This window comes from Anomaloglossus baeobatrachus, chromosome 2 (assembly GCF_048569485.1).
Source record: "Anomaloglossus baeobatrachus isolate aAnoBae1 chromosome 2, aAnoBae1.hap1, whole genome shotgun sequence".
Classification (NCBI taxonomy): Eukaryota; Metazoa; Chordata; class Amphibia; order Anura; family Aromobatidae; genus Anomaloglossus; species Anomaloglossus baeobatrachus.
This window is the reverse complement of record NC_134354.1, coordinates 629,367,750-629,439,838: the sequence shown is the minus strand read 5'-3', so window position 1 is coordinate 629,439,838 and position 72,089 is coordinate 629,367,750.

Genomic DNA, 72,089 nt, shown 5'->3' with positions numbered 1-72,089 from the left:
GTCCCTCCCCCTTGAGGGAGGGATTGTTCGGCAGTCACAGCGACGCCGCCGACCAGGTAAGTGCGTGTGACGCTGCTGTGGCGATAATGTTTGCTGCGGCAGCGATCACACAAAATCTCATGCACGACGGGGGCGGGTGCTTTTGCGTACGATATCTCTAGCAATCGCTAGCAATATCGTAGCGTGTAAAGCCCGCTTTAGTGCTACATAGATAATGGTTGTGCAGGCGTGACCTGGAAATCTTCACCACCAGGTAAATGCCCACTGGGCTGCTGAGACACTGGGCCGCTTGGGCATTCATATATAGTCTGGCTACACTGCAGCAGCCGCTTGGCATCAGGAATCTTCAATAATTATGTTTTTTCCACTTACTAGAAAACATAATTGTTGTGTCCAGCAGGTGGCAGCACCACAGATTGATGCTGCTTCTTACATTGGACATTGAGTAGTCTGGAACTGGGGTTGCCAGCAGTGCGTGGAGCGCAGGAAGGAGCCCAGGAAACTTGGTAAAGTTTAGCACCCCCTACCTATCTTTTCTGAGAAGCTGCTGCAGGTCTATAATCCATGTCCCTTCTTACCCCTCTGTTATCACTACAGGCAGTCGGGAAGGGAGAGGGAAGGGGAGGACATGGCAGCTTTAGCGTCTGCGGAGCCTGTGAAGGAGCTGCTGTGTCCTCCATTTCTTCACAATCAGTGGCTTCTGAACTGATCATGGCTGCTGTCCTGGGATGGGGCAGAAGTGTGAAGGCCATATGAATATACATCTGATAATGTATATGTGTCTGTATTAGTGTATATATGTAATCCTGGTGTGTGTAGCATATAGTGTAATAACATATAAACCACACCGTGTGCATAATTATTAGGCAAGTTGTATTTTAGAGAATTTTTTTTATTATTGATCAACAACTATGTTCTCAATCAACACAAAAGACTCATAAATATCAAAGCTTAATATTTTTGGAAGTTGGAGTCATTTTTTTTTTTAGATTTGGATATCTGGTTGTGCAGGTAACTATTACTTTGCAGAATTATTAGGAAACTTAATAAAAACCAAATATATGTCCATCTCACTTGTTTATTTTTACCAGGTAAACCAATATAACTGCACAAAATTTAGAAATAAACATTTCTGACATGCAAAAACAAAATCCCAAAAAATTAGTGACCAATATAGCCACCTTTCTTTATGATGACACTCAACAGTCTACCATCCATAGATTCTGTCAGTTGCTTGATCTGTTTACGATCAACATTGAGTGCGGCAGCCACCACAGCCTCCCAGACACTGTTCTGAGAGGTGTACTGTTTTCCCTCCCTGTAGATCTTACATTTTATGAGGGACCACAGGTTCTCTATGGGGTTCAGATCAGGTGAACAAGGGGTCCATGTCATTATTTTTTCATCTTTTAGACCTTTACTGGCCAGCCACGCTGTGGAGTAGGTGGATACATGTGATGGAGCATTGTTCTGCATGAAAATCATGTTTTTCTTGAACGATACCGACTTCTTCCTGTACTACTGCTTGAAGAAGTTGTCTTCCAGAAACTGGCAGTAGGTCTGGGAGTTGAGCTTCACTCCATCCTCAACCCAAAAAGGTCCCACAAGTTCATCCTTGATGATACCAGTCCATACCAGTACCCCACCTCCACCTTGCTGGCGTTTGAGTCGGAGTGGAGCTCTCTGCCCTTTACTGATCCAGCCTCTGGCCCATCCATCTGGCCCATCAAAAGTCACTCTCATTTCATCAGTCCATAAAACCTTTGAAAAATAAGTCTCAAGATATTTCTTGGCCCAGTCTTGACGTTTTATCTCATGTTTCTTGTTCAAAGGTGGTCGTTTTTCAGCCTTCCTTACCTTGGCCCTGTCCGAGTATGACACACCTTATGCTTTTTGATACTCCAGTAATGTTGCAGCTCTGAAATATGGCCAAACTGGCGGCAAATGGCATATTGGCACCTTCACGCTTTATTTTCCTCAATTCATGGGCAGTTATTTTGCGCCTTTTTTGCCAACACGGTTCTTGTGACCCTGTTGGCTATTTGCCATGAAACGCTTGATTGTTCGGTGATCACGCTTAAAACGTTTGGCAATTTCAAGACTGCTGCATCCCTCTGCAAGACATCTCACAATTTTGGACTTTTCAGAGCCCGTCAAATCTCTCTTCTAATCCATTTTGCCAAAGGAAAGGAAGTTCCCTAATAATTAAGCACACCTTATATAGAGTGTTGATATCATTACACCACACCCCTCCTCATTACAGAGAAGCACATCACCTGATTTACTTAATTGGTAGTTGGCCCTTAAGCCTATGCAGCTTGGAGTAGGACAACATGTATAAAAAGTATCATATGACCAAAATACTCATTTGCCTAATAATTCTGCACACAGTGTAGTATGTGTATGTAGTGATTAGGATATATATTAGGGTACTAGGGTGTATATATGTGTGTGTAGTATATATAGTGTACATCACGGTGGGTGGAGTAAAGCGCATACACTGTACATTGGTGTGTATATATTGGTTTGTGTAAATAGCATGTATGTAATACTACATGGTATACAGTGTATGTAATATTGCATTTATAATAGTGTATATTAAAGCATATATTAACCCATTCATGAAATGTGCCATACATACACGGCACAAGCTGGCAGCAGGTGTATGGAGTCGGTCAACAGGGTGAGTCCTCCCTATACTCGGCAGTTAATGGCTGTGTAAAACCTTATTTTTTTATATGATTAGTGAATGAACTGATAAGAACTAATGTCTGTTCATATAGCTGATGAGCCAACAATAAATGAGCATAAGGATGGTTTTACACTTTCTTACCTGATACCATTAAACAACTGTCAGTCGACTATATGAAAGCTGATTGGCAGTCCTATAATATGCAAGCCCTTCACACTTTCACATGCACAGAATAAAGATGAACACATTTTTTAAAATTCACCAAGTTCAGCAACTATCTCCCAAAAATTTGGTTTGCGCCAAAAATATTTGTCCCTATTCACACATGCTCCAAATGCCCCAAAAAGGTGTACATAACACTGACTTCTTATAAAAGTGCACCAAATGCTTGCAATCTCTTCAATCCCTTTACAAAAGGGCCAAGTTCCATATTTATCTTTTCACTTTTTCCTCCGCATCTTCTCAGAGCCATACCTTTTTTTTATTATTATTATTATTATTATTATTATTTTGTCCAAAAAGCCATATCAGGCCTTGATTTTTGTAGGACATGTTGCACTTTTGGCTGACAGCAAGCATTCTACCACTTGGTGCACATTGAAAATGGGCAAAAAATGAATAAGGAGAAATTATAAAAAAAAAACAAAAAAATTGTTTAAAACAACTGAGAGTCCTTAGTGGTTGATACCTTTTAATGGCTAACTGAAAAGATGGTAATAGCAAGCTTTCGAGACTGCTCAGGTCTCTTCTTCAGGCTCAGTATAACACAAAATCTGAAGAGTCACATATTTATACACAACAGGACTGAGGACTTCAGTTCTTTTAAACAATTTTTTTATCTCTACTGGCTAACATGGTACAAAGATATATTTTACCTGTATCAAAAAAAAACAACACTTTTCATATGATTTTTGGGAATTGTTTTTACAGTGTACATTTTGTGGTAAAAATGACATTGCAATAAGTTTCTCCTCATAAATACGATTATGGCGATACTAAGTGTGCAGTTTTTTGTTTTTGTTTTTTCATTTTAGTGGTTAAAACAATCAGAAGCTTGGAAGAAATACAAGTGCATCTCGATAAATGAAAATATCTTTAAAAAGTTAATTTATTTCAGTAATTCAATACAAAAAGGGAAACGCATACATTATATAGTCATTACACACAGAGTGGTCTATTTCAAGTGTTTATTTCTGTTAATGTTGATGATTATGGCTTACAGCCAATGAAAACCCAAAAATCATTATCTCAAAAAATTTGAATATTATATACAGTAAGAGCAACTGAAAAAATTATTTTAAACTCAGAAATGTCGGCGCCTATTGAAAAGTCTGTACAGTAAATGCACTCAGTACTGGGTCGGGGCTCCTTTTGCATGAATTACTGCATCAAAGCGGTGTGGCATGGAGGCGATCAGCCTGTGGCACTGCTGAGATGTCATGGAAGTCCAGGTTTCTTTGATAGCAGCCTTCAGCTCGTCTGCATTTTTGGGTCTGGTGTTTCTCATCTTCCTATTGACAATACCCCATAGATTCTTTATGGGGTTTAGGTCAAGCGAGTTTGCTGGCCAATCAAGCACAGTGATACTGTGGTTATTAAACCAGGTATTGGTACTTTTAGCAGTGTGGACAGGTGCCAAGTCCTGCTGGAAAATTAAATTTCCATCTCCTGCAAAAAGCTTGTCGGCAGAGGGAAGCATGAAATGCTCTAAAATTTCCTGGTAGACGGCTGCGCTAACTTTGGTCTTGATAAAACACAGTGGACCTACACCAGCAGATGACATGGCTCCCCAAACCATCACTGATTGTGTAAATTTCACACTAGACCTCAAGCAGCTTGGAATGTGGCCTCTCCACTCTTCCTCCAGACTCTGGGACCTTGATTTCCAAATGAAATACAAAATTTACTTTCATCTGAAAACAACACTTTGGACCACTGAGCAACAGTCCAGTTCTTTTTCTCCTTGGCCCAGGTAAGATGCTCCTGGCATTGTCTATTGGTCATGAGTGGCTTGACACAAGAAATGCGACAGTTGTAGCCCATGTCCTGAGTACGTCTATGTGGGGTGGCTCTTGAATCACTGACTCCAGCAGCAGTCAACTCCTTGTGAATCTCCCTCAAATTTTTGAATGGCCTTTTCTTAACAATCCTATCAAGGCTGCAGTTATCCCGGTTGCTTGTGCTCCTTTTTCTACCACACTTTTTCCTTCCAATCAAGTTTCCATTAATATGCTTGGATACAGCCCTCTGTGAACAGACAGCTTCTTTAGGAATGACCTTTTGTGACTTACCCTCCTTGTGGATTGTGTCAATGACTGCCTTCTGGACATCTGTCAAGTCAACCGTCTTCCCCATGATTGTGTAGCCTACTGAACCAGACTAAGGGACAATTTTAAATGCTATGGAAGCCTTTGCAGGTGTTTTGTGGTAATTATTCTAATTTTCTGAGATAATGACTTTTGGGTTTTCATTGGCTGTAAGCCATACTCATCAACATTAACCGAAATAAACACTTGAAATAGATCACGCTGTTTGTAATGACTCTATATAATATATGTGTATCCCTTTTTGTATTGAACTACTGAAACTAATTTTTTGATGATATTCTAATTTATTGCGATGCACTTATATTTGGGGAATTGTGTCGTGATTTTCCAAGACACGTAACATTTTCATTTTTCAGTCAATGGAGCTGTGTGCTTCTCTTTCTATGGGGCAGGATGACATTTTTATTGATATAATTTTGAAATAGATATAACATTACAGCATTTTTTGTGGTATTGCATCGACAAAAAAAACATAATTTTGGTATTCTTGAGGGTTTTTCAGTTAACTGTTTTTATATTTTGATAGACAGGACTCTTCTGAAAGTGGCAGTATCACATGTGTATATTATTATTATTATTATAATCTTTTATTTTAATGGAGCATAAAGGGGGGTGATTTGAACTTCTTTTTTTTTTTTTTTACACTTCTTTCCCTTAGGGAACTTAAAGCTGCAATCGTCTGATCGCTTGTGCTATACACAGGAATGCCACACCATTGCTGTATATAGTGAAAAACAGTCTCCTTTGCAGTTTGGCCACACGCGGGTTTCAAAGGAGCCCTGTAACGGCAGGCCATAGTGGTGAAATATGGTGTATTTTGCATTTTATTCCAAATAAAGAATTTTTACGGTGTTTGTGATTATTTACTTTCACTTACAGATCAGTGATGGGGAGTGTCTCATAGACGCCTGCCATAACAAACCTAGGGCTTAGTGACAGCCTAAGGGCTGTTATAAATCCCTTATTACCCTGATTGCCACAGCACCAGGGCAATCGAGAAGAGCCAGGTAAAATACCAGGCTTGTCGCATCTAATGGATGCGACAATCCTGGGCGGCTGCAGGTTACTATTTTTAGGCTGCGGGTGGCCAATAACCATGGCCCTCCCCACTCTGGGAATACCAACCCCCAGCTGTCGGGCTTTATTTTGGTTGGGTATCAAACTTGAAGGGGGACCGCATGCTGGTTTTTTATTATTATTTATTTAAATAAATAAAATTAAAAAAAGCCACACATGATGCCTCTTCTTTTGATACACAGCCAAGATGAGCGCAGGCCTGGGCCTGCAGCCTGTGGCCATATGCTTTATCTGTGCTGGTATCATAATATGGGTGGATCTTACGCCATTTTTTTTATTTATTTATTTTTACTGTACGGGTAGAGTCACACTGACGTATGACTCTACCCGTAAGTACCATAAACTATGTAAGGTAGTTAACACAAAGGAGGACAGTTTGCAACTACAGATGGACTTGAGTAAATTGGAGAATTGGGCTGAAAAATGGCAAATGAGGTTTAACACAGATAAGTGTAAGGTTATGCACATGGGAAGGAGAAACAGATGCTACGATTACTTACTAAATGGGAAACTGCTGGGGAAATCAGACATGGAAAAAGACTTAGGCATCTTAGTGAATAAGAATCTAAATTGGAGTGCCCAGTGTCAGGCAGCAGCCACCAAAGCAAATAGGGTGATGGGATGCATTAGAAGAGGTCTGGGGGCACGAGATGAAAACATCATTCTCCCTCTGTACAAATCACTAGTCAGACCACACTTGGAGTATTGTGTGCAATTTTGGGCGCCGGTGCTGAAGAAAGACATTACTGAACTTGAAAGGGTTCAGAGGCGGGCTACTAAAATAATAAATGGAATGGGTGCATTACAATACACGGAAAGGTTATCAAAATTAGGTCTATTTACTCTAGAAAAGAGAAGACTTAGGGGAGACCTAATAAATATGTACAAATATATCAGAGGGCCATATAGAGATCTCTCCCATGATCTGTTTGTACCAAGGACTATGACAAGAACAAGGGGGCATTCTTTTCGATTGGAGGAAAGAAAATTCCTACATCAGCATAGAAGAGGGTTCTTCACGGTAAGAGCAGTGAGGCTCTGGAACTCTCTTCCTGAGGAAGTGGTGATGGCCAACTCACTGAATGAATTTAAGAGAGGAATGGATGCATTTCTTGTTAGCAAAAGTATAGAAGGTTATAAATAGCATAATCTTACAGGTAGATAGAAGAGCGACCAAGATTATTAGAGGAATGGGTGGGCTGCAATACCAAGACAGGTTATTAAACTTGGGGTTAGTTAGTTAGGAAAAACAAAGGCTTAGGGGGATCTAATCACAATGTATAAATATATGAGGGGACAGTACAGAGACCTTTCCAAAGATCTCTTTACACCTAGGCCTGCGACTGGAACACGGGGGCATCCGCTACGTCTTGAGGAAAGAATGTTTAATCATAATCACAGATGAGGATTCTTTACTGTACGAGCAGTGAGACTATGGAGCTCTCTGCCGTATGATGTTGTATTGAGGGATTCACAAGTAAAATTTAAGCAGAGCCTGATCGCATTAATTGAAAAATATAATATTACCAGTTATGTATATTGGATTTTATGACAGGGTATTGATCCAGGGAACTAGTCTGATTGCCGTATGTGGAGTCAGGAAGGAATTTTTTTCCCCATTGGAGCTTATTTGACACATTGGGTTTTTTTTGCCTTCCTCTGGATCAACATGTTAGGCTACGGGTTGAACTAGATGGACTTAGAGTCTCCCTTCAACCTTAAAAACTATGAAACTATGAAACTATGACTCGCATGAGTGCAGTGAGAAAATGTCACATTGCACTTGGCCCCATGTAAGACAATGCTGCATTTCACATCTACATGTTTTTCCTTTGCCCTAATCGGACTGAGGAAAAAAATCACAGCCTGCTGCGATTGTGGCCGGTGTTATACTAACGTGTGACTCACGTGAGTATTAAGTCGCATCACCCGGCCTGCCAATCTCCGGACACGAGCGTGCAGCTGCATAGAAGAATAGAAATACATGTTGATGCACACTCCATTCCAGAGAGCGGCAGGCCGTGCCGGTTGATGCAACTCAATACTCGTGCCAGTCACATGCAAGTGTATCACCAGCCTGTCTGCTAGTCTCCTCTCACTCGCACCCAGTCTATCGGTGTGAGAGAAACATCGGACTGCACTCGGATGTTATCCAAGTGCAGTGCGATTTATGCACAGGGTGACAATGGAGGAGATGGGGGGATTAAACCCTCCCTCTCCTCCTCAGCTGTCCGATCACATAGATCATAGATCACAGGATCGGATCACAGTCACATGACACTCGGACCACGCTCGCAGCAGATCCTGAGCCGAGGGTCATTAGCATATCTTATCTGATATTCTTGCATCGGATGCCATGCTCTAATGTGACACTGGCCTATGATATAGACGAGCATAGCGCCTGTGAATGGAAGCAGTCAGCTGACACACTGCCACTCAGTGTGGGGGTGCGGCTGACTGCATCCAATCACAGGCACCGGTGGGCAGGAAAAGCAGTGTATATTCAATGAAGGCTGCTCCGGAAGCAGCTTGTCGCCATGACATAGAATAGGTGACTACAGCGTGTGCTCGCCTATCTCCCTATCCCTTTTACCAACATTTTTAATCTCCGGTTTCTGATCCCCATAGACTTATATTGGGACCAGGTTCTGGATCGGAACCAGGATTTAAAAAGAAAGATAACAGGGACCCGCTGGTCCCGGTTTTCTGTGAGTCTGCCCATCTCTACATATCACTGATCAATCCTACTTAGTCTAATATTCCTAGTGTTAGCACCCCCATTATCTTACTCTCTTCCACCAGTTGAATCTATTATTATCATCTTCTTGAAATCTTCTTCACTGTTTTTTTTTAATGTACCACTCCAATGTTTTTATTATTTTCAGTGCTGGAGTGGTGCTTTTAATGTAAGTCCCTTCCCCTGCTCATATACCCTCCCCCCGGTGTCTCCACCCTCTATCAACGCCTCTCCCGTTGGTCTCTTGCAGGTTACAGTCATAAGATGGTGCCGCAAAACCAGAGTGGCATCGATAAAAGATGAGGGTGAATATACAAGTAGGATCAGGGATCTTTGATTAATGGCACCATGCCAGCGCTTAAAAAAATACAAAACAAAAAAAAAAACGCCAGAGTAGTGCTTTAAAATAACAAATGTATTTTTGCTTGGAGCAAATTCTTTGTATAAAATTTCACATTTTGAAACCAGCATTAAATTGAAATTGTTTGCTGTATAATATAATTATATTATATGCCATTTGCAAATGCATGTAATCACCTAGTCTTGCTAATTACCATTTGCTGTGTAAGCAACTATACTTGATAATTAAATTAGCTACTGACAGTAGAGGAAAAAACACAATCAAAGTAAAATCATTTTAGAAAGGTAATTTCAACAACAGTCATTTCATGGCTTAATTTTGTCTTTTTCTATCTAAGCTGGCTGAACCAATTAAAATGATTTCAAGGGCAAAAAGTAATACAAAATGCAAATATAAATCCAATCCTTGGCTCAGAACCAATGTATTGTCCCCCATTGAAATGTCATTTAGAATGAAAGCAGTGACTGAAATACAGCCTGTGGAAAAGCTCTACATCACCAGAAGTTCATTCTATTATAGTTTATTACACTTCAATTTCATTTAACTCGTCTAATGTGTTGTAATGCAATCCTACTCCAGCTCCTTCGATCAGTTAATGGAGCATCATTCACCAGCTGAGAAACATTCTCTCTTTTCCATACAAAGATGAAGTTCTAGCAGCTTGTGATTTGCTGCTGAGCAGAAGACAGATCAGCTTTATAGAGCGATTTAGCTTCCTACAGCGATCTTTCCATTTTGGGGGACAGAAATAACATGTGATATTCTTCATGCATATCTGTAACATTTGTTTCTGGGAGTTTTAACACTAGAAGTCCCAGAAATTTCGAGCTCCCCCCTGAAGTCCCGAAAGAGGGTCAAATGACCTTTATGCGGGCGTCACACGAGACGATCTATCGTGCGATGTGTCGTCGGGGTCATGGTTTTCGTGATGCACATCCGGCATCGTTCATGACGTCGTCTCGTGTGACATCTACGTGTGACTCCAAATCGGTTATAAATCGTGGATCGTGTACTCGTCGCTCATTTTTAAAAAATTGCTTAATCTTATTTGCGCAGGTTGTTCATCGTTCCCGGGGCAGCACACGTTGCTCCGTGTGACACCCCGGGAACGATGAACACAGCTTACCTGCGTCCCGCGGCACCCACCGTCTATGAGGAAGGAAGGAGGTGGGTGGGATGTTTATGTCCCGCTCATCTCCGCCCCTCCACTTCTATTGGCCGGCGGCTGTGTGACGTCGCTGTGACGCAGAACGTCCCTCCCCCTTCAGGAAGAGGATGATCGCTGCCCACAGCGAGGTCACTCAGCAGGTAAGTACGTGTGACGGCGGTTTAACGACTTTGTGCGACACGGGCAGCGATTTGCCCGTGACGCACAAACGACGGGGGCGGGTACGATCGCTCGTGCAATCACACGATAGATCGTACCGTGTGAAGCCCGCATAAGTCCAAACTGAATAAAACTAATTAAAAACTAAATGGCTAAATTCAACGGAAAACAACAACCTCCTGTGGTGCGACAGTAATGGCTTTAATTACACAACAAAATACGGTGATTATAGGATGTTAGCTAAAATCCTTCAGGTCATTTGACCCGTCTCTGGGTTCCAAAGGTAGAAATGTTAAATGACCCCTCTCTGGGACTTCTAGTGTTAAAGTAAAGGTCTACCAAACCCAATCTGTATCTGGCTGGTAACATGCAAGGAAGCAAAATGTTCTAGTAACATTCAAATGGTTTCTTCTATAAGCACACCATGTATCATGGGTGTGACAGAAGTTATTTTATTGTTGGAAAAAGATTTCAGGTTGCCATTAGAAATATTCTAAATGACGGATAGACTAAAAATTTAACAACACTGCAAGAAAACAGAAGTCCCTGCAATATGATTGATACATATGTAAAGGTGGTTGAGCCCACTACAACGTAAAGTGTAATGTGCTATGAGCTGGAAATGTCAACAATTAGAGATTGGTGAATAGTGAAATATTTGGCTTCTGATTTGAGCCAAATAATTTCTATTATTCGTGTATTTGTCACGCATAACGAACCGAATGCAAGTCAACGAGAAACTCTAATAATTTTCAGGAGGACCTTGGAAGTCAGTCTGGGAGGGCTGAAATGGATGGAAAAGTGCTGAAACTGAACATGAACAGCATGGGCAAGATGCCTGAATGCATTTCTGACTCACATTTAATTTCTGGGAATAATATTGTCAGAGTATATTGGGGATTAAAGCAGGAAAATTACACTTACTGAGATTCCCGCGGCTGTCTCACTACTTCTGGGTCCCCTCATTAGATTTCATACACATGCACTGGTTCCCCTGCCCACCTTCTCTACAGGCATCTGTGTTTGACTGCAGTAAGTCTGCTGGCGTCTCTGATTGGCTGCCCTCACAGTAGCTGTCTGGGTTCCTTAAAGGACTGTAAAAATAAATAAAATGTTGCAGGGTCCCCTGTAAATTGATACCCAGCACAGATAAAGCTTATGGCTACTGGCTGCAGCCCCAAGTTGTGTGCATTTTATTGGCTGTGTATCAAAATAAGAGGGACTTCCCATGCACCTTTTTATTAAATTATTTAAAAAAAAAATTTATTTTTTTTTTAAAGTATGTGGCCCTCCCCAGTTTTGATACCCAGCCAAGATAAAGCAAAAATCTGGGGGCTGGTATTCTCAGGCTAGTGAAGCCTATGGTTATTGGCCTCCTCCAAAGCCAAAAAATAGCAATTGCAGTCTCCCAGAATTTTCACATCCATGAGCATCCACATTACCCAACTCATCTCGTTCTCAATTGCTGTGATGTGGTGGCAATTAGGGTAATATAAGGGTTTAATGACAGCTCACAGCTGCCACTAAGCCCTAGATTAGTAATGGGGAGGGATCCATGAGACCTCCAATTACTAAACACAAAAATTCATACACCAAATTTCTGCCCCAAATCGGCATCTTCTGGCACAAAAATGCATAAAACAATGATGCAGTTTTGATTCATTTTTTTTCTAAGAGATGCAAATACTCCATGTGCGCACACCACATAATACAGCAGCATGTTCAACTGAGCTCACTGAGAGCAGTGGGGAGCTCCCAAGTGTAAAATTTGGTGACCTGACTATCGGATTGCTGGACATGGCGGCACAGCAGTCAGACAGTTCGGTAACTATGAGGTCCGAAAACCTTATAGAAGCCTTTAAGAGAGCCTTTAGGTTTCTTGGAGTTCCCAGCTTTGGAACACCTGGAGGCTACCAGAGTTTACAGCCTCCAGGTGTCACAACAGCTGGGAACTCCAAAATACTTAAAGGCTCTCTTGAAAGGCTCTTTTAATGTTTCCAGGCCTCACAGTTGTTGGAATTTTGGATTGAGGGCCACAGCATTCCAGCAGTAAGGTCAGCAGAGGTCACCCTAGGGCTTCCTTATTCTCTCAGTGAAAGTTGAATCCGCTGCTGGATTGCGGTCACGACTGTACAGCAATCCGGCAGAGGGTTCCACTTTCATTGAGAGCAGCAAGAACCCTGAGTGTGACCACCGCTGACCTGACTGACTTACCGCTTTTCACTGCCTGGTTCACCTGCTGACTGTCAGTGTTTTTCGGAGTCTGCAGTGATCAGTCATGTAATTGGTCACTGCAGAGTCTGGATGTAGCAGAGCCGGGATCATTGTGAGACCTCGTGTGGATTACGTTGGACCTGCAGGGGTATTTTGGGTGTAATGAATTGGTGAAAGAGGGTTTGTGTTTTAATTTAAAATAAAGGATTTTTCTGTGTTTTTTTTTCTTCTTACAGGGCTACAAATGGGGTACTCCTAGATCTCTCTCCATTACTAATCCAGGTTTTAGTGGCAGCTGTGATTTTTGACAAATCACGGCGATAATTAACCCCTTATATTACCCCGATTGCTACTGCACCAGGGCAATTGGAACGAGCCTGGTAAATAGCAAGGATTGTCATATATAATTGATGCAACAATTCCGGATGGCTTTGGGCTGATATTTTTAGCTTGGGGGGGGTCAATGACCATGAACCTCCCCAGCCGGAGGATACCAGCCCCCAGCTGTCTGCTTTATCTTGGCTGGGTATTAAAAATCGGAGGGAACGCACACTTTTTAAAAAAAATATATATATATTTAAATAATTTAAAAAGTCACATGCGGTCTCTCCTCTGTTTTCTTGATACACATCCAAGATAACACACAGCTGGGAGCTTCAGCCTGTAGCCAAATGCTTTATCTGTGCTGGGAATCAACATATGGGGTACCCTTCAAGATTTTTTTAAATTTATTTAAATATTTATTTTTACACTCTATTAGAGGATCCCGACAGCTACTGTGAGGGCAGCCAATCATAGACGCTAGCAGAGAAAGTGGGCAGGGGAATCAGTGCATATGTATGGGATCTAATGAGTGGAGTGGGAAGTAGTGTAACAGCTGCGGGAAATCTTAGTAAGTCATTTTTTTTTTCACTGCAGCTCCCAATCACAGTAATGTCAGTAGCAAAGATGGCTATGGCATTACTGTGATTGGAAGGCAATCCCAGAATGATTAGTGGCTGAAAATCAGGTGCCAAACATGATGTCAGGGGTCTCGAATCTCACAAGGCGCATACCAAATACAGCGAGTAACAGATATCGAGAATACCTTTTAATATTCGTAAGAGTAACAAATAGTGCCAAATATATTAGTAAATCACTATTAACAATGTGTATTAGTCAGATATAGCAATGTGGAGAATGTTAAGTAGAATGTAGTGTAAGTTAAAGGTTTAGGATGTCCTTTTATAGGAAGTAAAGTAAAGCATAGAAATGTTATGTAGATAGATTTTGTCAGACAAACCTTTCCTTTTACAACAGTCACTGAATAGTTGGATAATGGGAATGCCGTGGATATAGTATACCTTGACTTCAGTACGCCATTCAATAAAGTATCACATAACTTCCACACTGAAAAAATGATCAAATACGAAATATATACAGCGCCTACAAGTAGCATTCAACCCCCTGCAGATTTAGCAGGTTTACACATTCGGAATTAACTTGGCATTGTGACATTTGGACTGTAGATCAGCCTGGAAGTGTGAAATGCACTGCAGCAAAAAAGAATGTTATTTCTTTTTTTATTTTTTTTTTTTTTAAATTGTGAAAAGTTTATTCAGAGGGTCATTTATTATTCAACCCCTCAAACCACAAGAATTCTGTTTGGTTCCCCTAAAGTATTAAGAAGTATTTCAGGCACAAAGAACAATGAGCTTCACATGTTTGGATTAATAATATCTTTTTCCAGCCTTTTCTGACTAATTAAGACCCTCCCCAAACTTGTGAACAGCACTCATACTTGGTCAACATGGGAAAGACAAAGGAGCATTCCAAGGCCATCAGAGACAAGATCGTGGAGGGTCACAAGGCTGGCAAGGGGTACAAAACCCTTTCCAAGGAGTTGGGCCTACCTGTCTCCACTGTTGGGAGCATCATCCGGAAGTGGAAGGCTTATGGAACTACTGTTAGCCTTCCACGGCCTGGACAGCCTTTGAAAGTTTCCACCCGTGCCGAGGCCAGGCTTGTCCGAAGAGTCAAGGCTAACCCCAGGACAACAAGGAAGGAGCTCCGGGAAGATCTCATGGCAGTGGGGACATTGGTTTCAGTCAATACCATAAGTTACGTACTCCACCGCAATGGTCTCCGTTCCACATGAGCCCGTAAGGTACCTTTACTTTCAAAGCGTCATGTCAAGGCTCGTCTACAGTTTGCTCATGATCACTTGGAGGACTCTGAGACAGACTGGTTCAAGTTTCTCTGGTCTGATGAGACCAAGATCGAGATCTTTGGTGCCAACCACACACGTGACGTTTGGAGACTGGATGGCACTGCATACGACCCCAAAAATACCATCTCTACAGTCAAGCATGGTGGTGGCAGCATCATGCTGTGGGGCTGTTTCTCAGCCAAGGGGCCTGGCCATCTGGTCCGCATCCATGGGAAGATGGATAGCACGGCCTAACTGGAGATTTTGGCCAAGAACCTCCGCTCCTCCATCAAGGATCTTAAGATGGGTCGTCATTTCATCTTCCAACAAGACAATGACCCAAAGCACACAGCCAAGAAAACCAAGGCCTGGTTCAAGAGGGAAAAAATCAAGGTGTTGCAGTGGCCTAGTCAGTCTCCTGACCTTAACCCAATTGAAAACTTGTGGAAGGAGCTCAAGATTAAAGTCCACATGAGACACCCAAAGAACCTAGATAACTTGGAGAAGATCTGCATGGAGGAGTGGGCCAAGATAACTCCAGAGACCTGTGCCGACCTGATCAGGTCTTATAAAAGACGATTATTAGCTGTAATTGCAAACAAGGGTTATTCCACAAAATATTAAACCTAGGGGTTGAATAATAATTGACCCACACATTTATGTTGAAAAATTATTAAAATTTAACTGAGCAACATAACTTGTTGGTTTGTAAGATTTATGCATCTGTTAATAAATCCTGCTCTTGTTTGAAGTTTGCAGGCTCTAACTTATTTGCATCTTATCAAACCTGCTAAATCTGCAGGGGGTTGAATACTACTTGTAGGCACTGTATATATATAAAAAAAAAATCAGTTTGTTGGATTGACAATTGGCTTAATGATCGGGTAAAATGAGTAATACTAAATGGCTGCACATTGAATTGGAGGAAATGCAAAACCGGGATGCTGCAAGGCTCTGTCCTGGGCCCAGTACTGTTTAAGATTTTTATAAATAATCTAGACAATGGAATTATTGGGAAACTCAAAATTCACAGATGATACAAAGATAGGAGTAATAGCTAACACTAGAGAGGAGAGAGAGTGTATTCAAAAGGATCTAGAAACACTCAATGCGTCGAGGAGAACGGAATGGTGTTTAACAAGGACAAAGCCAAAGTCCTACATCTGGGTAAAAGAAATTTAAAAAGCAAATATAGTATGGAGGAATAAAACTAAATGATAGCACAGGGGAAAAGAACTTCAGCATAATAGTAGATCACAGGTTCAACATGAGCCAAAGGCAAACAAAATTCTGGGATGTATCATGACGCACATTGAATCTAGAACAAGAAAGGTAATTATTCCCCTATACTCTGCCCTGGTCAGACCTCACCTGGAATACTGTGTACAGATCTGGGAGCCCCAATTCAAGAAAGACATCGATATTGGAGCAAGTCCAGACAAAAGCAATCAACATGATAAACCAAAAAAAACATGTCCTATGAAGACTGGCTGAAAGAGCTAGTAATGTTTAGTTTGCAAAAGAAAAGGCTGAGAGGAGACTTAAAGATGACCAACCACCAGGATTTTCCAATATATATTAAAGCCAGTGCTATACTGGTGCTATCATGCTGATTCTAAACATACCTTTAGTTGTGAGATCGGATATATAGTTTCTGAAATACAGATAAGTAATGTCTGTAAAATTTACTGTTACTTGATTGATAGATGCTGCAGAATATTTAATAGGTGGGTTGGGTTTTGCTACCTATTCCCGCTCCTGTCTGCCTGCCTGTCTTTCCTCCTTTATATCCTTGATCTCTCCTGACGTTCCTCCCTCCTGCCTGCTCAAAATTAGCCAGTAAACCACGATTCTAGGTATTGGTACTTTTTAGTGCCTGCTCAAAATTTGCCAGTGAACTAGCTAAATAGGTCTTGGCACTTTTTAGTGTCTGCTCCAAAATAGCCAGTGAAACACATTTCTAGTTATTGGTGCTTTTTAGTGCCTTCCCAATATTGCCATCTCAGGCAAGAAATAAATAATGAGAAAAACAAGGACGCGCAGCTAGTTGATATGTTGACGTGGCACGATGTCATTTGCCACTCAGCCTTTTTAATCCCTCCTGTTCCTTCACTCTTTGTCACCGCCCCCTCATGAAGGTTTCCACTGAAACGCCAGGTGTCGGGTAGACGCTAACCCCTGGGTCTTGTATTGCAAGGTACAGTCAGATATCCCTTCCCTCACCGTAGATTGCTGTATATGATTTTTTAATCCCTGACTACACTTCAGCCCTCCTTTTGGGCATTTTCAGTCTTCCCTTCTCTTTACATCTATGATCTGTGGTGGAGTGGTCTGGCAGTTATCTTTGTTGGTTAATATTGTATGTTAATCATGTAAGCTCTTTACTATTGCTAAGTGTATAAGCCTTTTTGTACCAACTATACCCAGGTGGTTTTTGATATATTCGCCACATTTTGTCACCTTTTTCCTCCTCCATTGGCACAATAAATACCTGATTGTTATATTTTGGGCTTTTTGGTCGTTTTTTTTCTCTTTTTCTGGTCTAATTTTGCCATTGTCCTTAATTGGTTCTATATCTTGGTGCAAACATTATTATATATTATTTACACTTATATCGCTAATGTTATAGTTTATAGAAAATGCACCTATTTCAATTTACTTTTTGCTTTGATTGATAGATGCTGCAGAATATTTAATAGGTGGGTTGAGTTTTGCTACCTATTCCTGCTCCTGTCTGCCTGCCTGTCTTTCCTCCTTTATGTCCTTGATCTCTCCTGACCTTCTTCCCTCCTGCCTGCTCAAAATTAGCTAGTGAACCACAATTCTAGGTATTGGTACTTATTAATGCCTGCTCAAAATTTGCCAGTGAACTAGCTAAATAGGTCTTGGCACTTTTTAGTGTCTGCTCCAAAATAGCCAGTGAACCACATTTCTAGTTATTGGTGCTTTTTAGTGCCTTCCCAATATTGCCATCTCAGGCAAGAAATAAATAATGAGAAAAACAAGGAACCTCATAACCAGTATAATATATGGAACCATCAGAGACCTCCTCAAGTGAGGGGCTCTGTGGTGGACACCTACTCCATGGAATACATGAAAAGACAGGAGAAACAGAGTATATATGGTGCAAAATTATAACAAAGTTTATTAGGAATGCATGATTAAAATGATACACAGAAAATCAGGGCCATGATTAAAAAGGTTAAAACCACATGAAAGGGTTATAGCACTATAAGACTCAGAGTGCCTTGAATTAACACTGAATGCAGATTACATTGAAAATGAAAAACCCATGGAAGGTAAACAACAATGTGCAATACAATGAATCACAATGTAGTGAGACCAAATTGAATCAGAGGCTGTGAACAGATTCTGGCTGAGTATTTATATCTACTAAAGTGCATGTGCCAAGTAGGGACCATGAGTCATAGTAAATACCATGGGAAAAATAGTATAGCAATTACCATAATGGGATTAAGGTTGTCACAAACAAAGAAAGCTCCCAGAGGAATAGTGCCACCCAACCTGCCCTAAAGCCATCCTCTAACGCACGTTTCGCTAAACGGTGAATCACAGTGGCTCCAGCTTCATCAGGGAAAGGCGATGTAGAGGCTTAGGAAGACTGCATTAAATAATGCCATCAATGACTGACTTCCGGGTGCACCGCCCCCATAGTGACGTGCGCCGGTGCCGAACACGCCCCCAAAACACCACCGCGAGTGCCGTCAGGCCCAGGGGTACAAGCGAGGGGATGGGGACACATCATCCATGTCCCACGCTGACACCACAGATAGCAATGACGGCGGTCGCGGTGGTGAAGGGGGCGGGCCCGGCCGAGGAGTGCGATCAGTGGTCGGTGGACAGGGAAGTCAGGTGATATAATAAAATGAGGTGGCGGTCACGTGGTGAGAGAGGGGCGGTAACAGCACGTTCCTGAAATCTCCATTGTCAGAATATAGGTAAGCTGAGAAGTCCATATTTTGTAGATTTTTGTGATTCATAATGTAATTCAAATGGAGTCTTCTCAGAACATACAGGATCTCCAAGTCCATATATAGTGACATCAGAAGACAGGAGATACGTTCAGGTTGTAAGTCCCGTGCTCAGTCCACTCAGTGATGATGTAATAGGCCATGTATAGAATGACATTATACGACAATCCACTGTAGATATAATTAGAAATATACAATAAGTAATGGCACTTATGCAAAGCAGCCAACATAGAAAATGTAAAGGAGAAATAGGGCATCTATATATGAGCATAGAGTCAATATTCTTAAGTACAAATATTAAAACCATATGAATATATAATTATTAGTGATGAGCGAGTATGCTTGTTACTACTCGGTACTCGCACGAGTATCACTGTACTCGGGCTACTCGGCGGGTACCGAGTAATTTTGCAATACTCGTGCTTTACTCGTGGTCTTCATCCCTGCATGTTGGCGCTCTTTTGAGAGCCAGCCCTCATGCAGGGATTGGCTGGCAGACCACTGCAATGCCACAGCCCTGTTAGTTGTGGAATTGCAGTGATTGGCCGGCCTGCACAGCGTGACCGAGCCTTTATACCGGCCGGCGCGCTGTGCTCTGTACACAGCCATCTCATATTCCCTGCTTTCCACGCCCACAGGCGCCTATGATTGGTTGCAGTGAGACACGCCCCCACGCTGAGTGACAGGTGTCACACTGCACCCAATCACAGCAGCCGGTGGGCGGGTCTATACTGTGCAGTAAAATAAATAAATAAATAATTAAAAAAAACGGCGTGCGGTCCCCCCAATTTTAATACCAGCCAGATAAAGCCATACAGCTGAAGGCTGGTATTCTCAGGATGGGGAGCTCCACGTTATGGGGAGCCCCCCACCCTAACAATATCAGTCAGCAGCTGCCCAGAATTGCCGCATACATTATATGCGACAGTTCTGGGGCTGTACCCGGCTCTTCCCGATTTACCCTAGTGCGTTGGCAAATCGGGGTAATAAGGAGTTAATGGCAGCCCATAGCTGCCACTAAATCCTAGATTAATCATGTCAGGCGTCTCCCCGAGATTCCTTCCATGATTAATCTGTAAATTACAGTTAAAAAACACACACACCCGAAAAATCCTTTATTAGAAATAAAAAACACTAACAAAGTCCCTCATTACCAATTTATTAACCCCGACAAACCCTCCATGTCCGGCGTACTCCACGGACTCCGGCGTCGCGTCCAGCTCTGCTGCATGGAAGTGACAGGAGCTGCAGAAGACACCGCCGCTCCGGTCACCTCCACGCAGCTAATGAAGGGAATAGCGCGATCAGCTGCTGTCAGTCAGGTAACTCCCGGCCACCGCTGGATCCAGCGGTGGCCGCGATTAACCTCAGTGACAGCAGCTGATTGCTATACTCACCTCAGTTGGTGCATGGAGCTGACTGGAGCGGCGGTGAGTAGCGCGATCAGCTGAGCTGTCACTGAGGTTACCCGCGGCCACCGCTGCATCCACCGCTGGATCCAGGTAACCTCAGTGACAGCTCAGCTGATCGCTATACTCATCTCATTAGCTGCGTGGAGGTGACCGGAGCGGCGGTGTATTCTGCAGCTCCTGTCACTTCCATGCAGCAGAGCTGGACGCGACGCTGGAGGACTGTGGAGTACGCCGGACATGGAGGGTTTGTCGGGGTTAATAAATTGGTAATGAGGGACTTTGTTAGTGTTTTTTATTTCTATTAAAGGATTTTTCGGGTGTGTGTGTTTTTTAACTGTAATTTACAGATTAATCATGGAAGGAATCTCGGGGAGACACCTGACATGATTAATCTAGGATTTAGTGGCAGCTATGGGCTGCCATTAACTCCTTATTACCCCGATTTGCCAACGCACTAGGGTAAATCGGGAAGAGCCGGGTACAGCCCCAGAACTGTCGCATCTAATGTATGCGGCAATTCTGGGCGGCTGCTGACTGATATTGTTAGGGTGGGGGGCTCCCCATAACGTGGAGCTCCCCATCCTGAGAATACCAGCCTTCAGCCGTATGGCTTTATCTGGCTGGTATTAAAATTGGGGGGACCGCACGCCGTTTTTTTTAATTATTTAATTATTTATTTCACTGCACAGTATACACACACCGGCTGCTGTGATTGGGTGCAGTGAGACAGCTGTCACTCAGTGTGGGAGCGTGTCTCACTGCAACCAATCATAGGCGCCGAAAAGCAGGAAAGCAGGGAATAGGAGATTGATTAATGAGCGGCCGGCTTTTTCAAAAGAGGAAAAGCCACCGGAGTTTGAACAGCTGTGCAGCGCCGCGGCAGTGATCGGGGAACGGTAAGTAAGAGAGAGGGGGGGGAACTGACCGACAGACTGTGAGAGGGGGACAGACAAGACAGAGAGAGACAGACCGACGGACTGAGGGAGATAGAATAAAAAAAAAAAAATGACCGACATCGCTAGTAAAAAGCACAAAACGTGCGTTTTGGACATCGGAGTGCCACACAAGGTTTTCATGTAAAATCTTTCATGTATTAATCTCAAAAAGTAACATACACCAGCTCTATCTCACTATTGGGTATGTGCCCTTAACATTTCCGCCATGAAAATTCATTTTGGTGTCATTTTGGAAGGTTTTCTGGTGAGTCCGTAAAAATGGCGTAAAATTTGGACAAAATTGTTCACAGCTGTGACTTTTGAGTGATAAATGCTTCAAGGGGTCTTCCCCATGCTGATGCCATGTCATTTGAGCACTCTTCTGAGACTTTTGTGACATTTTTAGGGTTTCTACATGCTGCCGGGGGGTCATTTCACAAAAATACTCGGGTCTCCCATAGGATAACATTGGGCTCGGTGCTCGGGCCGAGTACACGAGTATCTTGGGAGGCTCGGCCCGAGCTTCGAGCACCCGAGCTTTTTAGTACTCGCTCATCACTAATAATTATAAAAATTCATAAAAAGTCTCACAAGTGGTGGTGAAAAAAATGGGAAAGAAACCAGAGAGGTAACCTATAGAAAAGGGGCAAAGCTAATGGCTTTGTTTAACCCTTTGGGGACCAGAGTGTCAAGGGTTGAAATCCATTGAGTTTCACATTGGGCCAATAGTCGTTTTAGGTTCCCGCCCCTAGATTCGCCATTAATAGCATCGATGCCACGTATTTGAAGTAACGTGGCATCACATGCATGATATTTCTTGAAATGGCGGGGGAGTGTTTTTAGCAATGACCAATCCTCAATAGACGTAGCTGCTGTTATGTCACGCACATGCTCCCTGACCCTAACGCGGAACTCACGGGAGGTGAGCCCCACGTAGATCAGGGAGCATGGACATGTCGCAAAATACACCACGTGTGTGGTGCCACATGAGATGTACTTGCGAATAGTGTAGGTTTTTCTACCGTCAGAGGAAGAAAAGGTCTTGCTACAGATGATGTTGCTACAAGCTAGTGTGGCGCCCTGGTCTAGCCAGGTCGTCACAGATAACACTCACACACCCCCACCCCCACCAGACAGTAACATTAGCCAAACACAAAACCCTTGTTGCCTCCCTCCAGGGTCTGATGTCCACACCAGGTGGGGCGGAGCCAAGCGGTTGGCCCCAACCACCGAGGAGTTCACAGGCCTGGAGGTGGGAAAAGCAGTCAGTGAGAGTTTGGAGTGAAGTCCAGGAGGTGGAAGTGGAGAGTGTCTGGGTTTGGGGCCCAGGCACTGACAACAAGATTGGCAGACGGTGGTGGCCGTCTGCAGGAGTGGTAAATCGACGCGGAACCGTAGGACCGGGGTCGGGCGTTGACCCGCCGGTACCGACCGGGGAGCAAAGTGAAGCCAGCACACACAGGCAGGGCCATCGGACCCCGACTAGGCTTGGAGTCGCCGTCAACAGTCAAATCCAAGTGTGACCAGAACCCCAGGGGTTTCCTAACAGCCAAAGACCCGTCAAAAGGCAACCACCCACACCGTGAGGGTATACAGCTACTGCCTAAGGCTAGAGACCCAAGGGCCAGCGCCTGCGGGCAAACGGGCTCCTCCGGCATCCATACACTGGGGAGCGGACTACCATTGGGGATCCACCGTAGTCAAACAAGTACACAAAGGTGCAAGGAAAGACAGCCACCATCACCTGTCCGGGGAGAGACACTGCAGCCGGCTGCGAGACTCGTCCATACAGCCGTTTGGTTTACCGAGCACTCAAATTGAAGACAAGAGGGGAATTATGCAAAAGTGAATTTATTGACTAATACACTGCAAAAGGAACCTAACCAGAGCCTCCTTCCCTCACTCTTCCTCCTCCGCTTTTTTGTTTTTTTCCCCCTTTTTTTCCCTTTTCTAATTCTCTTCCTCCTTCTGTTTCTCTCCTCTTTTTCCTTCCTCTTCTCTTTTTTTCCCTCTCCCTCTCTTTCCCTCCCTCTCTTTCCCTCCCTCTCTTTCCCTCCCTCTCTTTCTCTCCCTTTCTTTCTTTCCCTTTCTCTCTCTCCCTCTCTCTCTCTCCCTCTCTCTCTCTCCTCTCTCTCTCTCTCTCCCTCTCTCTCTCTCCCTCTCTTTCCCTCCCTCTCTTTTTCTCCCTCTCTTTTTCTCCCTCTCTTTCTCTCCCTCTCTTTCTCTCCCTCTCTTTCTCTCCCTCTCTTTCTCTCACTCTCTTTCCCTCCCTCTCTTTCTCTCCCTCTCTCTCTCTCCCTCTCTCTCCCTCTCTTTCTCTCCCTCTCCTTCTCTCCCTCTCTTTCTCTTCCTCTCTTTCTCTCCCTCTCTTTCTCTCCCTCTCTTTCTCTCCCTCTTTTTCTCTCCCTCTCTTTCTCTCCCTCTCTTTCTCTCCCTCTCTCTCTCTTTCTTTCTTTCTTTCTTCTCTCTCTTTCTTTCTTTCTATCTTTTTTTCTTTCTTTCTCTTTTTTCTTTCTCTTTTTTCTTTCCTTTTTTTCCTTTTTTTTCCTTTCTTTCTTTCCTTTCTTTCCTTCCTTTTTTTCCGTTTTTTCCTCTTTTTTTCTCTCTCTCCACTCACCTTGGTATTGATACCAGCTTCGGCTGTTCGATTTGAATATCAGCTTTGGCTGTTTGCCTTAAACCTGTATTACCTGACCAGTACTATCTCCTATGGTACGCAAGTTTGTTGCCATACCTGTACTAATTATCTCTCTCTCCATATGATTAAGAGCATACTCTGCAAAAACGTGTGGAACCTTACCATTATTTGCAAACCTCCGGTTGTCCTCCGAGACCCGTATTTCCCTACTCTGACCAGTGATGTACGTTCCGCAGTATATTTTCATGTATATTTGTATTATTCTGTACATAATCTATGTATCACCTGTATATAATGCACTCATTATTGTTATTGTCTTCACACCTTTTCAGGCAACGACCTTGAGAAAGGCTCTATGCCGAAACGTTGGTGCTGTTGCTCTGGTTAGGTTCCTTTTGCAGTGTATTAGTCAATAAATTCACTTTTGCATAATTCCCCTCTTGTCTTCAATTTGAGTGCTGGGATTCTCTTTACTATATGATTCTTGATCCCCTAAGCACCTTTAGCGTATGTGGTGAAGCCTGTAATTTCTATATATTTAGTTTGGTTTACCGAGGACTTTGTGCATCTCTTACTGAGTGAGTACACCCGTGCCATCCGGCACCGCGCCGCCCTGTTCCTGCAACCCTGCACCTCACCGACTCTGCCTCCCCGTCACACCACCGGGCCCCGGGACCACCGACCCCTACCCACGGAGGGGGGAAATAACATCCCAGCTGCTCCCTACCATCGCTCCCGGGATCCCCGTCACCAGCAGCGGTGGTGCCTATCTTCACCACAACCAGGTTCCAATGACCCTAAGATCACCTTCTGTGGGTCCTTTTTTGGGGCCTGTAAGTAAGGAGTTGTGTCCTAGGTGTATTTTTCGCCCTGAGATAGCCCCTTTTGACCACCCTACCTCTGTAGCCCTGCTCCCGGAAACGACGCCCAAGGTCGGCCGACTGAGCCTCAAATCTATCATTGGAAGAGCTTCATCTGTAGGAACTGACCTGTAGGGATGGCTCGTATATGAGCCATAAGCTATGTAGCTCAGCAGATGATGGGGAAGAGGGGGAGGAGGAACAACTCTGGCTGTGGCCTGCATTGGTCACAGCTTTACAGTTTGCAGGAAGGGTTGTCCAGCCTAGGCCTTTTTTGAGACCGCAACGGATGACCCAACTTTCATCATCTGCCAAAATTGTAGACAACGACTCAGTAGAGGCAAAAATTCAAACAATTTGACTACTACATGCATAAACTGGCACATGCGACACCAACATGTATTAGTGTGGAATCCCTATCCTGCCTTCTGACTGCTGTGATCGGACTGATCGCAGCATTCAGGGGGTTAAATTGCCAGGAGAGGCAGGTGCACTGCTCTGAGCAGCAAGAGCTGGGTCCCGGCTGTAACATCAGGGGGTACAGCGTCTGAACCCCTGCAATCGCCATGACGAAATAAGCATGAAATAAAGCATATGAAAAAGCATGAATAAAAACATGCAAAAACGTATGAAAAAAGCAGCTTTTTTCCTGCCAAGACATGCTTTTTTGTGCTGGAAAAAAAGCACCATGGGCACAGCTCAATATTGGGCCACTTTTACATAACAATTCTTGGTCAACAGAGACTAGAAAATGTATTTGTAGCAAATATTTGTATTTACTTAAATGCAGCAAAGGTGGGGTTAAGGCACCATTTTTCCAGCACTAACTAAGCCTTACCTGAACATATGATGTCATTGGCAAGACAAAACACAACTTTCACATTCGTCGCCAGCTCTGCATTATATCTAACTGTGAGTCAGTGCCGGGGCAACGTTTTATCCGCTGCACACTATACACCAAGCAGTGACTGACCATGCTCTGGCGCCACCCCTGTGACTGGAAGCTGAATGCTGCCAGGAGGAATAATGTTAATTTCCTCCTGGCAGCCGGGCCCTAAGTGCCAGCGCCGGGTAGATTTGGACACTATTAATCTGCAGATTAACCACATATCTGTAGGTTAATAGCATTTTTTTTCACATGACAGGTTCCCTTTAAATATCATTAAGTGCTCATGAATTGCTGGTCACCCTATCTAAGCAGGGTATTAAACGACTGCTTATTGGTTTGCATGTCGCTCATCGGTGGTCATTTAAAAGCCCCTTTTGGTGCGACTCCTGTTTTTTTACTTACAGATACTTACATAAAATACTGATCAAATTTAGAAAGTGTAAAAGTGGCATAAAAAAATTAGTCAGTAGAACAATATGTGAGATTTTACGCTTTGATCAGTTAGATGTAAGTGATTTAGTTCATGTTATTTATAACTCTACTAGCTGTACTACCCGACTTCGCCCGGGTTAATAACTGTTGTTAACAAAATAGAATGTATTAACAAAAATGTATTCTGCACAGAAAAACCACAAAACAAATAGATAGAAATGTAATTATTAAAAGGCAAAAACTAAGCTATTAGAAGCATTTCACAACATATATTTCAACACCACAGATATTCCACACAGATTTAACTAAATTGGCCAAGTAATGTGCTCCGTCTGTCTCTTTCCAGGTCCGTCTCTTTCCAGGTCTGTCTCTTTCCTCATCTGTCTCTTTCCTTATCTGTCTCTTTCCCCGTCTATCTCTTTCCCCATCTGTCTCTTTCTCTGTCTGCCTGTCTCTGTCTGTCTCTTTCCCCGTCTGTCTCTATCTCTCTGTTTCTTTCCCCATCTGTCTCTTTCTAGGTCTGTCTCTTTCCCAGGTCTGTCTCTTTCCCCGTCTGTCTCACCGTCTGTCTCCCCATCTCTTTCTCTGTGTCTTTTCCTGTCTGTCTCTTTCCCTGTCTGCCTGTCTCTGTCTGTCTCTATTTCTCTGTCTCTTTCCCCGTCTGTCTCTATCAAGGTCTGTGTCTTTCCCCATCTATCTTTGCCTGTCTCTCTGGTTGTCTCCTCCTTCCCTGTCTGCCTGTCTCTGTCCCTGTCTGCATGTCTGTCTGTCTCTTTCCCCATCTGTTTCTTTCCCCATCTGTCTCTTTCCAGGTCTGTCTCTTTCCAGGTCTGTCTCTTTCCAGGTCTGTCTCTTTCCAGGTCTGTCTCTGTCTGTCTCTTTCCCCGTCTGTCTCTGTCTGTCTCTTTCACCATCTGTCTCTGTCTGACTCTTTCACCGTTTATCTCTGTCTGTCTCTTTCCCTGTGTGTCTCTATCTCTCTGTCTCTTTCCCTGTCTGTCTTTCTGTCTGTCTCTGTCTGTCTATCTGTCTGTCTCTATCCGTCTCCCCACCGACATCTTATTACCTCACATATAGGCTTCTACTATGAATATCTTTTGTTACTATAGCAACCAATCACAACTCTTACCTATTCCTCCCACAATCCCCCTTACCTATTCCTCTTGTCAGCCCTATATATGTGTCCTTCTTAAGGGGTGCACGCGTGTGAGGTGCCTGCATGCGTGCCATCTTATGCAAAGTGCTATCGTTGCTAAGTGCTGGGCAGTTATTTCAATGGCAGTTAGTCAGGACAGGAGTCAGGTAAACTACTCTTTGACACCTTCTGCTTCAACCATGACTATTATTCATATCTCTATCATCCTATGTGCCTTTACTGCCCACTTTTACCGCCCTGTCCCCCCTCCATCAACACTCATCCATATCAGCCCCTCTCTCCTCCCCACTCCCATGTACAGCTCCCAGGCTCTTTTCACCTATCTGAATAATCTGAATAATGTCAATCAATCACGCTCCAGGGTCTTACACAAAAAGCCATGTCACAAGTCAAAAAACCATCTGATCTTTCTCCTTCTACTCCTACTTCTTTCAGGTGATATCTCACCTAATCCCGGTCTACCCCATGCTAACTTTACCTCCTCCCCCACCTCCCATAGAAACCCTGATAATCTTATTAACATTAGTTGTAGACCCTCACTTCCCTCTTTTAATTGTGCTCTCTGGAATCCACGGTCTGTATGTAACAAGCTTCCTTACATCCACAACTAATTTCTCAATAACTCTCTTAACCTATTAGCCCTCACTGAAACCTGGATTCAGGATTCTGACACTACTTCCCCTGCTGCTATCTCTCACGGTGGTTTACACTTTTCCCATTCACCAAGACCTGAAAACAGACATGGTGGTAGAGTCGGTTTACTCCTGTCCCCACAATGCACTTTCCAGGTCATCCCCCCAGCTCCATGACTCTCATTCCCATCCTTGGAGGTCCACACCGTCAGGCTCTTCCCCTCTCTGACCACAACATCCTCTCCTTCAAGCTCACAAACCCTCGCCTACCCCAGCACGCTCCCACCTATCACTCATTGAGAAACCTACAGGCCATTGACTCTCAAACACTTACAGACTCTCTACACTCATCACTGTCCCCTATCTCCTCGCTTTCCTGTCCTGATCTGGCTGTAAAGCACTACAATGACACACTCAGGAGTACCCTAGACCAAGTAGCGCCCCTCACCTTCAGAAAGACCAAACACAGAGTAAAACAGCCCTGGCTCACATCCCAAACTCTATTTCTTCAGCGATGCTCCAGGATTACCGAACGCCTATGGAGGAAAACCGCACACCAGAAAATTTCATCCACTACAAGTTCCTGTTAAGGACCTACAACTCTTCCCTCCACCTCGTCAAACAGACCAACTTCACCACCCTTATTTCCTCACTAGCCAACAATCCAAAAAAGCTCTTTGACACCTTTCACTGCCTCCTCAGTCCCAAAGTACAGACCCCCATCACAGCCCTTCATGCTGATGACCTGGCCTCGTATTTCACAGAGAAAATAGAAAACATACACCGAGAGATCAGCTCCCAGCCACCAAGTGTTGTGAATCCCATCCCTCCCCACATGCCATCCAGCTCACTTTCCACATTTGTCTCAGTCACAGAGGAGGAAGTCTCCAGGCTCCTATCCTCTTCTCGTCCTACCACTTGCCCTACTGATCCCTTCCCCTCACCTCTACTCCAGTCCCTCTCTCCGATAGTCACCACTCACCTAGCTAAAATCTTCAATCTCTCTCTCTCTTCTGGTATCTTCCCTTCCTCCCTCAAACACTCTATCATTACTCCATTATTAAGAAAACCTTCCCTTGATCCGTCCTGCACAAGCAACTACAGACCAGTCTCCAATCTCCCCTTCATCTCCAAACTCTTGGAGCGCCTGGTCTACTCTCGCCTCACCCGCTACCTTTCCACTCACTCTCTTCTAGATCCTTTACAGTCTAGCGTCCGCCCTTTACACTCAACAGAAACTGCTCTTGTCAAAGTGACCACTGACCTTTTGACAGCAAAACGTAATGGTGACCACTCTCTGCTTATCCCTCTTGACCTCTCTGCCGCCTTCGACACTGTTGACCACCATCTCCTTCTCTCGATGCTCCATTCTATCGGCCTAAAGGACACTGTTCTTTCCTGGTTCTCTACCTATCCTTCTGGCCGTTCATTCAGTGTATCATTTGCTGGCTCTACATCTTCTCCTCTTCCTCTCACTGTTGAGGTCCCTCAAAGTTCAGTCCTTGGCCCTCTTCTTTTCTCCCTCAACACTGCCCCAATTGGAATGACCATCAGCAGATTTGGCTTTCAGTAGCATCTTTATGCTGATGACACACAGCTATACACCTCATCCCCTGAGCTCACCCCCGCTGTACTACAGAACACAAGCGACTGCCTGACTGCAATTTGCAATATCATGTCTGCTCTCTATCTGAAACTTAACCTTTCAAAAACGGAACTTCTTCTTTTTCCTCCGTCTTCCAACCTTCCTAAACCTGACATCTCCCTCTTTATGTGTGGCACAACTATAACTCCTAGGCCGCAGGCCCGCTGTCTGGGTGTTATACTTGACACTGATCTCTCCTTCACCTCCCGCATACAATCTCTTGCCCGCTCCTGCCGCTTGCACCTCAAGAACATCTCTAGAATCCGCCCCTTTCTCACAATGGAAACGACAAAAACCCTCACTGTGGCCCTGATCCACTCTCGTCTTAACTACTGTAACTCTCTATTAATTGGTCTCCCCCTAACTAGACTCTCTCCTCTACAGTCCATCCTTAATGCAGCAGCAAGGGTCACCTATCTGGCTAACCGCTACTCGGATGCCTCTGCTCTGTGCCAGTCATTGCACTGGCTGCCCATATATCATAGGATCCAATTCAAATTGCTTGTTCTCAACCACAAAGCTCTCCACAGTGCGGCACCCCCCTACATCTCCACCCTCCTCTTTGTCTATCACCCCACCCGTTCTCTACGCACTGCAAACGACTTTCGACTAACATCCACACTAATTGGAAACTCCCACTCCCGGATCCAAGACTTCTTCCGAGCTGCACGAACCCTCTGGAATGCTCTACCCCAAGAATTTAGGACAAATCACAACTTACTCAGCTTCAGACGCAACCTAAAGACGTATCTTTTTAGGGCGGCCTATCACACTCCATTATGAGATTCGATTCACACAGTCCCTCTACAACTTCTCACAACATAACTCCACAGCAAACTCCATGGCACCCAAATGCATCTCAAGGCTCTGGCTCACTGGTCCAGGAAACCATTATCTATCCCACATTTCCGTGAGATGGCTGGATTGTCATTGTAAATAAGCACTTGTACCTTGCCCCCCCCCCCCCCCATATCTCATTGTAGATTGTAAGCACTCATGAGCAGGGTTGTCTTTTTTTCCCTCTAAATATTGTATTTTCTATAATTGTTACTTGTTTGTTTGTATATGATCCTCCAGAATTGTAAAGTGCTGCGGAATAAGTTGGTGCTATAGAAATAAAGATTATTATTATTATTATTACAGCTCCTACTAATAACCTGTAGTTCCAGGCTCCATTTACTTTAATGGAGCCATGTTTTTTGGAGAGTAACTGTAAAGCGCGGGGTTACATTTTCCTGTCAAAACATAGTCTACGACGTTGCCTGGGTCACATGAGGTGTCTGTGCAAAAATTCATGATTGTAAATGCAACGGTGCGGATACACTTTTCGTTTCACTTTTTCCCCATTATGTAGATAGGGGCAAAATTGATTGGTAAATTGGAACGCGCGGGGTTAAAATTTCACCTCACAACATAGCCTATGACGCTCTCGGGGTCCAGACGTGTGAGTGTGCAAAATTTTGTGGCTGTAGCTGCGACGGTGCAGATGCCAATCTCGGACATACACACATAAACACATACACACATACATACACACATTCAGCTTTATATATTAGACTAGAAGGTGGCCCGATTCTACGCATCGGGTATTCTAGAATTTACGTATTGTGTAGTTCATGTATGATTTTTGTTATATATATATATATATATATATATATATATATATAGATGTTGTTGTGTGTAGTTACCAAGTGTTTGTGTAGGGTGCTGTACATGTTCTGGGTGTTGTCTGGGTGTGACGGGGGGTGAGAGCGGTGTTGTATGTGTGTTGCGTGTGTTGCGTTGTTTGTGGAGCGCTGTGTGTCTGTAGCGTTGTGTGTGTGTTGCGCGGTTTGTGTGTGTGTGGTGTGTTTTGGGGGGAGGTATGTTTTGTGCAATGTGTGTGTTGTGCGGTATGTGCGTATATTTGTGTGTGCCGCGGTGTTTGTGTGTTGGGTGTTGTGTGTGTGTGCAGCGTTGTCTGTGTGTGTGGGTGTCTGTGTAGGGCAGTTGTTTGTGGTTCCCAGTGTGTGTGTGTGTGTGTGGTGTGTTGTGCAGTGCGCGTGTGTGTGCGTGTGTGTGTGTGTGTGCATCAGCCTCTCTTCTCTCAGCCTACCTCTCCCAGCCTCCCTCCTCCCAGCCTCCCTCAGCATCAGCTTCCCTCTCCCAGCCTCCCTAAGCATCAGCCTCCACCAGCATCAGCCTCTCTCCTTCCAGCCTCCCCCAGCATCAGCCTCCGCCAGCATCAGCCTCTCTCCTTCTAGCCTCCTCCAGCATCAGCCTCCCTCTCCCAGCCTTCCCCAGGATCAGCGTCTCTCCTCCCAGCCTCCATCCTCCCAGCCTTCCCCAGCATCAGCTTTCCCCTCCCAGCCTCCCTCAGCATCAGCCTTCCCCAGCATCAGCCTCTCTCCTCCCAGCCTCAGCCTCTCTCCTTCCAGCCTCTCCCAGCATCAGCCTCTCTCCTTCCAGCCTCCCTCAGCATCAGCCTCCTCTTCCCAGCCTTCCTCAGGTTCAGCCTCTCTCCTCCCAGCCTCCTTCTTCCCAGCCTCATCCTCCCAGCCTCCCTCAGCATCAGCCTTCCGCTCCCAGCCTCCCCCAGCATCAGCCTCCCCAAGCATCAGCCTCCACCAGCATCAGCCTCTCTCCTTCCAGCCTCCCCCAGAATCAGCCTCTCTCCTTCCAGCCTCCCTCAGCATCAGCCTCCCGTTCCCAGCCTTCCCCAGGATCAGCCTCTCTCCTCCCAGCCTCCTTCCTCCCAGCCTCCCTCAGCATCAGCCTTCCCCTCCCAGTCTCCCCCAGCATCAGCCTCCCCAAGCATCAGCCTCCACCAGCATTAGCCTCTCTCCTTCCAGCCTCCTTCTTCCCAGCCTCATCCTCCCAGCCTCCCTCAGCATCAGCCTTCCGCTCCCAGTCTCCCCCAGCATCAGCCTCCCCAAGCATCAGCCTCCACCAGCATCAGCCTCTCTCCTTCCAGCCTCCCCCAGCATCAGCCTCTCTCCTTCCAGCCTCCCTCAACATCAGCCTCCCGTTCCCAGCCTTCCCCAGGATCAGCCTCTCTCCTCCCAGCCTCCTTCCTCCCAGCCTCCCTCAGCATCAGCCTTCCCCTCCCAGTCTCCCCCAGCATCAGCCTCCCCAAGCATCAGCCTCCACCAGCATTAGCCTTTCTCCTTCCAGCCTCCCCCAGCATCAGCCTCCCCAAGCATCAGCCTCCACCAGCATCAGCCTCCCTCGTCCCAGCCTCCCCCTCCCAGCCTCCCCCAGCATCAGCCTCTCTCCTCCCAGCCTTCCCCATGATCAGCCTCTCTGCTCCCAGCCTCCTCCAGCACGCCGTGCTCCTTTGCCGACACTCACACACCCGATCGCATCCACTCACACACACCCGATCGCATCCACTCACACACACCCGATCGCATCCACTCACACACACCCGATCGCATCCACTCACACACACCCGATCGCATCCACTCACACACACCCGATCGCATACACTCACACACACCCGATCGCATACACTCACACACAAAGACACACACACTGACGATATTGCACATACGCGCTGATACTCACAACATCCGGGGATATCACATGCTTCTGGCCATGTGATCCCCCGGCAGGTCCTGGAAGCTCACAACAGCACAGTATCGCCGCCGAGAAGCAAGCGATATCCCAGGATGCTGTGAGTATGTGGATGCGATGTGATGTGTGAGGTGTGTGTGAGTGTGATCTGATTTGTGTGTGTGTGTATGTGTGTGTGTGTGTGTGTGTGCTGTTATGTGTGTGTATGTTCCGCAGCTGCAGGACCTTGATGTGTGGATGCGATGTGATGTGTGTGTGAGGTGTGTGTGAGAGTGAGTGTGAGCAGGTGTACACTGGTAACTATGATACACATCGGGTAACTAAGGGACCTTAGTTACCCGATGTGTATAATGGTTACCAGCTTTCACGGCCTCCGTCAAGATCCCAGCATCGCAAGGTTATGTCTGGCGCTGCCGGGATCCTGACGGAGCTGGTGTAGAAGCAAGCGATATCCCAGCATGTTGTGATGTGTGAGGTGTGTGTGAGAGTGAGTGTGAGAGTGAGTGTGATCTGATGTGTGTGTGTACTCACCTGGGAGTCGCGGCTCCGTGTCAGTTGGGCCAGAGCGAGCGTGCATTGCGTGAGGGGGGCGGGGCCTGCAGAGAGCCGGGGCGAGAGGCCAATCCGTGTGGGGGGGCGGGGCCATGGCGAGCCCAGCGGCCAATCAGCTTTGTGTCACCGTAAGGACATGTCACGGTGACACAATTTTGGAGCAGGACAGACAGACAGACAGAATAAGGCAATTATATATATAGATAGATGGTGTGAAACACAGTATACTGGTTTTGTGAATAAACAAGGCCACGAATATTGGGTAACTCTACAGATATGATCCACTATTATCAACTAGATTGTTTTGCAGTCATAGTTATTCATAGGAACTCTTTCTCGAATAGTTGTAATCACTGCACTTTCTAAAAAAGAAAGCACCCCATGCTCGAGGTTTTATATGAATGTGTGCCAAAGAATTGAATGAAACTGCAAAGAAGAGAAGAATTAAGGCTGATTTCAAGCCGACCTCATCATCAGGCAAATGGTTCTATGCTCTATAATTATTATTGATCTCTGTCAGGCGGCAATCAGTGGAAACTTTGCACTACTTGGCAAAAGCAGAGCAATAAATAAACTCATTCATTGCGAACCAGGAATTCTTGAAACCCATATTTGATGTACGTTATACATTTTCTTATCTTGTCTTCAAGATTTCATTTTGAAACCCTTCAAACTTATTGAGCCCCGATAACATCTGCCACATTAATGACGTTTTTGTTTTACCTGGTTTTTAACAGATGGATATTAACGGAATATTTATTTACAGTATGAAATCAATTGAAAATAGCATCTTGATGTGTCATTTGCATAATCAGCTTTGTTCTGAGTTGATGAGTTTTCTTGCTTGCAATTGAAACCCTACAGTCACAGCTGCATCAAAGACATTGTGAGGAGATTAAGCAGTTTCCAGGCTTCTTGATGCCAATCTTTTCATCAACCATTAAACTTCTAGAGTGATATCACTCCTTTAAATAGAAGTATATGATCAAAGCCAGTGGTAGAATCACATCAATTTGTGCCAACATGAATATTTTACCAGTTAAATGCTTTTTCAAATATGTAAAATCTGATTACCATGATATTTAGCATATAAGCAGACCTTGGGCTAAATCTCACATGAAAATGGTTCTCCTAGGATTATTAATGGCTAAATAAAAAGCTTAAAGTAGCAAGCATGCTGTTTTTGTTACATGTTCTGCATTGTACAGATATACAGTATAATATTACCCTTTTCAAAATCTATTGAACACTACAGTTCCTACAATATGTGTATCTTTAATTCCATATAAAAGTACAGGATTTTTTGCTAACTGATTTGAAAGGTAATCATATATTATCCTTCCCAATCATGCCATATTACAAAAGTGTACGCCTCTTGAAACTGTACCATATGGAGTTACCTTATAGTGGCACATCCTTATGGCTAGCAAAGGCACTTAGGCACTCGTTTCACTGCACCACTGCACTTGCTTAGTGGTCAAAGCTTAAATGAGTACATTAGTAGTGATGACTGGGGTTCTTTACAGTTAGAGCAGTCAGACTGTGGCATGCCCTATCCTAAGAGATAGTAATGGCAGATACTATAACAGCTTTTAAAAAAGGGCTGGATGATTTCCTCAGTACACAAAACATTGTTGGTTATAAATGACTTAGTGACCAAATGTAGAACTGGTGGAGGAAGGTTGAACTAGATGGACCTAGGTCTTTTTTCAACCTAAGTAGCTATGTAACTATGACTGTAAAGTTTGGGGTCCATACCGGATATCTAGTGTCTGTACACGGAACCTGGACAAGAACTTCTCAGGGAAATCCGAGTAACTTACCCTCCAAACTCAAACATCTGCAGGTTCGCCCATCTCTATACCTTAGGCTTTATAGTTAAAAAGGCATAGAATTTGGATATTTTGAATTTATGTTTTAGGCAGGTATGGAAAAAATAATGCAAAGTAGGAATAATAGAAACAAACTATTTTTAATATCAATTAACAAAATGTAAATTGAATGAAAAAAAGAGAAATCTGTGTAGGTGGCTTGAAACCTGGCAAGGAACAGTCAAACTCTGAGGTTGTGGAAGACAGTTTCATGACCTAGGTAATACATAATGGCAACAAGACATAAGGTAGTTATTCTACATCACCAAGGTCTTTCCCAGGAAAAGATTTCAAAGCAGATTGGAGTTTCAAAATATCTTGTTCAAGCTTTTTTGAGGAAACACCAAGAAATGGAAAATGCCGAGGAGTTTGGATATATTGCTTGACAATACGTTTGTGGACAAAAAGCTGTATCTTCAAATCAGAACCAAGATCAAGTAACTCAACTATGCACTAAAACAGAGGAACTGGGTTTGAAAAAAAATGGCAGGTGCTCTGTATTATTTGACTTTAACAGAAGGCAGTTTGTTTGCCAAAGGGCTGAAGGGTGGAAAAATAGAACAATTAGTGTCTGTTTGCAGGCAACATTGAAGAATGGTTGAGGTGCCATGCAAGTCTGGGCTGAATTTCAGGAAATGGAGTTGGAGATTTGGTCAGGATCACAATGCTGTGAAATACAAGCAACTGCTCACCCATCATGCAATACCATTAAGGCCTGTTTCACACGTCAGTGATTCTGGTACGTTTGTGCTTTTTTTTAAACGTACCAGAATAACTGACATATGCAGACCCATTATAATGAATGGGTCTGCTCACACATCAGTGATTTTTCACTGTACGTGTCTCCGTGCGGCGTACCCGCGTGTGCGTGATTGCCGCACGGAGACATGTCCATTTTTTTCTGGCATCACTGATGTCCCACGGACCACGCAGTGGTGTGGTCCGTGAAACACGTGCCAGAAAAAAAACATGTTTTTAAAATAAAAATAATTTTTACTCACCCAGCTCTGCAGCCCGTGCAGCTTGTTGCTTCTGACTCGGCTCATTACTGTCGCGCATATTCATGATGCACGACACAGCCTACCCGGAAGCAGCTGCTGCGGGGGTCAGTGCCGGCCTGATGCTGCACCGCGGGAGCGATCAGCACCATGGAGAGCGGGAGCGCGCACAGGTGAGTTAATCTCTAAGTGCAATCACGGGCCACGGACAACGGAGCCCGGATTGCACTTAGACAACCCACGTGTGCCGTGATTCACGGCACACGTAGGGACATGTGCGTGTTTTACATGCCAGTGAAAAACGTCAGTGTTTTTCACTGATGTGTGAAACGGGCCTAAGGAAGCATCTTACTTGGTTACAAGTTTATTCTGCAGCAGGACAATTACCCCAAACATACAACTAATATCAATAATAACTATCTTCAGCAAAACGTTCTTGCAAGCAATGATATGGCCCCCACAGAGACCTTATCGCAACATCATCAAGTTTGTCTGGAATTACCAATTACATAAAGAGATAGAAGGATTAGCACAAGCCTAAATCCATAGAAGATCTCTTCTAAATATGAGAAATAGGAGTCTCATGAAACTTTGTAAGATTACAGCACTTTTTTTTCATTAAAAGCCATAACCAATAGAAGCTGTGGTTCAAAAACTGATTACTGATAATGTAGTGGATTGTGAGTGCCACATGAATGAATGTCCCTGAAAATTCTGTCCCTGTATTTAGGTGCAATTTTAACTTTACATGAATTTACCACTGCATTTATATATGTGACTTATTATTATTATTTCTCTACCTGCGACCTATGATGGCTTTAAAATCTGAACAACCATTCCATATATGTTTAAGAATAATGATAATTGTATATGTGACTTATGACCAAGAGATAGGATATCCAAAACAACTTAAATTAATATATGTAGCCTAAGCATACCCTGTTATATACCCTGAAGTTTCATTCATTTGGCCCTCTAACACCACTATATTACCAGGGATCAATTTTTGATCCACAGTTATTTTTGGTAATGCTGTTTAAGTAATTAAAATATAAATCTCCTGTTTAGAATTCATGTGGATTTGTTATTTAATTCATGTTTCTTAATATACAAATCTGGAACTATTTAGGAATCCAAAGAAGATCTGTGGTTAGTCCTCCAAGATGTTTGGAATAGTTTCCTTGCCAAATTTCTTCAAAAACTGTGTGCAAGTGTACCAATAATTGTTAATAATTGAAGTAATTTTGAAGTCAAAAAGTGGTCACACCAAATATTGATTTTATTTAGATTTCTCTTTGGTTCACTCACTTTGCATTTTTTTAATCCATAAATATAAAAAATCGACAATTCTATTTTTAAAAACCTATTTTATTTTGTAGCTTTATTTTCCATACCTGACTAAAATCTTTGCATAGTACCTTATATAAGCTAATTTATGGCAAAAACAAAATTAGCTTCTATAAGCGTAATGCGGTTTTGATGTGTTTTTTGCTAGAAGATGCAGGTTTGGTGCAGGACTTTGGTATAAGAATTCCAGGACCAAATATGCATATCTTGGCAAAACAATGCTGCTTTCTGCCTGGAGATGCAGGTCTCATTGAACTCAATGAGTTCACCTGAGGTGAAGTTACTGAGTTCCTTGAGTTCACCTCAGGTCAGTTCACAGCCTCCAGATGTCCCGGCAGCTGCGAACTCAAGGAACATTAAAGGCTCTCTTAAAGGCTCCCTTAAATTTACTGGGTTAACAACTGCTGTGAGACTTGGTGGCCGTGAGCTGTGGTAACCAAAAGCTGTGAAGCCCATACACCTTAAAAGAGCCTTGAAGAGAGCTTTTAACGATCCTTGAGCTCCCAACTGCTGGGACATCTGGAGGCTGTGATCTGTAACCATAGTTCACAGTCTCCAGGTGTCCTAACAGCTGGGAACTCCAAAAGACTTAAAAACTCTGTTAAAGGCTGCTTTATGGTTCATGGGCCCTACAGCTGCCAGATTAGTAATGGGGGGTCTCATAGATCCTTTCCCATTACTAATCCAGGGCTTGATGGCAGCAGTGATTTTTGATAAATCATGGCTTTCATTAACCCCTTGTATTATGCCAATTGCCACCGCATCAGAGCAATCGCCATGAGCAGGGTAAAGTGCTGCAATTGTCACATCTAATGGATGAGACAATTCTGGGTGGCTGGAGGCTGCTATTTTTAGGCCGGGTAGTGCAAGAACCATGGGCCTCCCCAGCCTGAGAATACCAGTCCCCAGTTGTTGACTTTATCTTGGCTGGATATCAAAATTGGGGAGACAGCATGCTTTTTTTTTCTTATTTATTCAAATAATTAAAAAAAACGGCATAGGGTCCCTCATAATTTGATACACAGCCAAGATAACACTCATGGCTGGGAGCTGCAGCCTGTAGCTATCGGCTTTATCTGTGCTGGATATCTAAATATGAGGGTCCTGGCAACATTTTTTTAATTCATTTATTTTTACACTCCATTAGGGGACTCAGACAGCTACTGTGAGGGCAGCCAATCAGAAACACCTGCATTCTGACTGTAGCTAATCACTGATGCCAGCAGAGAGAGTGGGCAGGGGAAGCAGTGCATATGTATGTGATCTCATGAGTGGATCTGGAAGTGGTGTGACAGCTGCGGGGAAACAAAAGTCATTTTTGTATTCACTGCGCCTCCCAAACACAGTAATGCCAGGATGAGAGATGGCTACGACATTACTGTGATTGGAAGGCAATCCCAGCGTGTTTAGTGGCTGAAAATCAGGTGCCAGCATACTGGGAAAAGACTCCAATCTCCGGAGATGAATACCAAAATACTCAACAAGTAAATGATATCGCGACTACAATAATATTTGTGAAAGTAATGAATAGTGCTTTGTATATTCACTCATAACTAGTCAGCACTCATCAATTTGCAGTGAGATAGATTCAAATTGTCTCTCCAGGAAAGGAGACATACTCTAGCGCAGCGCCCCCTTTTGGAAGTAGCGATCCTAAAAGTCAGAAGTGGATTTTTAACAATCCTTTACATATGACTTAGGATTTTATGCCAGATCAGAATCCCAATTTGCAGACACAGTGTTTCGGGGTGCTTGATAGAAGCACTGCAGAAATTTATGTCTTGCCAGAAATACTACTCCTATGGAAGCATGCTCTCCTTACAGGATTGTTCCAATGGATGAATATTTCTGTAATACTGTACCCCAAAAACAGAGGCATGTGGAGTTAATATAGCTATATACGGTATTATTGAAAATCTATTATAGAATACTAAGATAACTTTAACAATTCAAACATTATTGTAGGAGTACTACAGTGCTAAAGCAATTGAAAAATATTCAGCTATTACAAGATCCAGAAAGACTTCACAATATACAAAAGCGAAATATCAAAATAAAATTAGATATTAGTATGCATGAATTTTAGAACCAAACATGAATGATTCATCTAATAAAATGAATTTATCATAACCAAGAGAAATCATTTCCTCTTAAGCAGCAAGTAACATTTTCTGTACATGTTGAACAATGTATTTTGGAGGCTTGGCTGATCATGCATGAAAATGTCCATTTAATGAAGGTTGATCTTGAGTAAGAGTCAGAGATGTTCGCTAATAGTTTGATTAATGTCATATAAAAGCTTGATTGAGAGAGTTTATATGTGATTGACAAGATAGAAATGAAAAAAAAATCTTGCTGCAAGAAAACTGAACATTAATATTTTATACATAATCTAAAATAAAGTAATATATACAAAGTCTATAGATTGCATTAAGGAAAATTCTAGCATGTTTCTATTATAAGTATATGGCTTTTTGTTAAGGAGGTTTACTGTTTTCAGAAAACATCTCTCTTTAGGTTTATTTACATAAAAAAAAACAGATTGTGTGCTTTACGGAACCTCCCTGGATTCAGCGCTGAGTCATTGCCACCTCCCATGGGTGTGACACTAGGAAGCTAAGGATAAAAAGCGCAGATAGGTTCTTAAATAAAGTGAATAAATTAATAAGAACTCACCTATTAGGCTGAGACCACATGGGGTTATGTGAGAGTCCTCGCATGACACTCGACTCACGCAGCACAGCGGGAGATGAGTGTCATATGAGGGTCATGCAACTGTGGTCCGATCGTGTGATCAGAGCACAGCTGCAGGGGGGGGCTGCGCTGCGGAGGAGAGAGGGATTTATCTCCCTATCTTCTCCGTTGCCAGCTGATGTGAGAATCGCACTGCTCTCGCATTATACCGGTGTAATGGGAGAGCAATACAATGTGTCTCTCGCCCCCATAGACTTGTATGGGTGTGAGTGGAACAGGATCGCATTCCACTCGCAACATGCTGAAACTGTTTTCTCGGTCCAACTAGGGCTGAGAAAATAATTGCTCATGGGGGCGACTCCATAGAGTAATATTGGTCCAAGTGGAATGCGATTTCTTTTATTGCATTCCATTCGCACAGTTTCTCTTGCAATGTGTCCTAGGCCTTAGGGGTACTTTGCACGCTGCGACATCGTAAGCCGATGCTGCGATGCCGAGCGCGATAGTCCCCGCCCCCGTTGCAGCTGCGATATCATTGTGATAGCTGCTGTAGCGAATATTATCGCTACAGCAGCTTCACATGCACTCACCTGCTGTGCGACGTCGCTCTGGCCGGCGAACTGCCTCCTTATTAAGGGGGCGGGTCGTGCGGCATCACTGCGACGTCACACGGCAGGCGGCCAATAGGAGCAGAGGGGCGGAGATGAGCGGGATGTAAACATCTCGCCCACCTCCTTCCTTCCGCATAGTCGACGGGAGCCGCGGTGACACAGGTAGGAGATGTTCCTCGCTCCTGCGACTTCACACACAGCGATGTGTGCTGCCGCAGGAGAGAGGAACAACATCGGACCGTCGCGTCAGCGTAATTATGGAATTCGCCGACTCTACATTGATGATACGATTACGACGCTTTTGCGCTCGTTAATTGTATCATCTAGGATTTACACACTACGATGTCGAGAGCGACGCAGGAAGTGCATCACTTTCGACATGACCCCACCGACATCGCACCTGCGATGTCGCAGTGTGCAAAGCCCGCCTTAGGGTTGTGCCAGTCACAATCCCTACAAAAGACTGAGAAATGGCAGCTGCAGCAGCTCCATGTGTGCTGAATTCAATGTTGGAGAGGAGAATCGGGATTAATGCTTCACTGTCACCAAAATGACACAATGTTGATTATATCAATATCTTTATTTATTTTATTCAGGTCAACGCATTTTGGAGAAACTCAGTTTCCTTCATCAGGACAAAAGAAGAATCAATAATCTGATTCTTCTTTTGTCCTAATGAAGGAGACTGAGTTTCTCCGAAACGCATTGACCTGAATAAAATAAAAAAAAGATATTGATATAATCAACATTGTGTCATTTTGGCGACAGTGCAGCATTAACCCCGATTCTCCTCTCGAACATTGAATTCAAGGGTATGGTATAGACAATCTGATTTATACAGGTAACGTTTCAGTCTACATTTATAGACCATCATCAGACTCAGTGGAAAAAAATATACATACATATAAATAATTACATACATATAAAAAAACATTTATACACACATATAAATAAAAATGGTTTGGTTGTAATACAAGTAAAAAAAATATATTGGAATTGATGCAACAAGTTCATCAAATACAATTCTGCAAGATGTAAATGGTAAACACTGAAATACCCATCAAAGACCAGGGACTCAAAAAACAATAAAAGATGAATAAACAGAAATCACTAAAAAGTATATGAACAGGAAGCAGTGTTAAGGCTGCTTTACACACAGCGACATCGCTAGCGATGTCGCTGGTGAAAGCACCTGCCCCTGTCGGTTGTGCGTCATGGGCAAATCACTGCCTGTGGAGCACAATATCGCTAGGCCCTGTCACACGTACTTACCTGCCTAGCGACATCGCTGTGGCCGGCGAAACGCCTCCTTTCTAAGGGGGTGGTTCGTGCAACGTCACACGGCAGGCGGCCAATAGAAGCGGAGGGGCGGAGAGCAGCCGAAGGAAAGACACGCCCACCTCATTGCTGGCTGGACACAGGTACAGTGCTGTTCCTCGTTCCTGCGGTGTCACACGTAGCGATGTGTGCTGACGCAGTAACAAAGAACAACCAGCGTCCAGCACCATCAACGATATTTGGGATTAGAACGACGGGTCAACGATCAACAATAAGGTGAGTATTTTTGATCGTTGGCGGTCGTTCGTACGTTTCACACATAACAACGTCGCTAACGAGGCCGGATGTGCGTCACGAATTCCGTGACCCCAACGACATCTCGTTAGCGATGTCATTGCATGTAAAGCCCCCTTTAGGTTTATACAGGACAAATGGTAATAGAATGGGACATACAAAAAGAGAACATACTGTATCAAGCCTTTCTGTAATCTATTGTCAGGTAAGACTGGAAAAATATAGCCCTCAGTGATATACCTAGTGATCTTGATTTGGTAAGTATAAAGGCAGCATCTAGTTTATGGCTAAACTGTGCATGGAAGATATCAATAGATGAAACCGTAGGAAGGATATAAAACCGCAGACAGAACCAGCTGGCCTGTATTACTAAAGTAATGAGGAGTGCATCTTAATAGACTGTACATTTGTCTACTTGTTGCAGATTTCTATTATTGAATTACATTCCTCATTACTTTACATCTCGTCATTCTTGCGGCTTTGTGTAGATACTCTTCATGTCCTGTATTCCCACAGTTTAGCCATATACTAACTAGATGTTGACTTTTTACTTACCATATCATGGATCACTAGATATAGCACTGAGGGTTGTATTTTTCCAGTCTTATTTGACAATCAGTTATTGTAAGGTTTGATTTGTTCTTACTGCATATTCCATTCCAGTACTATTTGTCTTGTATAATTCGGAGCCTGCTATGGATATGCTTCCTAGAGATTTACTGTTTATTCATCTTTTATTGTTTTTTGTCCATGACTTTTTGATTAGTATTGCTTTGTTCACTATATGCATCATGCACTATAGTATTTCCTGAATAAATTGTAATGTATTATTTTACATGTCTTATAACTCACCATTTGTATATTTATATATACCTTGTGGGAGTTTCAGCTTTCTGATAGTTGCTTGAACACAAACAGACCCTTCTTTGGGTAAGGCAAAAAAAATCAAACAGTCTCACCAACTTGGCATCATAGAACGTTCTCAGGCTATAACCCAGATTTCACCAGCTCTGTCTTTCTCCAGCCTCGGCACAACAACCATACCCTGAGTTAGGTCTGTAAAACCTGGACTGGAGTATGGGAATGGCCTTTTCCATCCAGGCGCAATTGGCCATTCTTAAAGGGAACCTGTCACCACTTTTTTGGCCTATATGCTGCGGCCACCACCACTGGGCTCTTATATACAGCATTCTAACATGCTGTATATAAGAGCCCAGGACGCTGTGAGAACATAAAAAACACTTTATAATACTTACCTAACGGTCACGCGGTTGGCCATATGGGCGTCTCTCCGTTCTCCGGTGCCGGCACCTCCTCTTTCGTCCATTTTCGTCCTATTTCTGAAGCCTGTGTGCATGACGCGTCTACGTCATACAGAATCGCCGATGCTGCTCAGGACCTGAATGCCGACGAGTGTGTATGACGTCGGACACATCATGCACCGCGGCTAGAGAAGAAAAACAAAGATGGCCAAAAGAGGCGGCTCCGGCACCAGACAACAGAGATGCCCATATGGACAACTGCGCGACCATTAGGTAAGTATTATAAAGTGTTTTTTTATGTTCTCACAGCGGCCTAGGCCCTTATATACAGCATGTTAGAATGCTGCATATAAGAGTCCCGTGGTGGTGGCCGCAGCTTATACACCAAAAAAGTGGTGACAGGTTCCCTTTAAATCTCAGAAACAAAATCAAGTCAAATTAAAACCATCTCAGTAACATATTCTTAATGGCACAGCTCTCCTGGACTTACATCACCAAGGCCAAAAACCTTGATGACACACACCTGCCATCTAGGACCTTACCTCTTGTAATCTTACAACCTGTATATAGTTTCCAGTGACTCTGATGAAGGTCTAATAACAGAGAAAAATAACACATGTATTATATAGATTGCCTGTTAAAGAAGTATCATATTTTGCAAAGAGTGCTTTGGTCTTTGTTAAGTTGCCCTCAAAATCTGTTATTGTTTGCAATGTTAAAGGGAACCTGTCACATACAATATGCGTTCTGACCTATCAGCAGATCCATGTGTGCCCTAATTACACCTCCCTACCCATCCCTGTGTTGTAAAATTGTGTAATATGAAAGTAATAAAAAGCGTTTTGTTACTTACATATTTCCTATGTAAATAGCAGAGCTCGTCGCCCCATGGGCATTGCATTGCCCTGTGGGCGTTTGCATACTTTCCATGGTATCCATGGTATCACGCTCCTGTGGACGTGATACCATGGATTCACATGAGCGACGTCCCCCGTCGCTCCTTCAGAATCCTGCGCGTGCACACTTACCATTCCCGCACCATCTTAAAGAGGTGAGGAATAACTATGATAAGATTTCCCACTCTGCGTGATCCTAGAGGTAACCAGCAGGCTAGCAGGGATCAACTCCTGCTAGCCTTATCACTTATGAGCACGTAGCTGGTCGATGCACGAGTCTGCCTGCGCAACTCAAAAGTCCCAGAGAAACCACAGTGTGGAGTGTCAGAGTCTGTGGTGTGAACAGCGTCTGACGCCGCCATGACACTCGGCGAGTTTTGAGCCAAACACCGTGTGATAGTTAAGTATAGTCCAAAATCTTGCAGACAGGTACTCTTTAAATCTTTCAGAATATGGTAATGTAGCAAAACTTAAAAAAAAACACCTAAATACATCTAGAATTAGGCGGGCTTTACACGTTGCGACATCGCTACCGATATATCATCAGGGTCACGTCGTTAGTGACGCACATCCGGCGCCGATAGCGACATCGCAACGTGTAAATCCTAGGTGCGACAATGAACGAGCGCAAAAGCATTAAAAATCGCTGATCTGTGTCACGTCGTTCATTTCCATAATGTCGTTATTGCTGCAGATACGATGTTGTTTGTCATTCCTGCATCGCAGGAACGACAAACATCTCCTTACCTGCATCCACCAGCAATGCGGAAGGAAGGAGGTGGACGGGATGTTATGTCCCGCTCATCTCCGCCCCTCCGCTTCTATTGGCCGGCCGCTTAGTGACGTCGCGGTGATGTCGCTGTGACGCCGAACGCACCTCCCCCTTGAAGGAGGGATTGTTCGGCGGTCACAGCGACGTCGCCGACCAGGTATGTGCGTGTGAAGCTGCCGTAGCAATTATGTTCGCTACAGCAGCAAGCACCAGATATCGCATGTATGACGGGGGCGGGTGCGATCGCTCTCGACATCGCTAGCAATTGCTAGCGATGTCACAACGTGTAAAGCCCGCCTTACTGTAACCGTACTGAATAACTTAGGGTCACTGATGAGGGTTTCTGCTGTTCTAGCACCTCAGGCACTCTGCACATGGTGTCCACAAGCTATTCCACAAAATCTTTGTTCTAAAAGTAAAATGGCACTCCTTCCCTTTTAAGCACTTCTATGTGTCCAAACAGTAGTGTTTGACCACATATCGGGTATTGAAGTGGTCAGGAGAAATTATGTAATGAATTAGGGGGACTATATTTCATTGTGAAAATATAAAATCTGGGGCTAAAACATAATTTTAAGCAAAAATATATATATTTTTACATGAATGTAGAAAAAGACATGGACTGCAAATCCATATATTTTATAGTGAACTAATGTGGCTATGCAAGATTTACAAAAACCTAACATGAGGTTCTCAGTTAATATTTTCATAAAAATGTAAATAGCCCACTGCCAGATCACAGTGAACTTCTATAACTGTCAGGTTAGAGACCCACTGAGCAGTTTGAAATGCTGCCGTAGTGGGCTTTATACATTCTGATAAAAAATGTTTAGTAAGTAATAGAATCTCTGGTGTCTTTTTGGATATTTTCCATAGTCGCATTAGATGTATATTATTTGGATGTGGAGCCCATGTAGTTTTCTACAGTTATGTTATGTAATTGATTTTCTTCACCACCAAATGGTATAAAATTCTGTGAAACACCTGTGGTGTCAATATGCTCACTATATCGCTAGATTAAAGGGAACTTGTCAGGTCCCTTATGCCTTCTAACCTAGCAGCAGGCACGTGTGTGAGCCAAAATTTCCAGCCCTGTGTAATGATATTGTCAAAAAACAATGTTTAAAAAATGATTTATAAGGTTAATTTTCCCTATGCTAATTAGGCATATCAATAGTCACAGGGGTGTTGTCTTGTCGGGCCACTGAGCATGTTATCACGCCTCTGGGTGTAATAGCATGCTTTACAAAAGCGACGTCTTTGCCAGCACTATGTAAAGCCGTGCATGCATGAGGCTTTGTTCCCCTTAGTATTGAGCTTCTCTGATGCCAGGAGTATACATCACAGGTTCAGAGAGGCTCACTGCGCATGTTCGAAAGTTGTCCACACTTCCGGTCATGCGCACGGCTCTAAAGCTGGTTGTGCACATCTTGGCTTCAGAGAGGCATAATACGCATGACTGGAAGTGCAGATGACTTCTGATCATGCGCAGTGAGCCTCTCTGAAGCTGGCATCAGAGAACCTCAGTAATAAGGGCAAGATAGCACTGGGAAAGACGCCACTTTTGTAAAGCATGCTATTATGCCCACAGGTGCGTGTAAACATGCTTAGTGGGTTGAATAGTGGGAGAATCAGCCCTAATTAGCATAGTGAAAGTGAACCTTACAAATCATTTTTTTAAAAAACATTGGTTTTTGGTAATAGCATTAGACAGGCATGGTTAGGCAGGAAATTTTGGCCCACACATGTACCCGCTGTGCGATAGAGGGTATTGGGAACCTGACAGGTTCCCATTATTTCATTGAAGGGAGTAGTTTGTAAAATGGGGTCACTTATGAGGGGATCTGCTGTGCAGGTCCTTCAGGAGCTCTGTTACGGGGGGCTGTCTGATAATAACCGAAAGGAGTATCAGACAGTCAGGGTCCACCGTGCAAAGACTTTACTGCAGACTATGGCAGAGTGCGATACCTCTGTTAACTCACAGAAGGATATAATAAGAAAGTAAAGCAATTCCTCCCTTACTTGGAGGGTGTGTGGAATGATCTCTGTTAATAATCACAGAGACAAATGCAATGTGTGCGAAATGGCACCTACCTAGGTCCGCTCTTCTAGTGGTGCAAAAGAGACGAACAGCAGCATAAGCCGCACAAAGCTCCTACCTGCGTTCGCTCCACTAGTGTGCGAGGACACGAACCCCTAGATATGGCACCTGCCTAGGTCCGCTCTTCTAGTGGTGCAAAAGAGACGAACAGCAGCGTAAGCCGCACAAAGCTCCTACCTCTGTTCGCTCCCCTAGTGTGCGAGGATACGAACAACTGCCAGACGCAGTATAAGGAACGTTACCCTAGCGGCAACGTCCACCTACGAGTAGAATCACAAGGCCCAGCCAGACCATGTGCCTCAGGCACCTGCCTATGTCCGCTCCCCTAAGAGGTAAGGATACGGACAGCAGCCGAAGCTGTAAGGTATAAGAACGCTACCCTGCCGGTAGCGCTCACCTAGCATAGACAGAGGAATGCCTAGAGGAACGCGCACAGAGCGTCTACTCATATGCATGAACCAAGAGGACTGAGCACCATGCGGCGTGTGTCAGGGTCTTATATAGACTCTGTGCCTCATCCAAGATGGAGGACACCAGAGCCAATCCGCTTCCAGAACGACAGGAGTGACGTCATGCTGGCCTATCACCGAGCAAGACGTCACAAGCACATGACCAGCGACCAATCGGCATAGAAGGTGTCAGAGACATGTGACCTCGTGTCAGCGATGATGTCACCCGCACATGTGCAATGGCTCCAAGATTGGACTTAGTCTCCGGCGCTCGCACATGTGCAGTAGCAAGAAATCTGGACTTAGTCTCCAGCGCTCGCACATGTGCAGTAGCAAGAAATCTGGACTTAGTCTCCAGCGCTCGCACATGTGCAGTAGCAAGAAATCTGGACATAGTCTCCAGTGCTCGCAGCAACCGTAACAGTACCTCCCCCTCAAGGGCCCCCCTCCCGGCGACGCAGATAATCGGCAACTAAGTCGGGAGCATGGACAGCCTCCTCAGGCTCCCAAGAGCGATGTTCCGGGCCATAGCCCTCCCAATCTATCAAGAAGAACCTGCGCCCTCTAACCATCTTAGAACCAACTATGGCTCGTACCTCATAGCTAGAGCGAGAGGAATCAGAGGCAGGAGAGTGCACTTCACGAGCGTGAGGTAAAATAGCCGGCTTTAGCAGTGAGACATGGAATTTGTCATGAATCCTAAGATGGACAGGTAACTTCAATTGATAGACTACAGGATTTACCTGTCGAAGAACCTCATAAGGACCCAGGAAGCGAGGAGCAAATTTGACAGAGCTCACTCTAAGTCTCACGTGTTTTGCAGAGAGCCACACAAAGTCCCCTGGAGAAAAGACAGGAGCCGGGCGACGAAACCGATCGGACACCGTCTTCATACGGTCCTTAGCTGCTTGGATCGACTCTTGAGTCCGATCCCAAACCTCTCTGGCATTAGTTGCCCAGTCGGCCACAAGAGGAGGAGGTGCAGCAGCGGGAAACGGTACCGGTACCCTAGGGTGTTGCCCATTATTGAGTACGAACGGTGTCTGCCCAGTGGCCTCAGCCAGCGAATTGTTAAGGGCAAATTCTGCCCAGGGTAGGAGGGAGGACCAGTTATCGTGGTTCTCAGCAACAAAGTGTCGAAGGTATATAATCATAGATTGATTGGTACGTTCAACCAAACCATTAGTCTCCGGATGGTATGCCGAAGAGAGATTCAACTCAATTTGCAGAAGGCTACAAAGATCTCGCCAGAAACGGGAAGTAAATTGCGGGCCTCTATCACAAATGATACGATCTGGCATCCCGTGAAGCCTAAAGACATGCTTGAGGAATAGTTTGGCTAGTACCCTGGAAGATGGGATTCTCGATAACGGTACGAGATGAACCATCCGGGAGAAATGGTCCGTAATGACCCACACAAATCTATGTCCCTGTGAACATGGAAGATCACCCACAAAGTCCATGCCTACCACCTCCCATGGTCTATCTGGCACTGGTAAAGGATGCAAGAGCCCAGCCGGTCTCTGCCGTAATGGACGGTTGCGAGCACAAGAGTAGCAGGAACCGACATATCTCTTGACGTGGCTGGCTAAGTGTGGCCACCAATACCACCTCTCCAGTAACTCTCGTGTCCGCCTAATACCAAAATGCCCACCCACCTTTGAGGTGTGGGCCCATGACAGTATATCATTCTGTCGATCAGGCGGAACAAATGTCTTGCCCGGTGGGATTTGGTCTAACGTCACAGGGGAGAGCGTATGAAAAACCCTGGAGGGAAGGATAAGACGAGGTTCGTCAATCTCTTCCTGGGTAGAAAGCATAGAGCGAGACAGGGCGTCTGCCTTGTTATTCTTACTCCCAGACAAATAGTTGATGGAGAAGTGAAAGCGGGAGAAAAACAAGGACCAGCGGGCTTGGCGAGGATTCAGACGCTGAGCAGTTTGTAAGTACGTCAGATTCTTATGGTCTGTATAGACCTGGAAAGGATGTTTCGCTCCTTCCAGCAAGTGACGCCACTCCTCCAAGGCTAATCTCAAGGCGAGCAGTTCCCTATCCCCAATGGTATAGTTTCTCTCTGCCGGTGAAAAGGTTTTAGCAAAGAAGAAACACGGCCTTTTTCTACCTGCACCGTTCTTTTGATACAAGACCGCACCAGCACCCACTGAAGAGGCATCAACCTCTAAGAGGAAGGGCTTACTCTCATCGGGTCTTTGAAGAACGGGAGCAGTTGAAAAGTGTCTTTTTACTGCCTCAAAAGCCTGAGATGTCTCAGTAGACCAGGCTTTGGGATTAGCACCTTTCTTAGTCAAGGCCACCAAAGGGGCCACCAAAGTAGAAAAATGGGGTATGAACTGCCTGTAATAATTTATAAATCCTAAGAAGCGTTGCACCGCCTTCAAGGAATGAGGTTCGGACCATTGCAGGACAGCAGAGAGCTTCGCAGGATCCATAGCCAGACCCTCTTGTGAGATAATGTAACCCAAAAAAGGCAATGAGGACTGCTCGAATACACATTTCTCGAGTTTAGCAAACAATGAGTGCTCCCTTAAACGGGAAAGGACACGAACGACATCCTGACGATGAGTCTCCAGATCAGGAGAAAAAATCAGGATGTCGTCCAGATACACCACTACTGAGGATAACAGTAAATCCCTGAACACATCATTTACGAAGTCCTGAAATACTGCGGGTGCATTACATAACCCAAAAGGCATGACGAGGTATTCATAGTGACCGTCTCGGGTGTTAAAAGCGGTCTTCCATTCGTCACCCTCTCGAATTCGTACCAAGTTATACGCACCCCGCAGATCCAACTTCGTAAAAACTTGAGCTCCTCTCAGTCTGTCAAAGAGCTCCGAAATTAAAGGTAATGGGTATTTGTTCTTTATTGTGATTGCGTTGAGACCCCTGTAATCTATGCAGGGACGCAAATCACCCTCTTTCTTCCGAACAAAGAAAAACCCAGCTCCCGCGGGAGAGACAGACTTACGAATGAACCCCTTCTCTAAGCTCTCTCTTATATAGGTCGACATGGCCTCCGACTCAGGTATCGACAGGGGGTAAACCCTGCCTTTAGGTGGAACCGAACCTGGGATAAGGTCTATGGCACAGTCATACGGCCTATGGGGTGGAAGAACCTCAGCACCCTGTTTGGAGAACACGTCAGCGAAATCCAAATAGGGTGTAGGTATGGGAGAGAGATCAGTTGATGCAACTGCAACGACTTTAGGTGGTAAGGGAAGACATCGGGACTGACATTTCGAACCCCAACTAATAATGCTGTCAGACTCCCAGTCAATGTGAGGAGCATGAGTCCGAAGCCATGGAAGACCCAGAAGGACGTCGTCTATACCCTCAGGCAAAACAAGAAAAGAAATCTCCTCTATGTGACCCTGAGACAGGGAAAGGCGCAAGGGAACTGTCCTCAATGTAATGGAGTCAGACAACATAGTTCCATTAACAACACGGACAGGAATAGGCGCCTCTAACATGATAGAGGGAATATTGTGTCCCTTTACAAATCCTGAGGACACAAAAATCCCGTCAGCTCCGGAATCCACAAAAGCCATAATAGGCCATGTATTCTCAGATAACGAGAGCTGACCTGGGATACAACACTTAGAGGGTGCAGAAGACGTCTCTAGTAACCCCCCTCTAATGGTTACTAGGCCAGGGAGTTTCCCTGACGACTAGGACACTTGTTGGCATAGTGCCCAGCCTGACGACATACGTAACATATAGGAGGACCAGACTTGCGTAGTCTGGAGAACGTATGACCTAACTCCATAGGAGTGGGAGATGTTTCAGATGCTGAGGAAGATGGTAGTGGACCCTCAACAACTGGAATAGCCCGATGCTTAGGGCGTGAGGAAGAGACCTCGAGTCTACGTTCCTTATGGCGTACATCAATCCTCGTAGCTACTGTGATCAAGTCCTCCAGAGAAGCAGGGACTTCACGAGTAGCAAGGGCATCCTTGACATAGCCAGCCAACCCTCTCCAGAAGATAGGAATCAACACCTTCTCTGGCCAATCTAGTTCTGCCACCAGAGTTCTAAAAGCAATGGCATAAGAACTAGTGGATAACGAACCCTGAGATAGATCTAACAGTCTCAGGGCCGCATCATGGGTAACCTGCGGACCCATGAATACCGCCTTAAGAGCATCAAGAAAGTCTTGATGTCTCAGAGTAACCACATCAGAGCGCTCCCATAGGGGAGTCGCCCATTCTAAGGCTGTGTCCTGAAGTAAGGAGATGATAAAGCCTACTCTGGACCTCTCCGTAGAGAAGCGAGAAGAGTTAACCTCTAGGTGTATCTGACACTGACTAATGAAACCACGACATGATCTGGCATCGCCAGAATATCTGTTTGGTAGAGCAAGTCGAGGATCATGTGCAGATGTCACCATGGTCTGAGGTTTATCCTCTATACTCTTGAGCCGTGACTCAAGTACTTGTATGTAACGGTGTAACTGCTGATATTCTGCCATAACTGCCAGACCCTTGGCTCAGTCCTAATGTTACGGGGGGCTGTCTGATAATAACCGAAAGGAGTATCAGACAGTCAGGGTCCACCGTGCAAAGACTTTACTGCAGACTATGGCAGAGTGCGATACCTCTGTTAACTCACAGAAGGATATAATAAGAAAGTAAAGCAATTCCTCCCTTACTTGGAGGGTGTGTGGAATGATCTCTGTTAATAATCACAGAGACAAATGCAATGTGTGCGAAATGGCACCTACCTAGGTCCGCTCTTCTAGTGGTGCAAAAGAGACGAACAGCAGCATAAGCCGCACAAAGCTCCTACCTGCGTTCGCTCCACTAGTGTGCGAGGACACGAACCCCTAGATATGGCACCTGCCTAGGTCCGCTCTTCTAGTGGTGCAAAAGAGACGAACAGCAGCGTAAGCCGCACAAAGCTCCTACCTCTGTTCGCTCCCCTAGTGTGCGAGGATACGAACAACTGCCAGACGCAGTATAAGGAACGTTACCCTAGCGGCAACGTCCACCTACGAGTAGAATCACAAGGCCCAGCCAGACCATGTGCCTCAGGCACCTGCCTATGTCCGCTCCCCTAAGAGGTAAGGATACGGACAGCAGCCGAAGCTGTAAGGTATAAGAACGCTACCCTGCCGGTAGCGCTCACCTAGCATAGACAGAGGAATGCCTAGAGGAACGCGCACAGAGCGTCTACTCATATGCATGAACCAAGAGGACTGAGCACCATGCGGCGTGTGTCAGGGTCTTATATAGACTCTGTGCCTCATCCAAGATGGAGGACACCAGAGCCAATCCGCTTCCAGAACGACAGGAGTGACGTCATGCTGGCCTATCACCGAGCAAGACGTCACAAGCACATGACCAGCGACCAATCGGCATAGAAGGTGTCAGAGACATGTGACCTCGTGTCAGCGATGATGTCACCCGCACATGTGCAATGGCTCCAAGATTGGACTTAGTCTCCGGCGCTCGCACATGTGCAGTAGCAAGAAATCTGGACTTAGTCTCCAGCGCTCGCACATGTGCAGTAGCAAGAAATCTGGACTTAGTCTCCAGCGCTCGCACATGTGCAGTAGCAAGAAATCTGGACATAGTCTCCAGTGCTCGCAGCAACCGTAACAAGCTCTATCTATGTGACATTGCATCACCAAAGCATTCCAACAAAATTGGCTCTCCAATATGGTGCTACTTCCCTTCTGTTTTTTGCAGCGTCCAGAACAGTAGTTTGTGAACACAAAATACGGTATTGGTTACTTAATAAAAAATGGACCACATAATTTGTTATGCAGAATATCCTATTACTGATTGAGAAAAATGAAAAATGTGAGGCTAAAGCACAATCATTTTTCATTTTCTTAGCATGTTCTTATGCAATTCTGTGAATCATCTGTGGGTTCAAAGTGCTAGATGAATTTCTTGAAGGGTGTAGTTTCAAAACGGGGGTCTGTTGTGAGCGTTTCTGCTGTTTTGGTGTCTAAGGATCTTTTTAATTGCAATATGAAATTCGTAATGTAGTTTAGCAAAAATTGTGCTACAAAAGTCAAATAGCGCTGTTTTTCTTCTGAATCCTGCCGAGTGCCAAAATAATTGTTTTTAAACACATATGGGCTATCAACATGCTCTGTAAAAATTGTACAACAAATTGTGATATTCATTTTCTCCTATTAACCTTTGTGAAAATGAAAAATTTGGTTGTAATGGAACCTTTTCTTGGAAATAACATAATTTTACACTTTCACAGCCCATTGTGATAAAATTCTGTGAAACATCGGTGCTTTCAGGTTACTAACCATACCACTAGATGAATTCCTTGAGGAGTATAGTTTGAAAACTAGCGATACTTGGAAGTGATTGTGCTGTTATTGCACTTCTGAAGCTCTGCAAATGTAACATGGCATTTTCAGTGTATTCCAGCCAAATTGGCTTCCAATAGGCAAATAGTACTCTTTCCCTTTTGAGTCCTGGCATGTGCAATACTATAGTTTCTGACCACATAGGAGGTATTTGCATACTCAGGGGAAATTGTACAACAAACTTTTGTGTGTATTGTATCCTGTTTCCCTTGTTAAAATGAGAAACTTTGGGCAAAATCATCCTTTTAGTAAAAAAAATTATAATTTTTCATTTTTTCCTTTAACTTTGTTATTGTTGCAAAGGAAACGATATTTTAACAAATAGTGATAAGCAAGCACTAAAATGTTTGGGTGCTTGGTACTCGAATTTAGTAAATTGGACTTCTTGGGTGCTCGTTTCAAGTAACAAGTATAATAGAAGTCAATGGGAAACTTGAGCATTTTTCTGGAAGACCCTCCCAGGATATCTGGGTGAGCATGAACATTGCTAAAGTTATTGGAAACAGCACATCAAATGGAATGGGAACAGCATGGAGAAGATGCCTGTATGTATTTTTGACTCCCAGGTCGCTGCTGGGAACAATGTTGTCAGAGTATTACACTACTTTTGTGGACTGACAATAAAACTTACAAAACTGAGGATAAAAAGAATTTTATAAAAAAAAAGAGTTAGGAAACAATCTTTCCTGTATAACAAATTCAAAAAGAGAAAAAATAAAAAAACTCACCTCCTCCACCCCTTTTGCTATGTTCACACGTAGCATTTTTGCTGCATTTTTGTGGATTCTCATTACTTTCAATGGTGAAAAAAACATTCACTGGTAAATATAATTTTAACATTTTACCACCTTATCTAGGCATGTGGTGTGAGTGACATGGTCGGACACATCCTGCTTAATTTACGAAGAAGGGACTCTGAATCTCACAAAGCCTAAGTGGTCAAAGCAAGAACTGGCAAAAATTAGAAGGAATAGGTACTCTGATACATCCTGTATTGGACATAAAGGAGGGCCTTATATACATTCTTTTAAAATTGTTAGTTAGTGGCACTCGTACACAAATAAAGACTATGCACTAAGTGCAATGGGCTACCAAAATTTAGAAGGAGGGACTGCAATACTCCCTAAAAGACATATAGAGGAGACATTTTTTTTTTACCATTTTTAAGGAGTGAGACTCCTATACTGGTAAAGCCCAAGCATTAAGTAAAATTTCTTTATAAAAATTACATTAGGGATTGCAATACAGCCAGCAAGAGACATAGAGGAGGGCCTCTAATTCCATTCTAGTACAATTTTATAAAGATTCTGACAGCAAAACTGGGAAAGGCTATGCACTCAGTGAGCAGCATAGCTAAAATTACAAGGAGGCATTGCAATAAAGCCAACAAGAGACGTAGAGGAATGACTTTGATTCAATGACTTCGAAACTGGGAAATTCACCCAGTGAGAGGACAGAGTTTAAATTACAAGGATGCATTGCAACACAGCCAGCAAGACATGTAGCCGAGGTCCTCAGAAAACTTTTTTTCTAATTATGAAGGTGTGGAACTCTTATGGCTGCTTTACACGGTACGACCGATTGTGCAACTTCACAATCGATCGTACCCACCCCCGTCCTTTTTGCGTCACGGGCAAATCGCTGCCCGTGTCGCACAAAGTCAGTAACCCCCGTCACACATACTTACCTCTCGTGCGACCACGCTGTGGGCGGCGAACGTCCACTTCCTGGAGTGGGAGGGACGTTCGGCGTCACAGCGACGTCACATGGCCGCCGGCCAATGGAAGTAGAGGGGCGGAGATGAGCGGGACGTAAACATCCCGCCCACCTCCTTCCTTCACATAGCCGGCGGCGGCCGGGTGACCCAGGTGAGCTGCTGTTCATCGTTCCCGGGGTGTCACACGGAGCGACGTGTGCTACCCCGGAAACGATGAACAACTAAATTAAACGATATTATGGAACCTAGCGAGCAGTACACGACTCACGATTTGTGAGCGATACTGCGTCGCTAGGAGGTGTCACACAGGCCGGCATCGCCAGCGACGCCGGATGTGCGTCACAAAAACCGTGACCCCGACGATCTATCGCACGATAGATTGTCTGGTGTAAAGCAGCCTTAAGACTAGTAAAGCTGATCCACTATCTACAAGGGCCGCCAAAAATTGTGGATGAGGAGGAGGACACAAACAAGAAGAAAACAAGAACTGTATACACTTGTTTGGATTGGAAGGGTTGCAGGAGAATACACTGCAATAAAAGGAATATTGCAGTTGCCTTTAGGTTCAGCTGCTGTCATCCAGTGGGGTTGAGAAGTCTGGGCTATTGCACGCTTTGTTCATTTTGATAAGAGTCAGCCGGTCAGCATTGTCAGTTATGCAGATGCGCCTATTTACTCTTATGCCCGCAGCAGCACTAAAAACTCACTCAGCTAAAATGTTAGCAGCAGGGCAGGCCAATACCTCCAAGGCATAGAGGGAAAGTTCATGCCACATGTCTAGCTTAGATACTCTATAGCTGTAAAGCACAGAGGAATCAAGGAGGATGGTGGTACAGTTGGCTAGGTGGTCCTTCACCATCTTCCATAACTCTTCACTCCTTGTCAGAGTACCCTGCACATCAGGGCCTTAGCTCTGGGAGAGGCTAATGAATCTGTCCGAGACCTTTGATAGTGTTTCCCTGCCTCTCTTGGTCCTGGTGTATGTCTCCCTCATCCATAATCCTTGATTGTCCAAAGAACTCTGACTTCTGCTGCCAGCATTGCCAGATGGAAAACTTTTGACTAATTCTTCAACTTTGGCATTCTGGTATTGAACCATTTTAATAGCCCTCTCTGCCACAGGAAAGAGAGATTTAAAGTTTCTTTGTAGGGTGGGTCGAGAAGGATACACAGTGTCATGTTTTGGCCAAAATGTGTATAATGAGATGGTCACAGGGAAGGCAGTGGAACATAAAGTCTGCCATATATGCAAGACCACCAACAGGCAAGACTTCCCTGTCCCCAACAGAAGGACAACTCCCCATCTCCTCCTCCTCCCTCTCTTCCTACTGCTCCTCCTCTTCAGGACATCAAAGATGAGAAACTGGTGTTGGTCATTCTCTGTAGTGCAGGCAACCATCTATATTACATCTTTCTCCACCTCAGCATGCTACTCCTCATTATCACTTGGGATGAGTGGACCCATGGAAGTTTGGTTTCTCCAGGTTCTGCTAGACTTTAGATAAAAGTTCAGTCTCCTGGACTTGACACAAACATCATTCCAAACTCCAAACCCCATATAAGTCAATGAGGACCCAAACTTCTGTGATTTAAAATTGCTGTAAAATGTCATAACAAAGGCTAGGGGGCTGCAAAAGTAAGCAAAATTGGGGTAATTGCATGGGAAACAAATGTGAATAGGGAATAAATAAAAAAAAAATGACATGGGGGTCCCTCCTATTTTTGATAACAAGAGGAGCTAAAACAGAAAACTGTGGGTTGCAACCCTCAGCTGTCAGCTTTACTTTAGCGCTAGTTATCAAAAATAGAGGGAGTCCCATTCTGTTATTACTTACTTAAGTAGATAACTTAAAAAAAGGCATGGGCTCTGCCCTATTTTTGAAAACCAGCTATGGTAAAGCAGACAGCTGGGAGCTGGTTTCAGGCTGGTAAGACCCATGATTATTTGGCTCTCCTAGTCAAAAATAGCAGCTCCCAGCTGCCCCAGAAGTGTTGCATCCATTAGATGCTCCAATTTTGGCACTTTGCACACTCTTTCCGATTATCCTGGTGCGCTAGTAGTCAGAGGTATACCTTTGAGGCCGATGTCAGCTGTGAATTAACAGCTGGCATCAATCCCATGGCTTACTAATGGATAGGCATATATCAGACATCCCTATTACTAACCTGACAAGTGTAGAGTTAAAAACCACACACAGAAAATAATTGTTTATTTTAAATTCCCCCCCACACTCCCTTGTTCACCAATTTATTAATTTTATAAAAATCCTCAAACTTCTGATGTAATCCAATGGTGTAATGTCCCATAACGGCCATCAATTCATATGGAGCATTGTTCCAAGAAAGAGGCTTCATAGGTCATTACCAGTCAATGGCAGACCCAAAATGACTCATGCTCGTGAGAATTTACAGGCCTGCCACTGGCCGGCAGTAGCTTGTGAAGCCTTATTTTGAGAATGTTCTCAGAACAAAGCTCCAAAAGACTAGATAGGTGTCATGGGATATTACACCAATGGATTACATTGGAACTTCGAGGATTTATTTTCAATTAAGAAATTGGTGAAAAAGGGAAAGTGGGGAAGTCTTTATTCAAATAAACTATTCCGTGTGTGGGAGTGTTTTAGCTCTATATTTGCTTGGTTAGTAATGGGGATGTCTTATAGACGCCTATCCATTTGTGACACCTTAGGCCCGTTTCACACATCTGTAATTTTGCTGGATTGCCGGATCCGGCACACTCCAGTACAGTGTAATACTGTACAATGGCATTGCGGCAAGCTCCGGTCACATGCTCCGGTCACATGACAGCATGAGGACTGTTGGTTTAATGTTGCCACAGCAGGTACTGTTACACTATAAAACACTCTCCCTACACTATATACGGGTACAGTGCACCGAGGATAGCATCACAAGGTCTCATATAGACCACAAGACGCTATGGGGACAGCTAATCACAGTAATACCAGTATCTAACATTACCATGATTGGCAGGCAATCCCCCCTTATTTAGTGGCTGAAAATCAACAAAGAAACATGCTGTGTGGGGAATCAAGCATGGCGCCTGAGTACCAGGATACTCGATCGATTACCGAGCCTCTCAAGCAACAGGATGTGCGATCGAGTACAGAGCAGTGCCGAGCATGCTCACCCATCACTATTAACAAACTTTCTGAATGTAGTTTTTAATATTATACAGTATTTAAAATTGAGTCTTGTTTGGAGGAGGTTTCTGAGAAGGCATTCAAAGTCACTTTAAAATTGAAGTGATCCCTAACAAAAAAGGTATTGAAAAATAAACTGCTGTTTAAAGCGTAACCATCGTTTTTATTTTTATTTCATAAACCATTTGTACACATGACAAAAGAAAACATTGCAATATATCTTATCAGAGACATTTTCTTTTTTTATGCCAGAATTGATCAGTCATTATCAAAACTCTCAATTCTGAGGTAAAATCTGTATTCAGTGAAGACTTTCCCTTTACTGAGAGGAGATGGCAGCTGTTACCGGCAGAGAAAGAAGCAAATTTGTCTGATAAGATATATTACAAAGCTGCTTATTTTCAGGTGTACTATTGACTTATGAAATTAAGATGATAGTTACACTTTAACTTTTAACCCTTCTATGGTTGTAATAAAAAAAGCCATTTCAAAAATGATGTTGAAGAAAAAGTCACCATATCTAATATATAAAGCTGAATGTGTGTGTATGTGTATATGTGTATGTCCGGGATTGGCATCTGCACCGTCGCAGCTACAGCCACAAAATTTTGCACATTCACACATCTGGACCCCAAGAGCATCATAGGCTATGTTTTGAGCGGAAATTTTAACCCCGCGCTTTACAGTTATTCTTTAAAAAACCTGCCTGAATGGAGCTGGGAGCCACAGTGCAGCCAGAACTTCAGAAGAATAAGCAGCCACGCCCTTATATGGAATGTTGTTGTGTCACAATGCAGCCAGGGAAAGAGACAGACACAGACAGGGAAAGACGCAGACACAGACAGGGTAAGAAACAGACATAGACAGGGTAAGAGACAGACACAAAGAGACAGACACAGACAAAGAAACAGACTGGCAGGGAAAGAGACAGACACAGACAAAGAGACAGACACAGGGAAACAGACAGGGAAAGAAAGGGAAAAAGACAGACAGGGTAAGAGACAGACAAAGACAGGTAAAGAGACAGACAAAGAGACAGACACAGGGAAAGAGACAGAGAGAAAGAGGGCAAGAGACACAGGGAAATGGAGGAAAAGAGACAGATAGGGAAAGAGAGGGAAAGAGACAGACAGGGAAAGAGACAAACATAGAAAGTGACAGAGATAGATAGACAGACAGGGAAATAGATAGATAGACAGACAGGGAAAGAGATTGAGACAGACGGAGAAAGAGACAGAGACAGTCAGAGACAAACAGGGAAAGAGACAGACAGACAAAGAGATAGAGAGAGAGACAGAGAGATATATACAGAGGGAGAGACAGACAGAGAATGGGAGAGAAACAGAGAGACAGTTACTATCCCAGGCGTTAATACATTCTATTTATACATTCTATCCCGGGAATGTTAATACATTCTATTTTGTTAACAACAGTTATTAACCCGGGCGAAGCCGGGTAGTACAGCTAGTGAGAAATATAATTTATTAATTACTTTGTTTTGTGTGCTTATCTGTTATAAAACCATCAATGTTCAATGACTGAAAATTGCATTTTTTTTTATATCATCAAATCTCGGACATTTGTATAAATAAACCGAAATATCATTAATCTAAATTTAGAAATTACATACATTTCATTGTGACAGACACAAAACAATCTCAGAATTACTGGAAGATGTAGAAGTATTCACATAAAGTGAGTGACACATGTCAGATAAGAAAAAATTTGCCCTGGTCAGGAAGAGGATGCTGGATTTGGCAGAAATAGTTTAAAGGTTCCTGGGGAGTTGATACTGACTTATCTTAATAAATTATTCCTATCTGTAATCTAACAATACAACAGTTGTGTCTAATTTATTTGTGCTTCTATTCAATCTCATCTCAACTTCTAAAAAATGCATAACATGCATATCTGCTTCTAGAGTGAAACTAATCAAAGGATGTTTATTATTCAAATAGTCTACATATAAATCAAGATCAGATTTAGTACATTTCCACAAAAGAAAAATCACATCTATATTGAGAAGCCATATTCATGCTTTATGACTGAGACCCCTGACTAGAAAAAACATTGTTCTTCAAAAGTAGCCATAAAAATATTTACAAAGTATGGTGCTGTAGGTGACCGCACTGAAGTTTGGTGCTGTAGGTGACCGCACTGAAGTCCCTTGCAGTTGCAAAAAATAATTAAACCCAAATGAGAAATATTTTTTTTGGCAAGAAGGAAGCCTATAGAGATCAGCCGTAACTAAAAAATCATATAAGAAAATAAGATTTGGCCCTGCACCACCACACAATATCTAACAGGTGCTGAAGAGGAGAAAGTCCACTCAGGTGCTCCAAATAAAAAACTGGCAGAGGCTGCTCGACTCGCAAAAGGAGGGAGTTTCCAATGAATAATCCACAAGATCAGAAGAAGTGGCACAATCCACGGTATAGCCAGAAAGCCATATTTCATTCCGAAATGTGCATTAAAAATGCGGTAGAGGAGCTGGGTGCAGATCTTCTATGGACAACGGCCATTTCGCGCCTGCTACTGGACCTGTAGAAGCGCTAGCAGGTGCAAAACAGCTGTTATCCATAAAGGGCCTGCACCCGGCTCCTCTCCCGCATTTTGGAATAAAATAAGACTTTCTGGCTATACTGTAGATTGTGCTGCTTCTTCTAACCTTCTGGATTATTTATTGGTAACTAAAAAGTGAGCCTTGAATCACGATCAGATGAATATTACTCATACAGCCATTTGCTATAGGAGTAATGTGATAGCATTGTTCTTAGGAGTTGCTTTATCATTCACTTAGCTCAAGTTCAAGGCAAGTGTCTAATTATTTTATACTACCTCCTGACTTTCAACTACCATTAATACAATTCCCAAGCTCAGTCCAGTTTACCTTTGTGTAGTCCACGCTAATCTCTTCTAATCAAGTCTACAGATTACCAACTGTCCTTTACACTGTTTTTGCCTCAATCACTTCAAGAAAGGTAACCCACCACATCAAGCTACTGTGACACCCCTGCGTTAACCAGGTGTCACAAAATGAGGTAACAACAAGACAACAGCTCGAGTCCTAAATGGCTGTGCCAGTCAGTACACACACTAGCGCACCAGGACATTTACACTCACAACCAGGGTGGTAGATCCCCCCTTAGAGCCAGGTGACAGAGCTGGTCACTGTGAGCTAACAGGCAGCCAACTGGGAAGGGATGGACCACACCTGGGGGAGGAGAGAGTGACCTGGGGAGTGTGGGTAGTCAGCGGGAGGAGTTAGTTGGTAGGAGTGAGAGAGAGAGGAGTTGAGAAGAGAGGAGAAAAGTGAGCGGTAGTAAAAGGAGAGGTGTCAAGACAGACAACAGACTCTTGAGACACAAGGAAAGTAACAAAGAATTCACAAAGACCTGAGTAGAAAGATCAGAGACTCAGAGGAGAAAGTAGCTGGGGAACGAGAGAGAGCAAGCTCCAAGGACAAAGGGATCCTGTGGAGTGGACATTCAGGGCTCACAGTACTTTTCACGCACGGGGTGCAGATCCCAGAACAGACCAGGACTTCAAGCCATCTGTTAACTGTGCTAGGCGGGTGGGTTTACAGGACTCTGCCACCACTAACATCCGAGGCATCAGCAGCAAAGAGGGGACCAGGAGAAATTCCCTTAAATAGTCCAAGCTGCCTGCGGCAGGACCCAGACAACAGATGGACCTCCAAGTGCTCCACGCCAGGGAGAACTGATAAATACAACAGAGTGAAAAGCTGGGATAGTGGCACCAGGTTGGCTGACACAGCTATCAAGGACACGGGCACACCTGGGATCCAGCTTGTCTCCAGGGTGCTAACCAAATAAGTAAAAACAACCAAACTGTACTCCCTGTCTGGACTGACTTATTGCCGTGCTCCTCCACGTTAACCCTTCACCTTCTCCTGGGGAAAAGCCCTGCTCGCGGAGGGCTCCACCGTCCACGCTGCCCCATCTATCATCCCCAGCGGGAACCCGCAGCGGCAGCCCTACCATCCCTGGTCGCAAACCACGAATGGCGTAGTCTGACTATATTTTTTTTTTTATTATTCTTATTTTCATTTAAAAACTGTTCGACAGTGCCCCCGGGTCCGGGACCCCTCGAGCCACGGACCGCCCGGATCCGAGCAGCTCGGCTGCCCCGGGACGCGACATTAGTTTCCAGTTTGCCTTTAAATTTCTGCAATTTACACTACTTAGAAAAAGTGAGGGATATTTGATTATTGGTGAAACTTATGGAAAACTTAAAAAGTTCACACTACAGTAATATGTCACTGTTATGTTATCATGAAGCTAGACAAAAGCTGAAGGGGAAAAGCGCAATAGGGTCTTACCTAACATACATATAAAGGTAATAAGAGAATGTGCTCACCTCATTGGGTTATGTGTCACACAACCAGATTCAATGTAAAACTAGGAGAAAGAGAGCAGAAAATAGTATCTTACCAGATATTAAAATAAAAGAATGTTACTGTATATTCACCTAGTGTGATTGTGAAAGTCACAACCAACACAAAAAAAGCACACAGATAATGTCTTCAAAGCTGGAGAGTAGAAGGGGTTAACGCCGCGCTGTCGCCAAAGGATGATAAAAAAAATTGTTCATTTAAAAAAAGATTATTTTTTATTTTTTTATTTTATTTTATTAAAAGATTATTTTATTCCATAGGTCTAGCCAACAGGTCAAACAGCAAATGCAATAGCAGGATGCAACCGACCCCTATGATAAAGGAATGGGCAACAGAGGTGCAGAATACTGATGAGACAACCACTCTCAACCTTCCATATCATAAAGGGGGTGGTTGCTGGTATTAAAGCTGCACATAGATGGGGTTTGCATGGGGCACCAGTCACACAGGTATGTGCAATGCACTTCTTTTTGAATTTATGTCCTATTCTGTGAATCATATTGAAAGCAGATTAGGGAGTAGCCACCCCCCTAGAGTTCGAGTTCGGTTCGGTTCACCGAACGGATGCTCCGTTCGACGAACGTTCAACAAACCACTCGAACCCCATTGAAAACAATGGGAGGCAAACACAAACACATAAAACCACATAGAAAACACCTTCACAGGTGTCCAAAAGGTAACAAACAACTCCCAAGACACCACAAACACATGGGAAAGTGACAAGGACATATACTCATGCGTAAACAAAAGAGCTGGATGAGTAAAAAGAGGAGGAGACACAGATATAGGCATGTCATGCCCTTCTAAAATCATGTAAAATACCGCAAGGGGACTCCAAGCAGAGTCTCCCTTTTTTACAAAAATTGAGCCACACACACACCACTTCAGTGGCATCACTTGTGCGCCAGTTGCAAACTGGATGTGTTGATTAGCATCAAGCACATTCAATAATACGCCAGCCTTAACTGTCCCCAGGATAACACGGGGGTAGGTAGCAAAGTCTTTGCTGAACCATGACTTGTTCATCTTGGCTCATTTTTAAAAACACCACAAGGGGACTCCAAGCAGAGTCTCTCTTTTTTCCAAAAATTGGGCCACACACACCACTTCAGTGGCATCACTTGTGCCCCAGTTGCAAACTGGATCTGTTGATTAGCATCAAGCACATTCAAAAATACGCCAGCCTTTACTCTCCCCAGGATGACACAGGGGTAGCTAAGTCCTTGCTGATCCATGACTTGTTCATCTTGATGAACGTCAGTGTGTCCAGTGTCACTGGACAGACACGTGCGCTTATCTATCAGCACATACCAAGCAGCACTAAAGACACGTTCAGAGACAATGCTGGCTGCAGGACACGACAAGATCTCCAAGGCGTAAGTGGCGAGCTCAGGCCATTTTTCAAGATTGGAAGCACAAAAACCGTGACCCCGACGATCTATCGCACGATAGATTGTCTGGTGTAAAGCAGCCTTAAGACTAGTAAAGCTGATCCACTATCTACAAGGGCCGCCAAAAATTGTGGATGAGGAGGAGGACACAAACAAGAAGAAAACAAGAACTGTATACACTTGTTTGGATTGGAAGGGTTGCAGGAGAATACACTGCAATAAAAGGAATATTGCAGTTGCCTTTAGGTTCAGCTGCTGTCATCCAGTGGGGTTGAGAAGTCTGGGCTATTGCACGCTTTGTTCATTTTGATAAGAGTCAGCCGGTCAGCATTGTCAGTTATGCAGATGCGCCTATTTACTCTTATGCCCGCAGCAGCACTAAAAACTCACTCAGCTAAAATGTTAGCAGCAGGGCAGGCCAATACCTCCAAGGCATAGAGGGAAAGTTCATGCCACATGTCTAGCTTAGATACTCTATAGCTGTAAAGCACAGAGGAATCAAGGAGGATGGTGGTACAGTTGGCTAGGTGGTCCTTCACCATCTTCCATAACTCTTCACTCCTTGTCAGAGTACCCTGCACATCAGGGCCTTAGCTCTGGGAGAGGCTAATGAATCTGTCCGAGACCTTTGATAGTGTTTCCCTGCCTCTCTTGGTCCTGGTGTATGTCTCCCTCATCCATAATCCTTGATTGTCCAAAGAACTCTGACTTCTGCTGCCAGCATTGCCAGATGGAAAACTTTTGACTAATTCTTCAACTTTGGCATTCTGGTATTGAACCATTTTAATAGCCCTCTCTGCCACAGGAAAGAGAGATTTAAAGTTTCTTTGTAGGGTGGGTCGAGAAGGATACACAGTGTCATGTTTTGGCCAAAATGTGTATAATGAGATGGTCACAGGGAAGGCAGTGGAACATAAAGTCTGCCATATATGCAAGACCACCAACAGGCAAGACTTCCCTGTCCCCAACAGAAGGACAACTCCCCATCTCCTCCTCCTCCCTCTCTTCCTACTGCTCCTCCTCTTCAGGACATCAAAGATGAGAAACTGGTGTTGGTCATTCTCTGTAGTGCAGGCAACCATCTATATTACATCTTTCTCCACCTCAGCATGCTACTCCTCATTATCACTTGGGATGAGTGGACCCATGGAAGTTTGGTTTCTCCAGGTTCTGCTAGACTTTAGATAAAAGTTCAGTCTCCTGGACTTGACACAAACATCATTCCAAACTCCAAACCCCATATAAGTCAATGAGGACCCAAACTTCTGTGATTTAAAATTGCTGTAAAATGTCATAACAAAGGCTAGGGGGCTGCAAAAGTAAGCAAAATTGGGGTAATTGCATGGGAAACAAATGTGAATAGGGAATAAATAAAAAAAAATGACATGGGGGTCCCTCCTATTTTTGATAACAAGAGGAGCTAAAACAGAAAACTGTGGGTTGCAATCCTCAGCTGTCAGCTTTACTTTAGCGCTAGTTATCAAAAATAGAGGGAGTCCCATTCTGTTATTACTTACTTAAGTAGATAACTTAAAAAAAGGCATGGGCTCTGCCCTATTTTTGAAAACCAGCTATGGTAAAGCAGACAGCTGGGAGCTGGTTTCAGGCTGGTAAGACCCATGATTATTTGGCTCTCCTAGTCAAAAATAGCAGCTCCCAGCTGCCCCAGAAGTGTTGCATCCATTAGATGCTCCAATTTTGGCACTTTGCACACTCTTTCCGATTATCCTGGTGCGCTAGTAGTCAGAGGTATACCTTTGAGGCCGATGTCAGCTGTGAATTAACAGCTGGCATCAATCCCATGGCTTACTAATGGATAGGCATATATCAGACATCCCTATTACTAACCTGACAAGTGTAGAGTTAAAAACCACACACAGAAAATAATTGTTTATTTTAAATTCCCCCCCACACTCCCTTGTTCACCAATTTATTAATTTTATAAAAATCCTCAAACTTCTGATGTAATCCAATGGTGTAATGTCCCATAACGGCCATCAATTCATATGGAGCATTGTTCCAAGAAAGAGGCTTCATAGGTCATTACCAGTCAATGGCAGACCCAAAATGACTCATGCTCGTGAGAATTTACAGGCCTGCCACTGGCCGGCAGTAGCTTGTGAAGCCTTATTTTGAGAATGTTCTCAGAACAAAGCTCCAAAAGACTAGATAGGTGTCATGGGATATTACACCAATGGATTACATTGGAACTTCGAGGATTTATTTTCAATTAAGAAATTGGTGAAAAAGGGAAAGTGGGGAAGTCTTTATTCAAATAAACTATTCCGTGTGTGGGAGTGTTTTAGCTCTATATTTGCTTGGTTAGTAATGGGGATGTCTTATAGACGCCTATCCATTTGTGACACCTTAGGCCCGTTTCACACATCTGTAATTTTGCTGGATTGCCGGATCCGGCACACTCCAGTACAGTGTAATACTGTACAATGGCATTGCGGCAAGCTCCGGTCACATGCTCCGGTCACATGACAGCATGAGGACTGTTGGTTTAATGTTGCCACAGCAGGTACTGTTACACTATAAAACACTCTCCCTACACTATATACGGGTACAGTGCACCGAGGATAGCATCACAAGGTCTCATATAGACCACAAGACGCTATGGGGACAGCTAATCACAGTAATACCAGTATCTAACATTACCATGATTGGCAGGCAATCCCCCCTTATTTAGTGGCTGAAAATCAACAAAGAAACATGCTGTGTGGGGAATCAAGCATGGCGCCTGAGTACCAGGATACTCGATCGATTACCGAGCCTCTCAAGCAACAGGATGTGCGATCGAGTACAGAGCAGTGCCGAGCATGCTCACCCATCACTATTAACAAACTTTCTGAATGTAGTTTTTAATATTATACAGTATTTAAAATTGAGTCTTGTTTGGAGGAGGTTTCTGAGAAGGCATTCAAAGTCACTTTAAAATTGAAGTGATCCCTAACAAAAAAGGTATTGAAAAATAAACTGCTGTTTAAAGCGTAACCATCGTTTTTATTTTTATTTCATAAACCATTTGTACACATGACAAAAGAAAACATTGCAATATATCTTATCAGAGACATTTTCTTTTTTTATGCCAGAATTGATCAGTCATTATCAAAACTCTCAATTCTGAGGTAAAATCTGTATTCAGTAAAGACTTTCCCTTTACTGAGAGGAGATGGCAGCTGTTACCGGCAGAGAAAGAAGCAAATTTGTCTGATAAGATATATTACAAAGCTGCTTATTTTCAGGTGTACTATTGACTTATGAAATTAAGATGATAGTTACACTTTAACTTTTAACCCTTCTATGGTTGTAATAAAAAAAGCCATTTCAAAAATGATGTTGAAGAAAAAGTCAACATATCTAATATATAAAGCTGAATGTGTGTGTATGTGTATATGTGTATGTCCGGGATTGGCATCTGCACCGTCGCAGCTACAGCCACAAAATTTTGCACATTCACACATCTGGACCCCAAGAGCATCATAGGCTATGTTTTGAGCGGAAATTTTAACCCCGCGCTTTACAGTTATTCTTTAAAAAACCTGCCTGAATGGAGCTGGGAGCCACAGTGCAGCCAGAACTTCAGAAGAATAAGCAGCCACGCCCTTATATGGAATGTTATTGTGTCACAATGCAGCCAGGGAAAGAGACAGACACAGACAGGGAAAGACGCAGACACAGACAGGGTAAGAAACAGACATAGACAGGGTAAGAGACAGACACAAAGAGACAGACACAGACAAAGAAACAGACTGGCAGGGAAAGAGACAGACACAGACAAAGAGACAGACACAGGGAAACAGACAGGGAAAGAAAGGGAAAGAGACAGACAGGGTAAGAGACAGACAAAGACAGGTAAAGAGACAGACAAAGAGACAGACACAGGGAAAGAGACAGAGGGAAAGAGGGCAAGAGACACAGGGAAATGGAGGAAAAGAGACAGATAGGGAAAGAGAGGGAAAGAGACAGACAGGGAAAGAGACAAACATAGAAAGTGACAGAGATAGATAGACAGACAGGGAAATAGATAGATAGACAGACAGGGAAAGAGATTGAGACAGACGGAGAAAGAGACAGAGACAGTCAGAGACAAACAGGGAAAGAGACAGACAGACAAAGAGATAGAGAGAGAGACAGAGAGATATATACAGAGGGAGAGACAGACAGAGAATGGGAGAGAAACAGAGAGACAGTTACTATCCCAGGCGTTAATACATTCTATTTATACATTCTATCCCGGGAATGTTAATACATTCTATTTTGTTAACAACAGTTATTAACCCGGGCGAAGCCGGGTAGTACAGCTAGTGAGAAATATAATTTATTAATTACTTTGTTTTGTGTGCTTATCTGTTATAAAACCATCAATGTTCAATGACTGAAAATTGCATTTTTTTTTTATATCATCAAATCTCGGACATTTGTATAAATAAACCCAAATATCATTAATCTAAATTTAGAAATTACATACATTTCATTGTGACAGACACAAAACAATCTCAGAATTACTGGAAGATGTAGAAGTATTCACATAAAGTGAGTGACACATGTCAGATAAGAAAAAATTTGCCCTGGTCAGGAAGAGGATGCTGGATTTGGCAGAAATAGTTTAAAGGTTCCTGGGGAGTTGATACTGACTTATCTTAATAAATTATTCCTATCTGTAATCTAACAATACAACAGTTGTGTCTAATTTATTTGTGCTTCTATTCAATCTCATCTCAACTTCTAAAAAATGCATAACATGCATATCTGCTTCTAGAGTGAAACTAATCAAAGGATGTTTATTATTCAAATAGTCTACATATAAATCAAGATCAGATTTAGTACATTTCCACAAAAGAAAAATCACATCTATATTGAGAAGCCATATTCATGCTTTATGACTGAGACCCCTGACTAGAAAAAACATTGTTCTTCAAAAGTAGCCATAAAAATATTTACAAAGTATGGTGCTGTAGGTGACCGCACTGAAGTTTGGTGCTGTAGGTGACCGCACTGAAGTCCCTTGCAGTTGCAAAAAATAATTAAACCCAAATGAGAAATATTTTTTTTGGCAAGAAGGAAGCCTGTAGAGATCAGCCGTAACTAAAAAATCATATAAGAAAATAAGATTTGGCCCTGCACCACCACACAATATCTAACAGGTGCTGAAGAGGAGAAAGTCCGCTCAGGTGCTCCAAATAAAAAACTGGCAGAGGCTGCTCGACTCGCAAAAGGAGGGAGTTTCCAATGAATAATCCACAAGATCAGAAGAAGTGGCACAATCCACGGTATAGCCAGAAAGCCATATTTCATTCCGAAATGTGCATTAAAAATGCGGTAGAGGAGCTGGGTGCAGATCTTCTATGGACAACGGCCATTTCGCGCCTGCTACTGGACCTGTAGAAGCGCTAGCAGGTGCAAAACAGCTGTTATCCATAAAGGGCCTGCACCCGGCTCCTCTCCCGCATTTTGGAATAAAATAAGACTTTCTGGCTATACTGTAGATTGTGCTGCTTCTTCTAACCTTCTGGATTATTTATTGGTAACTAAAAAGTGAGCCTTGAATCACGATCAGATGAATATTACTCATACAGCCATTTGCTATAGGAGTAATGTGATAGCATTGTTCTTAGGAGTTGCTTTATCATTCACTTAGCTCAAGTTCAAGGCAAGTGTCTAATTATTTTATACTACCTCCTGACTTTCAACTACCATTAATACAATTCCCAAGCTCAGTCCAGTTTACCTTTGTGTAGTCCACGCTAATCTCTTCTAATCAAGTCTACAGATTACCAACTGTCCTTTACACTGTTTTTGCCTCAATCACTTCAAGAAAGGTAACCCACCACATCAAGCTACTGTGACACCCCTGCGTTAACCAGGTGTCACAAAATGAGGTAACAACAAGACAACAGCTCGAGTCCTAAATGGCTGTGCCAGTCAGTACACACACTAGCGCACCAGTACATTTACACTCACAACCAGGGTGGTAGATCCCCCCTTAGAGCCAGGTGACAGAGCTGGTCACTGTGAGCTAACAGGCAGCCAACTGGGAAGGGATGGACCACACCTGGGGGAGGAGAGAGTGACCTGGGGAGTGTGGGTAGTCAGCGGGAGGAGTTAGTTGGTAGGAGTGAGAGAGAGAGGAGTTGAGAAGAGAGGAGAAAAGTGAGCGGTAGTAAAAGGAGAGGTGTCAAGACAGACAACAGACTCTTGAGACACAAGGAAAGTAACAAAGAATCCACAAAGACCTGAGTAGAAAGATCAGAGACTCAGAGGAGAAAGTAGCTGGGGAACGAGAGAGAGCAAGCTCCAAGGACAAAGGGATCCTGTGGAGTGGACATTCAGGGCTCACAGTACTTTTCACGCACGGGGTGCAGATCCCAGAACAGACCAGGACTTCAAGCCATCTGTTAACTGTGCTAGGCGGGTGGGTTTACAGGACTCTGCCACCACTAACATCCGAGGCATCAGCAGCAAAGAGGGGACCAGGAGAAATTCCCTTAAATAGTCCAAGCTGCCTGCGGCAGGACCCAGACAACAGATGGACCTCCAAGTGCTCCACGCCAGGGAGAACTGATAAATACAACAGAGTGAAAAGCTGGGATAGTGGCACCAGGTTGGCTGACACAGCTATCAAGGACACGGGCACACCTGGGATCCAGCTTGTCTCCAGGGTGCTAACCAAATAAGTAAAAACAACCAAACTGTACTCCCTGTCTGGACTGACTTATTGCCGTGCTCCTCCACGTTAACCCTTCACCTTCTCCTGGGGAAAAGCCCTGCTCGCGGAGGGCTCCACCGTCCACGCTGCCCCATCTATCATCCCCAGCGGGAACCCGCAGCGGCAGCCCTACCATCCCTGGTCG